This window comes from Beta vulgaris, chromosome 2, assembly GCF_026745355.1.
Source record: "Beta vulgaris subsp. vulgaris cultivar EL10 chromosome 2, EL10.2, whole genome shotgun sequence".
In the NCBI taxonomy this organism is placed as follows: Eukaryota; Viridiplantae; Streptophyta; class Magnoliopsida; order Caryophyllales; family Amaranthaceae; genus Beta; species Beta vulgaris.
The window spans coordinates 5093675-5165763 of NC_079203.1; the positions used below are offsets into that span (position 1 = coordinate 5093675).

At 35.9% G+C, this 72089-nt stretch overlaps 4 protein-coding genes across 5 annotated transcripts; 1 reads left to right on the forward strand and 3 right to left on the reverse strand.

The window, feature by feature from the left end:
• Window positions 1-830: 830 nt before the first annotated feature.
• LOC104887607 (formin-like protein 20) lies at window positions 831-6825 on the forward strand. Its single transcript, XM_010672277.3, has 4 exons — window positions 831-1201; window positions 4495-5198; window positions 5471-5686; window positions 5918-6825. The coding sequence occupies exons 1-4, from the start codon at window positions 1129-1131 to the stop codon at window positions 6548-6550; spliced, it is 1626 nt and encodes a 541-aa protein (XP_010670579.2). The 5' UTR covers window positions 831-1128; the 3' UTR covers window positions 6551-6825.
• Window positions 6826-25686: 18861 nt separating this feature from the next.
• Window positions 25687-30488, reverse strand: LOC104887606 (probable protein arginine N-methyltransferase 3). The gene is made up of 7 exons (XM_010672276.4): window positions 30078-30488; window positions 29227-29754; window positions 29009-29106; window positions 27924-28002; window positions 27542-27802; window positions 26518-26685; window positions 25687-26351 (listed from the first exon to the last, which is right to left on the reverse strand). Exons 1-7 carry the CDS (start codon window positions 30375-30377, stop codon window positions 25896-25898), a joined length of 1890 nt encoding a protein of 629 aa, XP_010670578.2. The 5' UTR covers window positions 30378-30488; the 3' UTR covers window positions 25687-25895.
• A 3496-nt stretch (window positions 30489-33984) lies between these two features.
• Window positions 33985-37953, reverse strand: LOC104887604 (cytochrome P450 98A2). Its single transcript, XM_010672275.3, has 3 exons — window positions 37348-37953; window positions 35068-35468; window positions 33985-34775 (listed from the first exon to the last, which is right to left on the reverse strand). Exons 1-3 carry the CDS (start codon window positions 37895-37897, stop codon window positions 34131-34133), a joined length of 1596 nt encoding a protein of 531 aa, XP_010670577.2. The 5' UTR covers window positions 37898-37953; the 3' UTR covers window positions 33985-34130.
• A 1034-nt stretch (window positions 37954-38987) lies between these two features.
• LOC104887603 (uncharacterized) lies at window positions 38988-50157 on the reverse strand. Of its 2 annotated transcripts, none has more exons than XM_057392446.1 (7): window positions 49584-50157; window positions 48106-48305; window positions 44423-45169; window positions 42643-42793; window positions 41797-41973; window positions 40445-40614; window positions 38988-39574 (listed from the first exon to the last, which is right to left on the reverse strand). In XM_057392446.1, exons 1-7 carry the CDS (start codon window positions 49894-49896, stop codon window positions 39467-39469), a joined length of 1866 nt encoding a protein of 621 aa, XP_057248429.1. In that variant the 5' UTR covers window positions 49897-50157; the 3' UTR covers window positions 38988-39466. The 2 variants fall into 2 exon arrangements, with proteins under 2 accessions (XP_057248429.1, XP_010670576.2); XM_010672274.3 differs by having other exon boundaries at window positions 44531-45169; window positions 49584-50149.
• Window positions 50158-72089: the final 21932 nt, after the last annotated feature.

Here is a 72089-nt window from a genome sequence, read left to right on the forward strand (position 1 = left end):
CCCAATTAATGTGTAATTTCATGTAAGATGAAAAAAATGTATAAAACTAATATAGAGTTAAATATCTAGTAACGAGTAACGACTAGGTATACCCATATCATACCCATAGTTTTACAATACAACTGCCAAAATGAAGTAGCCACAGTTCATAGGTTGTGACAAGTTTACCTAAATAACTACCATCGTTTTTTTATGATCGATATTAAACTTCAGATAAAGTCATCAATTAATATTTTTTTATTTTATTTTTGATATTTATGATTGATCATGAGTCATGACATGATCGTAGTAGTACACAGTAGACTAGATTATCCTTAACAAGGGTATATGTATTCGATGATTCGAAAATAGAGAAATTAAATCGTGTTTTGAGAACTAAACATACATCTCAAAAAATTGAAAAACCTCAAATTTTTCCGTGCTTCATAACTTGTTACGATCTAGCAAAATTATGCAAAACGGGTGATTGGCTCTGGACTATTCAAACCCCAATTGATGACATTTAACATTTGCTTCGTCAGTTTAGATTCCACACCATTAAGCATATTTTTCGAAAAGCTAATTGGGTAGCAGATCTTCTATTAAAAAAAGGTCACAATAGTTTTGTTGCTCCGATAGACGTGGATGTTTCTATGGAACCTTTGTTAAATAAATCAGTTCTTTTAGATTCGTTAGGAGTCTTTAGAAGGGTGTCCTAACTTTAATTTTATTATGTACTAAAAAAAAAATGGTTGGCCTGTGCTTGCCCTCATGGTAGTAGCTCTTTTTTGTTTAATCGTCAGAAAAACAAAAGTACAAAACAACCCATCATACAAGAAAATAAAAGAAATGGTGCAGCTGTCACCACTACTACGATTAGTAGAATTGAGATGGTCGTGCTCACTCCTCATAGTTTGACACATTCAGAAGTCAAACTCACCAACTTATTATTATCATCTATCCTTTTATGTTCATCTCTTCCATCATGCATCTTTGAGTTGAGCCCCTTTTGCTCCTTATCTATCAATCTTTATCCCTCCTTCCTTCAACCTTTGAATCTTGATAGCCTAGCTAAGCTAGCTTCATATATTTCTCCTTGATAATCTCATCTCTTCGCGACGAAATTCGATCATCTAACATAGATCCATCATGTCCATCTTCCGACGTTCATTCTCTAGGAGGCTGCCTGATCGTCTTCTTGAAATCTCTGAACGTATTTATGGTATCAACACTTTACACTATTATTATGCTTTTGTATTCCCCTCTTCTTATTTTCCGCTGATTACTTGATCATAATTTATACGTAAGTCATACTCTATTTTGTACTTCCTCTGTTCCGTTTTAAATGCATCAGAAGGGTATTATTTATGAGATATAAAATATTCATTTGTTGTATTTAAAACGAAATGGAGGGAGTAATTCTTTTCGGCTTATATAAATTAGGGTAACTTTGTCATCAAATGCATGTATTTAATCTTTTACTTTTTGTCTCTTTAACCAAGCATATATATAAGTACGTATGCTTGAATTATCATGCATATTCTTAAGCTTCATCCTATACCAATGGGGTGTTTGTGTTATGGAGAGTTGAATTTAAATGTGGGATTAGGCATTAAACTTTTAACAGGACAAAATCCTTCGTTTGTTAAGTAGGTGGGAAAAAGAAAAAGGAGCTAGGATTGCATGAGAGCCTATTCCCCTGAAAAACATATTTGAGGGGACTATTATTATAAATCCTTTAATCTGATTTACTTGCAACAACGGAGGGAGGCACAATAATTCAGGTGAGGCAAGAGAGAAAAAAATATGACTCATGTGATGAGAAGAGAGATAAAGAGAAAGAATATCCATAAAAAGTAATTTTACAAGTAAATTGAAACAATTTAAAATGATGAGTGCTGCAAGTTAATACAAAACGATGGAGTGATTTATGGGACGGAAATGACTTTTTCACCCTTGACAAAAAAGTAGGAAAAAGGTTTTGGTAAGCTCACTTATATCCCATCATCATTCCTCATCAACCAAACTAAGGATTGGCATTCATTGATTCCCAATCATCAATTACTAAACCACATTCCAGATCACACTCTCTAATCATCAACCAAACAAAGGTTTTGGTAAGATCACTTGTATATATATCATCATACTGAGCATAAAAAAAATTAGAAATTGCATAGTATAGGTTTTGATCCCGTGACCTCAAGTTCATGAACTAAAGTTTTAACCACTAGACCAAGTTGTATTTAGTGCTATTATATCAAAGTACAATATTAATAAATGAAAATTTTCTTACCCGGGGCATAGCCCGGACCTAATAACTAGTTATGATAATGAAAACTTGATCTTCTATAGATCATACTAGATGCTAGCTTCAACGTCTCGTGGACATTCACATCTGCATGAGACTTAATTAGGGTGAAATTTGATAATAACTACTTTTATTTTTACCAATTTATTAAAAGAATTACCTTTCTAAAAAAATTTAAATTTAACTACTTTTATTGCTTTAAAAGATAAAATATTACTAGCTTATAACGGTTGTCGTCAAGTTTTCTTTTTTATGGGGTCCACTCATTATTTTCCTCCCAATTTCCCCTCTTTTCCTTCTCGAATTCTTGATTAATTAGCAACAAATTATAGGTTATGTTAAATATCTCCCTCATTCCTTCCAAATTCTCTTTAGATTCAATTGGGGTTAGGGTTTAACAATTCAAGGAACATGCATTATTGCTACAATTGGTTAGCTAAGGGATCTATTTTGCTTCAATTAGGATTGTTGCCTCAAATTGAAGGTAAGTTTTTTGAACTGCAAATTAGGTTTCTTCGAATTGGGAGAAATTGATGTATTACTTCGTGTTTCAAAAATCTGAACCTTCCACTCAAAAGCAGATAAGTTATATGGGTTAATTTGTGATTTTTTGTATGAGGAGACTTAATAAGTGGTTTTTAATTCCTCCTCACGATCCCTCTATGAAAAGCACAAAGACAAACTACAAATGATGGACCACACAAGACGCAAAATTTGAGGATGGCAGTGACAAGTCAATACATTCCATGAAAAAATTATAAAAAGTACATTAGTAAAAAAATACATACTAAGACGAATTTAACAAGACTTCACATAAATATATTTTTATTCACGTATAAATTACAAACGATGGTCAAAGTGGAATTTATAAATAGTGTAAAAAGTGCAAATGTAGCATCTAATTTGATACGAATGTAGTATATAACTAATAGATGATGTTGATTCCTTGATTTTCATTTACAACATTTGTAATTTATATATACAAGAATTATATCTCCATTTACAACATATATATATCATCGAGTATACAACTACGAACCATTATATATGAACAAAATAAGACGTTCAATTCACATCACCTATGAATTAGGTATATATATTATGTATGCTCATAGATTGACATATCACAACTCAAATATAATTGAGATGAATTCAACAATATTTTATATGCTAAAATTTATTTTTATATATACTTTTAATCAAAAATACGGTCAATATATGGGTTATGTGAATTGTACAAAAGTCAAAACCCTAGCAGTTAATATTGCACGTCGTCACATGTCATCCCTCATCATATGCGGATGTGGCGTCATTTTGTCTCTAACATGACATTCCCTTACAAAATTATCACAGATTTCCATGACAGGTCTCGAACCTGTGACCTGTTACTTAGTATTTTCATGATCTTACCACTAAATTATGATTTGTGCTTGTGACAAAATGTCAACCCCAAACTATAGTCTATATATCTTTTTTTATCTTATTATATTACTCGGGGAATCGTCCAGGCCCAACAACTAGTTACTAGGAACCATAAATAGTTAAAGAAATTAATGGTCTAAGTTATGCATTAGTTAATATGAGTCTCAAAATGTGTTGCAATGGTTAAAATAAAGGGGAATGTGACTAGATGATGAGTGATGATCAGAGATATCTTAGACCAGGCACATGGTTATATGGGTGAAATATAAACATGCTTTTACACATGCATGCATCAGATTTCAAAATGTGTAAGCAATCTTTATATAGGTGAGGAATGTAACAAAGTTGTGATATTCACAATTTTATCCAAGTTCCAATGTATTGTACCCTTACAATTATCAATATGTGCTTGTTCAGTTGAGTTAGAATCCTACGTGAAATAAAGTTCCTACGAAGTAAAAAAATTGTGAAGTTGTTTGGTTGACCAAACCACGTGACGTGACACTTCCTAACAAATGAATAGATGGCTAAATTCCGAGTTTCCCTAGTCAAGTTGCACTTTCTGTGAAAAGTTTTGTTGCTTACACTTCCTTTAAAAAGGTTCTTTTATGTAAACTCAAGTCATTTCCTCAATAATTATGAGAGGCAAAGATAACATAACAACTTGTCTATTTCCAGGTGAAGTATTTTTCCCTGTTTACCCCCTTTTTTCTGGTTGAAAGAAACAAAATCTTCAAAATTCACTTAGGAGTAAAACTATCCTTATCTTACTTTCCACAATGCAGTATTTGATAGCTGCTTATCAACTTCCATGAAGAATGAAAAAGATTCCAAGTCATATTTAGGCAGTGTTGTCACAAGCTTACATACTTGCCATCCTGGTGCTTCTTACATGGTATTCAACTTTGCTGAAGGTGATCAAATCAGCTTATTATCAGACATATTAATTAATTATGACATGACAGTCATAGATTATCCTCGCCACTACGAGGGCTATCCTCTACTTCCATTGGAGATGATTCACTACTTCTTACGATCAAGCGAGAGCTGGTTATCATTAGAAGGTCAGAAAAATGTGATCCTGATGCATTGCGAACCAGGTGGTTGGCCTGTGCTCTCATTCATGCTAGCAGGTCTCCTTCTGTACAGGAAACAATACAGTGGTGAACAGAAGACTCTTGAAAGGGTAAATAAGCAAGCTCCTAAAGACCACTCATCTAATTTGTCGCCCTTGAATCCTCGAGCTTCTCAGCTTAGATACCTTCATTACATAACGGGAAGAGAGTTAGCTTCAGAATGGCCACCGTCAGATGCACCTGTAATCATAGAGTACATACTGCTCAGAAATCTTCCTCTTTTTGATGCTGCTAAAGGCTGCAGGCCTGTGGTTCGGGTATATGGCCAGGATCTCTCAGCAAAGGCGAATAGAAGTGCTCGGCTTTATTATTCATCATTGATGGCTGATGAATCTGCCTGGAAATATTCAAAGGTAAAACTCATGATACTGCTTGGATTTCATTCATTAAGGGTGCGTTTTCTTCTACATGAAATATATTAGGTTCTAGGGCTGATCAAGTCTATTCAGGCCTAATAAGTTATATATTCAGGTTAAGAGAACGCACCCTAAGAAGTAGTGAAATCTTCTGTCTTTATGCATGGAAAAAATCATGTACTTTCGGTGCCTCTTTGTTGTATTAATGTTAATGAGTAATCTTGTAACTGAAACAGCTTTCTGAAGTTGTTTGATATGCTTAATTGCAGGAAGAATGTGTCTTCGTGAAATTAGCACTTCAATGTCAGATTCAAGGGGATGTCTTCCTTGAGTGTATCCATTTGCAGGATGATCTAGTAACAGAAGAGATAATATTTAAAGTCATGTTTCACACAGGATTTACCCAAGCTAACGTATTGGCTCTCGACTCTAACGATGTCGATGTTCCTTGGAACACAAAGCTCCCAAAGGACTTCAAGGCAGAGGTAATGAAGTTACTCACCATATGTGTACTGACTTTCTGGTTCTAGAGCTGACAGAATCCCCAAAAGAAATTTGTGTTACAATAATACAGATGATGTAGTATTTTGGTAGATGTTTTAACCAATCATTTTTTGTTTTCTCTGTTCCTGCACAAAGTTAAGTCTGTTTAGTTAAAGGAAGATGTGAGAGGGTAACATTGTCATGACTCACATTGCCATTACTCTTCATGCCAGGTTCTCTTTCGAGACATGAATGAAGTTCCAGTAAATATTACCTTGGAATTAGGAGGTGAAGAAGAATTCCACGATTCCGAGAGTGAATTTTTCGAGGTTGAAGAGATTCTTACTCCAATGCCTGACAGTGGAGAGAAGATAGAAGTTGACAGTATAATCGGTCCAGAGATTAAGTTACTGGACAATATAATCAAAGACTGCACACTACGCAATGGGTCTCCTAGATGGGATTTGGATATTGAAGAAATTGATGTTAGTAGTTCTTTTGATCAGATTGCTCCTGCTAAAGTCATTGACAGACAAGTTTCAGAAGCAGAATCTGATACAATGAGTACTTCATCAAAGAATGTTATAGTTGTTGATTCATTTGGAAGTGAAATACAAGATGTAAAGGTAGAAATCGAGCCTAAACCCGTTGTTCTTCCAAGTCCAACTAAACCAAAACCGAACAAGAAGAACAAATGGCAAGAAATTACAGCAAAGACGATTAACCAACAAAGGGTAATTTCTCAGTGGGTGCCTCGCGCAAAAACTCCACCAGTTCCTGAGGCGAACAAACCAAAAGCACCTGTATATAAGTGGGTTCCCAAAGAACCAGCTATGACACCTACAGAGACAGCAGGTGAAGAATAAAGCAAAAGACGATGATATTGTTGGTCTTTTCTGAGAATGTTACAGTCCACCGCAGCTAAGCTGATGGTAGCAAGTTCATGATTTACAGAGAGCTATGATGAGATAATATGTATGAATTTTGGGTACTTTGTACGTACCTAATAAGTTTTTGAGTAGCACATTGCATGATATGCATAATATAAAGTTGTATTTAGATTTACTAACTGGTATTTTTGGGTCATTTTGGGCTTCATATCAAGGTTTTTTTTATATATATCCTCTCTTGTTATCTTTCACCGAGATCTCCCGACTCCGTAAAGTTTCAGGCTCCGTTTAGTAGGGTGTAAAATATTTTTCATGAAAATGAGTTTTCCTTTTCCTTCCAGTTTCCGTTGTTTGGTTTGATAAGGGGTGTAAAACAAGATTTCCATCGGGGAAGCTTTAGGTGAAAATCATTTTCCTTTCAAAAAAAAGGAAAAACATATTTTCCTCTCTCTTCCTTAGCAACCTTTTACTATCCTCTTATCCATCCTCTCCCTTCCCCTTCCATTTTTCTTTTTTCCATAACTTTTTTTACATTGAACCAAACAAAGGAAAATTAGCTTTGCATTTGAATTTTCCATTGTAAAATGTTTTACATAAAAAATCATTTTACATTAAAAATATTTTACATCCAACGAAACGGAGCCTCAGTGGCTATGAATAATGATACTAATGGTATATATGCACAGCACTATAGCGTAACCAACAATGGTCTGAACCTAGGGAGACGTGCCATCCTTCAATGTAGTGTTTTTGAAAAAGCAAAAGAGGATTTCAATTAGTTCCCAAAAGAGGGAAAGAAGAAATCTGAAGCTAGGGAGACGTGCCATCCTTCAATGTGTAAATGAGAAAGGAAAGAAAATTAGCAATTCCCAGCGATCGAGAGGGAAATAAAGAATGGGGAGGGAAAACTGAGACTTCCCAAGCTCGAGGATCGAGGAAAATATTTCTTAGTAGCATGAGTTGGGAAGAAAGTCAGCAAGCTTTATGTAATGCATGGAGGGGAGATGAGCTTTGAGTCGTCTATAAATAGTGTTGTCCCCCCTCTTTGTGTATTTCCAAATCAATCTTGAAAATCAATTTTCGCAGCTCCAAATTTTAGCCATCATGGGATATCCTGGGATGAACAGCATAGTAACCGAAGGAATGGAAAAAAATACTTTGACTGAAGCTTTGGATTCGGGGCTTGAAAATCAGAGAGAAAATTTAAACAAAGATATAGTAGGTGCATCGCAGGCCATGGTGGGAAGTGAGAGAAAGGATGAAGCTGTGAAGGTCCCAAGTATTCAGCCTCAAGAGATGCAGCCTTGTGACGAATTGGGGGGAAAAACGGAAGCTGGAGATGTGCCAGTGAAGAAGCTTTCTGGGATTCCTAGGGCTCCTAGGAAAAAATATGTGGTGGTTCAAGCATTACCAGCTCCCAACCGAAGAGGTTTTGAAGAAGTTATTCGTGATATGGAGAACGTAATGCAGGGTATGGCTGCGAAGGTGGAAGAGTTAAAGGCAATGAAGCTACAGATGGATCGTCTGAGCCGGGAGGCTGGGCTTGATCAACCTCACCCGATGCCATGAAGATAATGATCTGGAATTGTGTAGGGCTTTAAATTCAGCGGACTCCCCTACTATTCCCTAACTATGCTGGCTAGTCCGCAAATTTTCCCCAAATATTCTGTTTCTTATGGAAACAAAGTCGGATAGTAACTTAATTTCGTCAGTGTCTAGGTCTTTAGGCTTTGATTTCAATGTAGTCTCTGATGCAAGGGGTCTATCGGGTGGTTTAGCTCTTTTTTGGAATGGGTCTATTAGCCTTAGTGTTTATCATAGCTCTTCGAACTTTTTTGCTTGTAATATAAAGGATGTAGCTGAAGGGCATATCTATGAATGGAAGATTATATTTTTGTATGGATCGCCCTATCTAAATTCTAGACAGGAAATATGGGAGAATGTCGCAGATGTGGTGAGTAGTATAAGGGATGATTTTATCATATGTGGATTCTTTAATCAAGTAGAATTTAATGATCAAAAACAAGGAGGTTTGAAGGCCATTCAGGGAAGGGAAGAATTTTCAAGATGGAGAGTAAGCCTTGGGCTTAATGAATTGCCTTTTGTAGGGCCAAGGTTTACAAGGTGTAACAATAGGTCTAATGGCGACAGGATTTACAAAAGGTTGGACAGAGTTTACGGATCGGAGAAGTGGATTCACAAGCACCCGGATGCACTTTCATTTAATTTGCCAATCATGGTCTCTGACCATAGTCCTGTCATTCTGTTCACTAACCCGCAAAAACCCAAACGAAAAAGCCTAATTACGATTGAATCATGGTCTTTTAGAGAGCTAATTGAAGAGAGTTGGAAGAGGCATATTGATGGATCTCCGATGTTTCGGGTTGCCAGGCAATTAGAAGATGCCCGATATCAAATATTTAAATGGTGTAGAGATTATAGGAGCAGAACGCGCATCGTATGGGATGAATTCTCCAAGCATTGTGAGGTAGCTCAACTGAAGGATCATGAAGATGCTTTTGGGGAGAATGAGGCCGAGGTCCGCGACAATGTTCGGAATCGGTTAAACATTCAATTACAATACTGGAGGCAAAGAGCAAAAGGTAAATGGTTAGCTTCTGAAGACTCAAATTGTAAATGGTTTTTTAGGAAGGCCAGATCAAGGAAACAAAAAAATGAGATCCTGATGATCAAAAATGCAAAAGGGGAATGGACTTCAGATCGAACCGAAATTCAGGAAACAATTCTGGATTTCTATGAGAATATTTTTCAGACGGATCATTGTAAGGCTAATGATATATCGTGGAAGGAACCTAGGAACCTCAATGATATGCTACCTCGCATTTCTTATAGTCAAGCTGAAAGCCTACAACAAAAATTCTCCGATCAGGAAATTCGAGAGGCGGTAATGCAAATGGAACCTCTAAAAGCTCCAGGTCCGGATGGAGTGCCAGCGGTTTTTTATCAACGATATTGGGAAACAGTGGGACCTGACGTCATGGCGGTAGTGCACTACTTTTTTGAAAAGGGCTATATTCTTCGTGAGTGGAATGCCACCCTGATTTGCCTAATTCCTAAGGTGGATAAACCAGAAGAAGCAGGGCAATTCAGACCCATAAGTTTATGCAACGTTATTTATAAAATCATCTCAAAGATGTTAGTAAATCGTCTGAAACCTATTATTCAGGATCTGGCCTGGTGTCGCCATTTCAGATTGCCTTCATTCCTGGTCGTCTTCTGTCTGATAACGTTTTGATTGCCCATGAGATGGTTACCAAAATAAAGAAAGAGAGACGGGGAAGAGTTTTTACGGCAGCACTAAAGATTGATATGTTCAAAGCATATGATAAAGTCAACTGGAATTTTCTGGAATGGCTACTTGATAGGATGAATTTTCCACCACAATGTAGGCATTGGATCATACAGTGTGTTACTACGGTAACCTACTCCATTCTGGTTAATGGGGAACCAACCAGGAGCTTCCGACCTGCGTGCGGACTCAGACAAGGGGACCCCCTCTCGCCCTATCTATTCATCTTGGTCATGGAAGCTTTCTCTAGGATGATTATCAATGCTGAAAGCCAGGGGTTCTTTGAAGGTATCAAAATTTCTCGCTCTAGTCCAACTATTTCTCACCTCTTTTTTGCAGATGACTCCCTTCTTTTTTTCAAAGCAAGCCCCCAGTCATGTGCTACAATTAGGAACTTAATTGAGGATTTTAGCAGAATCTCGGGGGAAGTCATTAACTTTTCTAAATCAGTTATTATGTTTAGCCCAAATACGCCGCAAAGATTCAAAAGTTTTTAAGAAGTATCATTGGTACTCTATCAGTGGAGGAGCTGGGGACATATTTAGGAAATACTATTGAGGTTGATGGTAGAATCTTGAGCAAGTTTCACTATTTGATTGAGAAAATTCAAAGAAAATTGGGGATTGGAAGCGCCTGGCGTTATCTCATGTTGGGAGGGATCTGTTCATCAATGCAGTTCTAACTTCGATGTGTCAGCATGTGCTTTCGGTCTTCCGTCTTCCCAAGAGAACATCTGACAATATAAGTAAGCTCTTTGCGAGATTTCTTTAGAGAAACAACTCGGAAAAAAAAAGCCAATTTTTTGGAAGAGTAGAGGGTTAATAGAATTACCAAAAGGAATGGGAGGCCTGGGTATTAGGAATGTGAGAGCTTTCAACTTGGCCCTTTTGGCAAAACAGGCTGTAAGAATCCATGAGGAAAAAGATACGCTGGTTTCCAGAGTCCTATACTCTAAGTACAAGCATTCGCCGGTCACTCAGGGACTCAAGGGAGCAAAGATTGCAAAGATTGCAGGAGCTTATTGGGGCTACAAAGGAATGTGTAAAGCGGTCTATGCTTGTAGGAACGGGTTTAGGAGATTAATCGGAAACGGCCGCAATACCAGAATAATGGAGGATAATTGGTTAGATGGCAACCCGTTGAAGGTTAAGAGCAACACATCTCTTACCCAGGAAAATCTCCTGTATGTTGCGGATTTAGTGGATGTGCATACAAACAACTGGAATAGTGGCGTCTGTTCCAAGAGGAGTCTGCCAATCGGATTCTTGGTATGTATATCTCTCAAGATCGAGATAGAGAGGATAAGATAGTGTGAAGCAGGAATAAAACAGGAATTCTTAACGCAGAGTATGCTTATTCATTGCTTGTAGAGGATTCCAGTTCGCGGGAGAAGACAGTTTTAGACAACAAAAATTTGGAGCAAATTGTGGGCGATGAAAATAAAATCTAAGTGGAAGAATTTTGTATGGAGAATTATAAATAAGGCCTTGGCACTAAATGCAAATCTTGAAAAGAGGGGAATAGCTAATGCTGGAAGATGTCACTTATGTCATGCAGATGTAGATAAAGAGCATCTATTCAGGGATTGCATGGTGACATCCCGAGTTTGGTTGGGGTCTTACCTTGGGATTCAGGTTCAAGGAGCCTCGTTTATTCCTTTGTGGGATTGGATAACAAACGTTTTGAAGAAATTTTGGGGGGAAGAAGGAATATCGAGTGAGTGTGCACTGTGATTTTGTGCAATCTTGTGGTCCACTTGGATCCATCGAAATCATGTTGTTTTCCGGAGTCTTAACCCAAATCGTTATCAAATTATGCAAATGACAGGGGAGCTGGTGTCTGAAGAGCTCTGAAAGGTGGAGGAGGAAAAAAAGGGGAAGTCTATAGCGAGGTCAGAGGGGGAAGTATCGCAGGGGGAGCTAAAATTTACATATGGTACCCGACGTGAACGCCAATGTACCATTGCTGTGGATGGTGCTTGGAAGAGAGTGAAACGGAAAGGTTACTCAAGAGGTGGCATTGGCTGGGTAGCGGAGGCGAATTCAAATCTACTTTTTGGAGGAAACTGTATGGTTAAGGCGTACTCAGCGCTGCAGTGCAGAGATTTGGCTGTGCTCTCAGCAATACAGGAAGCTCAAAAAAGAGGGGAAATGGATCTTAAAATTTTATCGGATTCAAAGACGCTGATTCGTTCTCTTAATAAGACGATGTATCCCTTCCACATCATTAACATTTGTAATGATATATATGACTGCTGCAGGAATCTTAATAGCTGCGAGGTAGTTAAGGTGGATAGGAACCTAGTCAAAGAAAGCCATGACCTGGCAATCAAGGCTAGGCAGGGAGTTTTAGTTTATCTCGGTTTGTCTTATCTTGTTTGTACTTGTTGCCAAAAAAAAAAAATCACTCTTTTCACTCTCCTAACCCAGACGTCCCTGCAGACCAATTCATGGGAACCCCTGAAAAATTGTTAAACCCAGTTGATAGCTCGGCTCCATCGGTGTTCGGCTGTGAAAGTGCTGAGAAAATGATGCCCCCGGGGGACTCGAGGGGTATGATGGAGGAGGAACAACAAAAAGAGCCTTTAGAAGGAAAGAATCTCCAATCTATGGACCAAACGGCCAACGGAACTATTGTGGTGCAAAGTGCAGCAGGGAAAGGTCAGATAAAAACAAGAATTCCTAAAAGATTGATGAGCTTTGAAGATCCACAAGGTGAGTTTCCTTTCAAAAAACCCAGAATACCAAGACCGCTGAGGAGAAACTACATGCTAGTTCAAGCTTTGGAAGCTCCAAATAAGAGATCTATCAAGGAAATTATACCTGAGATGGAAGGTTTAATGACTGATTTCGACACTAAGTACAGAGGATGGGTTGAAGATCAAAGGCGGTTGATGACCTCAAAACTGGAGGAGTTCAAAGAATCAAAAATGCAGATTGAAATAAGAATCCATGAGGCTGGGCTGGGAAAATGAAGACTCTGATCTGGAACTGCATGGACTTAAACTCAGCGGACTCCCCTACAGTTCCGTATCTGTGTTGGCTAGTCCGCAAATTTTCCCCTAATATTCTGTTTCTTATGGAAACTAAAGCGGATAGTAGTTTAATTGCCAAGTTGTCTAGGGTCTTAGGTTCTCTGTCCTTTGAAGTTTGTAATGCGGTCGGTTTAGCAGGAGGGCTAGCTCTTTTTTGGAATGGCTCGGTGAGCCTCAATGTTTTCCATAACTCTATGAATCTCATAACTTGTAAAATAGTGGATGTACTCGAAGGACAGAATTATGAATGGAAGCTTCTATTCATGTATGGTTCGCCTTATTTAAATTACAGACATGAAGTCTGGGAGAAGGTTGTAGATATGGTGGATATCACAAGGGACGATTTTGTAATTTGTGGGGATTTTCACCAAATTGAGAATTTAGAGCAAAAATGGGGAGGTCTCACCTCTATCCCAGGAAGTGACGAATTCTCAAGTTGGAGAATGAGACTTGGGATTACGGAACTTCCATTTATAGGTCCCAAATACACTTGGTGCAATAATATAATGGGAAATGACAAAATATATGAATGGTTGGACAGAGTGTATGGTTCGAAGGAATGGATGCACAAACAACGAAACGCAATCTCACTAAACCTCCCGATCATGGTTTCAGATCATAGCCCTATTCTCTTTCTGTTTAATCCTGCCAAACCGAAAAAGAAAAGTTTGATTAAATTGGAGGCTTGGTGCTTTTGTAACACCCCAAAACTTTGGTTCTAAAACTTTATAAAATATTCACTTTTCATTAAAATATCTGACCAAACTTTTAGGGTGTTACCGCCGCATCTATTGTTCAAAATAAATGCAAGGCTAATTATTAGAAATAAAAATTTAACTTACAAACCAAAGTATCAAAATAACCAAACTAAGTTGTCTAATTTAAACCAAACCAAAACTAAACAATCTCAAATGACAGTACTGTTATTAAACTAGGTGAACTTAAAAACTATAAATTCACTCATTCCTGCAACGTAGTCCCTTTCACCAACCTGCACAAAATAAATAGGAAAAGAGCAAAGAAAAACAAAAATACAAAAATTAGCGAAAGCTAAGTAATTACAACTCCATCCTGTAAAATAGTAATAATAATAGTTATATGTTAAAAATAATTTTTATAACATACATACAAATATAATACAATACAGACAAGTATAACCTAAAACAGACATGTATAACGTAATACAAACAAGTATATAACACACTTAATCAATTTGAATACTCCAAGTTTATATGATTCACACAACATCAAATTTAATTATTAGAGGGGAATTGAACGTCAGTAGGCCGGGACTAATCCCAGTAACCACCTACTTCAACATGGGTCGTCACCCAATAATTTAAAAGCAATGGCCAATATCGTTTTGCAGAACGTCCCTAGTGTGCACACCCTCACTAATCTAATGGGTATCCGCAATGCGCACCAATAGTATTAGGAGGAAGACAATAAAGAGTTGTAACAGAATAAAATCAAGTACTGTTCATCACCTATGGAGGATCCAAGTCCACAGGATTATTCCCTCAATATTATTTCCACTTTACGTGATTAATATATTTTAATAGTTATGGCACATCAAAAAATCACTTAACATTAACATGAACGTCTTTAGTTCAAATAATATTTTTCACAACTTAGCCACTTAATAAAATTATAATAATCAACGTCCATAATTCATAGTAACCAATATATCCATCATTAGAGCCTCATAGAGTCACAATATGTGTCAACTTATAATACCGTTCGCTACATCATTAACACACTAGTTATACCCATTAAGTACATTGTAATATTAGCATAATTTTAATACGATGGTATAATTAGGTACATTAAAAAAATCCACTTCCATAACAACAATACCAGTAGATACATATATATTATACGCAGGGATAATAGTACTATAGTAATAATAATAATAATAATTTTAGTCATAGAAAGTACTATACGATTCCTGTCACATAATATACATCTAACATAAACATAGAATCACATAACCACATGTATTACACATAGCACATACATACAATTCCTAACGGGATTCTAGTTGTTGATGGACATTGTGAATTACCTCAAACGCTTCCCAAGTATAGCAATATCAACTAAAAGTCGCCTTCTACGAAAGTTCCGTCTATAACAAATAATATTACCTAAAGTTAGTCACTTGATATAATATCCCACAAATAAAACCAAGGTGTAAAATTTAGCAATAATTATTAGCCAAAACTAAACAAAAGTCACGTTTTAAATAAATAACATTATTTATAAGTTTTAAATTAGAAGGGTAGAAAACTGCAACTTTCATGTACATTACCGTGGTAAAATATGTGCTACTGAAATCATCATTTTTTTCTTTAAAAAACAAAATAAAACATGGTGAATTCTTCGTCACTTTCAGTGACTTCACTGTACAAAAACTACAAATCACCAACATAGCAACATGTGCCTTATTGCCATAAACCCCCCTTTTATTAAAAAAAAAGAAAAAGAAACAAGAGTTAATAAGTGCAAGTGGCTGTCAAAAAGAAAGTGCAAGTGAATAGGAAATAAAGTCCATGTATTCATCGCCACAAACAACAACAGTACAACAAAGAAAAAAAAACCAGACGAAGGAAAGAAGGAAAGGAGAAGAAAGAAGACCGGCTCGGGATTTTTTTTTTTTGTTTTTGTTTTTAAAGTTTAAAACCTTCGAAAATAACAATGATAATTCTAGATCTGAAATTTAGAACTTACCAAAGAGATGAAGAAAGTGAATTATGTGAGAATTTCTGGGTGTTTGGGTATATATATGTATGTAAATCTAGGGTTTCACTAAAAGATAAGTTTTATTAAAAAATTCAGAATTTTCTTTTCTCTCTATCTTTCTCTTTGAACAAAAAAAAAAAATCTGATTTTTAAAAAAATCTATTTCGAATTTTTTTTTTTTTAAAACATAAAAATCTGATTTAATAAATAAATAGTTTCATAAAAATCTGATTTTTATGATTTTACTTTATTTTTCAGAATTTTATATATAAAATCTTATTATAACAAAATAAATTTATAAAATAGTTACAAAAATTTGGGATATTACATCTACTCTCCCTTAAAAGAAAGTTCGTCCTCGAACTTTAACGTTATCGTTCGCTACTAATATGCAAACAAAAAGTTAGTATCACATTCTACCCCCCTTAAAGAGTTTCGTCCCCGAAACTCAAGCGTACCTGCTGAAAAAGTTCGGGATATCGATTTTTCATATCATCTTCGGCTTCCCAAGTAGCCTCTTCAGAAGTTTGACTTGACCATAACACCTTGACTAATTTTACCGCCTTGTTCCGGGTACTCTCGTTTTGGTATCAAGGATTCTAACTGGGCGTTGCTCAAAGGATAAGGTCTCATCTAGTTCAATGGTTTCAGGTTGAATGATATGGGTAGGATCATGGACATATTTTCGAAGTTGAGACACATGAAAGACGTTATGGACATTAGCTAACTCCATTGGTAAGGCTAATCTATAGGCTACTTCCCCAATTCGTTCCAAGATCTCATATGGTCCAATGTAACGTGGACTCAACTTTCCTTTCCTACCAAATCTCATGACCCCCTTTGTTGGTGACACTTTTAGCAAAGCCTTCTCCCCAACCTCAAATTCCATCTCCCTTCTATTCTGATCTGCGTAAGCCTTTTGTCTATCTTGAGCTGCCCTCATGTGCTCCTGAATAAGCCTAACTTGTTTCGTTGTTTCTTCAATCATCTCAGGCCCTAAAGTCATCGTCTCACTTATGTCACTCCAACACAAAGGACTCCTACATTTTCCGCCCATTAATGCTTCATACGGTGCCATCTTTATGCTTGAGTGATAACTGTTGTTATACGAAAACTCTATAGTTGGCAAATAATCATCCCAAGATCCTCCAAAGTCTATCACACATGCTCTCAACATATCCTCCAATGTTTGAATTGTTCTCTCTGTCTGTCCATCTGTTGCAGGGTGGAAAGCTGTACTAAATTTAGCAATGTCCCAAAGGCTTGTTGTAACCTCTCCCAAAACTTGGACAAAAATCTCGAGTCTCTATCTGAAACGATATCCTTTGGTACTCCATGCAGTCTAACAACCTCTCGCACATATGCACTAGCCAACTGTTGCATACTCCATGTATCCTTCATTGCTATAAATCTGGCCGACTTTGTCAATCGATCCACTATAACCCATATGGCATTCTTAGCTGACTTAGTAAGTGGTAATCCCATCACAAAATCCATTGAAATAGACTCCCATTTCCAACTCGGCACTTCTAAAGGTTGCATCATTCCACCAGGTCTCATATGCTGAATCTTCACTTTCTGACACGTCAAACACTTTGCAACAAACTCTGCCACTTCACGTTTCATGTTTTTCCACCAAAAATGCTGCTTCAAATCCTTATAAGTTTTCTCCTCCAGGATGCACAGAATATGGCGTATTATGAGCTTCTTCCAAAATCTTTCTTTTTAACTCCTCATCCTTAGGACACACCATCTTCCTTGTACTTCACAACACCATTTTCATCAATGTCAAACTCGATGACAACTCCATCTTCTTTCATTTTCTTTATCTTCACCATCCACTCATCACTACTTTGCTTCTCTCGAATCTCATCGAATAAGGTGGGTTGCACACATAGTGCATTCAATTGAGCTTCCACTTGCCCTTGCTCCATGACTTCTAAACTCATGCTCCTGAAATCTTCACACAATCTCTCAGATAACACCATCATGTTCATCGAATGACTAGTCTTCCTACTCAATGCATCAGCAACTTTATTCGCTTTACCCTCATGATACAATATCTCCAAATCATAATCCTTAATAAGTTCAAGCCATCTCCTCTGTCTCATGTTCAACTCCTTCTGAGTAAATATATACTTCAGACTTTTATGATCAGTGAAAATCTTACATGACACACCATACAAATAATGCTCCAAATCTTCAATGCGAATACTACAGCAGCTAACTCTAAATCATGAGTAGGGTAATTCTGTTCATAAGGCTTAAGTTGTCTCGAAGCATATGCTACCACCTTACCATGTTGCATCAATACACATCCTAACCCATTCTTAGAAGCGTCACTATACACCTCAAAACCTTCTAATCCAGATGGTAACGTCAAAACTGGTGCTGAAGTAAGTCTTTGCTTCAATTCCTGAAAAGCTTTCTCACACCTCTCATCCCACTGAAATCGAGTTGTTTTCTTCATCAAATTTGTCAAAGGTTGAGCTACTTTTGAGAAATCTTGCACAAACCTCCTATAGTAGCCAGCAAGTCCTAAGAAACTTCTAATCTCAGTCACATTACTAGGTCTCACCCATTCTGTTACTGCTTGTATCTTTGATGGATCTACAACAACACCTTCCTTCGAAATCACATGACCTAAAAATGCAACTTTCTCAAGCCAAAACTCACATTTTGATAACTTAGCATACAACCTTTTCTCTCGAAGTATCTCCAAAACTTTCCTTAAATGACCTTCATGCTCTTCTTTGTCCTTGAATACACCAATATATCATCTATGAACACCACCACAAATCTATCTAAATACGGCTGAAATGTTCTATTCATAAGATCCATAAATGCTGCAGGTGCATTAGTAAGTCCAAATGGCATCACTGTGAACTCATAATGCCCATACCTCGTACGAAACGCTGTTTTTGGTATATCTTCCTCCGAAATTCTCAATTGGTGATACCCAGACCTCAAATCAATCTTAGAGAAAATTCCAGCACCCTTAAGTTGATCAAATAAATCCTCAATCCTAGGCAATGGGTACTTATTCTTTATTGTGACATTATTCAACTCTCTGTAATCAATACACAACCTCAAGGTTCCATCCTTCTTTCGAACAAATAACACTGGTGCTCCCCAAGGTGAAACACTTGGCCTAATGTACCCTTTCTCCAATAATTCCTCCAATTGCACTTTCAACTCTTGCATCTCTGCAGGTGCCATCCTATATGGTGCCTTAGAAATAGCTCCAGTTCCAGGCACTAGGTCAATTTTAAAATCCATTTCTCTCACTGGCGGCATCCCTGGAATTTCTTCTGGAAAAACATCTTGGAACTCACTCACCACAGGTATTTGAGATATCTCTCCATCCTCCACACTCACATCCTTCACATGGCACAAATATATGGGTAGCCCTTCCTAATATAGGTTTTGAATGACATGGCTGACACAATACTGACTCCAGGTTTAGAAACAATTCCTTGATAGGATATTCTATTTCCCTTTGGCCCCCTAAGAGACACCTTTTGAGTATGACACTCTATCCTAGCTCTATACTTAGCAAGCCAATCCATTCCCAATATTACATCAAAGTCGGGTAAGTCAAACTGAATAAGATCAGCGGCAAATCAGATCCTAATATGGTAATGGGTATGTCTTGGTATAGAGAACTACAAGGAACTACTTCTCCTGAAGGTATTGTAATGAAAGTTTGACACAAGATTGAGGGTTTTAGACCTAACTTTTCAACAAATGAACTAGCTATGAAAGAATGAGACGCCCCAGAATCAAAAAGCAAGTAAGCAGGGTTAGAGTTTACGAGGAAAGTACCCGTCACAACATTGGCGTTGGTGTCTGCTTCATTTGGTTCATAACATAGATTCTTCCATTGTTGCCTCGAGCACCATTTCCATTGCCGTTCTGATTGTTGTTTCCTCCATTTGCTCGATTGTTATTCTGACCATTATGCTGAGTATTGTTCCCCCCTTGAGCATTCGAAGTCTGACCCTAGGAGTTGTTGTTGTTATAGGGACGGTTATTGTTGTTCTGGTTCTGATTAGGCCCATGACCATTCCTATTACCCCCATTGTTTCCATTTTGTCCATTATTCTGACGCTTGGGACACTGATTAGCCTTATGTCCTTTCTCTCCACAAGCATAACAAGTTATTGGGTCTCCTTGACAGGTAAATCCTGGGTGGCTTTTGTTACACTTCTACAAGTAGGGTTCTGGGTACGGGATCCTTGCTGGTTTGATCTCCCCTGACCTTGGTAGTTGCTACGATTCCCTTGATAATTACCACCCATTAGTGTGATTATTGCCCCCATTATTATGTTACCCCCATATCGAGGTTTCTTGTCATTTCCATGGTCATTTTGGTTGTTAGGTGGGTCTTTTCTCTTATTCCTCCCCATAACTTCTCTCTTCACGCCTCAAAATCCTCTCAATATTAGAAGCCTTAGCATAAGCCTCCTGAAAAGTTGCAGAAGTTGCTCCCCCAAGTCTGGTCTGAATTCTAAATGCTAACCATCCTCAAACTTTTGAGCCTTGCTCTCTCATCTGGCACAACATTAGGGCAAAATCTAGCTAACTCATTGAACTTTTGGGCATACTCTTGCACAGACATAGTACCTCCCTGGTTAAATCTAGTGAACTCATTGTATTTCTGCCTCCTAATATGTTCAGGGAAAAATCTATCCTTAATAGCAACCTTAGCTTAAAAGCATTCCAATTAAAGTTTTCCTGAGCTCTAACAATAGGTCCTTGACTCTCCCACCAAGTGTCTGCATCCTCCCTCAAATAAAAGGTAGCTTGGTCTACTTTTTGAGCTTCAGGTGTCCCGTAGCAGTGAATAACTTATCAAAGTCTCTTAGCCAGTTCTCTAAGAGTAAGGGGTCTTCCTTTCCTACAAAGATTGGAGGTTTAAGGGTTGCTAACTTCTTTGCCATAGCAGCTTGTGGGTCCTCTCCACCATTATTCCCTAATTGGTTTTGTAACACTAAACCCATACGTTGCGAAAGTTGTTCAAGAGATCTCAGTCTCTCAAGCAGTTGTTCAGGGGTTTCAGCCATTTGTTCAAAAGTCCTCCTACGAGATCTAGTGTATACTTGATAGGTTTGCATACAATTCCTGCACATTAGCATTGGTATTACTACATCTATTCACCCATACATGGTCTTGCACATCGTTTTATTTACTCAATACAACTTTCATCATAAGAAAATTTCATGACTCAACCAAACTATATTTCATCATAACATTTCAAGACAATCTTTGCATGCTTCCATATAACATCAATTTTGACAAGTAAACAACAATTATAACAAGAACTTAATTTCTATTCAACTCAAATAGTCAAGTAATAAATTCCTAATAAAACACATATATAGGAACTTAGAGAATTTCAATACTACTAAAGAACTTAGTCTATAGACCTTATTATAAATATAAATTTCTAAATCCTATGGTCGGTCATCCGAGCGCAACATTTTCTTGTAGTTACAACATCTAAACATACAAGAACGAAAAGAAACAATTAATAAGCACTGAAATAAGTGCTTTCACATTAAGGCACATAAACCCATTTCGATCACACTCTCACAATTTATTTTAAGTTTATTATTATTATTACACTATCTTATTTAACCTTAGACTCTTAATTATTTAACAAATTTTATTAACTCCTAATTTATATTTATTATAACCTAAGCTCTGATACCAATTTGTAACACCCCAAAACTTTGGTTCTAAAACTTTATAAAATATTCACTTTTCATTAAAATACTGACCAAACCTTTAGGGTGTTACCGCCGCATCTATTGTTCAAAATAAATGCAAGGCTAATTATTAGAAATAAAAATTTAACTCAAACCAAAGTATCAAAATAACCAAACTAAGTTGTCTAATTTAAACCAAACCAAAACTAAACAATCTCAAATGACAGTACATGTTATTAAACTAGGTGAACTTAAAAACTATAAATTCACTCATTCCTGCAACGTAGTCCCTTTCACCAACCTGCACAAAATAAATAGGAAAAGAGCAAAGAAAAACAAAAAACAAAATTAGCGAAAGCTAAGTAATTACAACTCCATCCGTAAAATATAATAATAATAGTTATATTTAAAAATAATTTTTTAACATACATACAAATATAATACAATACAGACAAGTATAACTAAACAGACAGTATAAGTAATACAAAAGTATATAACACATTATCAATTTAATACTCAAGTTTATATGATCACACAACACAAATTTAATTATTAGAGGGAATTGAACGTCAGTAGGCCGGGACTAATCCCAGTAACCACCTACTTCAACATGGGTCGTCACCCATAATTAAGAGCAATGGCCAATATCGTTTTGCAGAACGTCCCTAGTGTGCACACCCCTCACTAATCTAATGGGTATCCGCAATGCGCACCAATAGTATTAGGAGGAAGACAATAAAGAGTTGTAACAGAATAAAATCAAGTACTGTTCATCACCTATGGAGGATCCAAGTCCACAGGATTATTCCCTCAATATTATTTCCACTTTACGTGATTAATATATTTTAATAGTTTATGGCACATCAAAAATCACATTAACATTAACATGAACGTCTTTAGTTCAAATAATATTTTCACAACTTAGCCACTTAATAAAATTATAATAATCAACGTCCATAATTCATAGTAACCAATATATCCATCATTAGAGCCTCATAGAGTCACAATATGTGTCAACTTATAATACCGTTCGCTACATCATTAACACACTAGTTATACCCATTAAGTACATTGTCAATATTAGCATAATTTTAATACGATGGTATAATTAGGTACATTAAAAAAATCCACTTCCATATATAACAACAATACCAGTAGATACATATATATTATACGCAGGGATAATAGTACTATAGTAATAATAATAATAATAATTTTAGTCATAGAAAGTACTATACGATTCCTGTCACATAATATACATCTAACATAAACATAGAATCACATAACCACATGTATTACACATAGCACATACATACAATTCCTAACGGGATTCTAGTTGTTGATGGACATTGTGAATTACCTCAAACGCTTCCCAAGTATAGCAATATCAACTAAAAGTCGCCTTCTACGAAAGTTCCGTCTATAACAAATAATATTACCTAAAGTTAGTCACTTGATATAATATCCCACAAATAAAACCAAGGTGTAAAACTTTAGCAATAATTATTAGCCAAAACTAAACAAAAGTCACGTTTTAAATAAATAACATTATTTATAAGTTTTAAATTAGAAGGGTAGAAAACTGCAACTTTCATGTACATTACCGTGGTAAAATATGTGCTACTGAAATCATCATTTTTTTCTTTAAAAACAAAATAAAACATGGTGAATTCTTCGTCACTTTCAGTGACTTCACTGTACAAAAACTACAAATCACCAACATAGCAACATGTGCCTTATTGCCATAAACCCCCCTTTTATTAAAAAAAAAAAAAAGAAACAAGAGTTAATAAGTGCAAGTGGCTGTCAAAAAGAAAGTGCAAGTGAATAGGAAATAAAGTCCATGTATTCATCGCCACAAACAACAACAGTACAACAAAGAAAAAAAAACCAGACGAAGGAAAGAAGGAAAGGAGAAGAAAGAAGACCGGCTCGGGATTTTTTTTTTTTTGTTTTTGTTTTTAAAGTTTAAAACCTTCGAAAATAACAATGATAATTCTAGATCTGAAATTTAGAACTTACCAAAGAGATGAAGAAAGTGAATTATGTGAGAATTTCTGGGTGTTTGGGGATATATATATGTATGTAAATCTAGGGTTTCACTAAAAGATAAGTATTTTAAAAAATTCAGAATTTTCTTTTCTCTCTATCTTTCTCTTTGAACCAAAAAAAAAAAATCTGATTTTTTAAAAAAATCTCATTTCGAATTTTTTTTTTTGTTTAAAATAAAAATCTGATTTAATAAATAAAATAGTTTTCATAAAAATCTGATTTTTTATGATTTTACTTTATTTTTCAGAATTTTATATTTATAAAATCTTATTATAACAAAATAAATTTATAAAATAGTTACAAAAATTTGGGATATTACAGCTTTGACCTCCCATAAATCAAAGAGATGGTTAAGAAATGTTGGAAATGAACATAGAGGGTTCACCTATGTTTCGAGTTACCAACAGCTAAAATCTACAAGATTTCAAATCTTCAAATGGTGCAGAGATTACAGAAAGAAAGCGGGCATAGTGTGGGATGATTTCTCCGGGCAATGTGAAGCGGCTCAGTTGGAGGATCAGGATGAGATGTATGGAGAAAGACAAAGGGACGTAAGGGAAAGAGTTACAGATCGAATGACCATCCAACTTCAGTATTGGAGACAACGGGCAAAAGGGAAATGGATAGCTCTCGAGGATACAAATAGCAAGTGATTCTTTAGGAAAGCGAAAGCCAGGAAGCGAAAAAATGAAATCCTGATACTCAAAAATAATAAGGGAGAATGGATCTCTGATAAAAAGGGGATTCAAGACACCATTCTCAACTTCTTTGGCGACATTTTTCAGAAGGATCAACATAATCAAATTATATCCCAATGGGAAGCACCTCATGACATTGCGAACCTACTACCAAAGATCTCACTCCAGCAAGCTGAAAGCTTACAGCAAGAAGTCACGGGAGATGAGATTCGTAAAGCAATAATGCAAATGGCTCCGTTGAAGGCCTCAGGTTCAGATGGAGTACCTGCGATATTCTATCAAAGGGTAATTTCTCAGTGGGTACCTCGCGCAAAAACTCCACCAATTCCTGAGGCGAACAAACCAAAAGCACGTGTATCTAAGTGGGTTCCCAAAGAACCAGCTATGACACCTACAGAGATAGCAGGTGAAGAATGAAGCAAAAGAAATGCTATTGTTGGTCTTTTCTGAGAATGTTATTGTCCACCGCAACTAAGCTGATGGTAGCAAGTTCATGATTTACAGAGAGCTATGATGAGATAATATGTATGAATTTTGGGTACTTTGTAGGTACCTAATAAGTTTTTGAGTAGCACATTGCATGATATGCATAATATAAAGTTGTATTTAGATTTAATAACTGGTATTTTTGGGTCATTTTGGGTTTCATATCAAAAAATAATTTTATATCCTCTCTTATCATCATTCACCACGATTTTCCGACTGTAAAGCTTCAGTAGCAATGAATAATGATACTAATGTTCTATATGCACTATAGCGTAAAACAACTAGAACAATACATTTAATTGGCAGCGAACATAATGTCATGTGATGCAGAAGCCAGAAGAAACAATCAATTGAACAAACAAGCATTCTATCAACAAGCCAATCACAAAAACAACACTACCAATCAGAAAGTTACGGTTCATCTTAATCAATCGACAATCATGACTGCATAAACAACAATTAAGAGACAATGATCGCAGGGAGCTCCTCAAAGAGCACATTGTGGATGTTGGGGAGCATGTTCTGATCAAGGAAAATTATATAGTGAATATCGATTACCGCTAATCACCACTATCATGAAATGTAGACCATTGATTTTAGATATGCAAATCATAACCTAGGAGATTCACTAATATTGAAGATTTTATTCATATCTTCAAAAATAATACATATATATGTTTGTTCATTTCAACACTACAGCAATAGTTCTTTTTTCAAATTTTGTATCCCTAAAATTAAAAAAAAGTACCTACGAATGAAATGACATACTTCCTCCGTTTTTTTTAGATGTTACACTTTCTATTTTAGGAAATTTTAAATTAGATGTTACACTTTTATTTTGGATAATAACTTCTCTCTATCTCTCTCCTATCACATGTTCACATGGGGCCCTTTTGTTTTTCATTCTCTCTATCTCTCTCCACTCCAAAAACTACCTAGGAGTCCGTGATTTGAAAAGTGTAACATCTAATAAAAAACGGAGGAAGTATAAAGATCAAAGTCCCTGTGACTACTTTACTCTTTTTTTTTTCTCTATACCTTTTTACCCTCGTTAAACTCCTAGGAATAAATATACTGGATCATTTTCAAATGAATGGACAAAATTTTTAATATAGCTTAAATTAAATCAAGAAAACAAAATTTGCTGATGCCCAAAGAAGAGGCGGGCTACCACTCGCTACAAAGTGTTTAAAGACACAAAAAAGACTACTACTATCAATCACGCAACTGATACACCAATAACAAGAAGTGAGAGTGGAGATATACTACAGGACGGCAGACAAGTATGCTTCTAAGAGAGGTTGAAAATTTGTACAGGCCAAGCTCGCCTTCGACAATCATGGCCGACAGCTGCAGTCTCCATTGATATGTCAATGGCCCGGTGCTGCGGTGCACGGGCAATACTAATGCGTAACTCAATCTTTGAGGCTGGGCAGGAACCACTTCCAACGCCAGCTGATGTTTTTGCATCAAATTTTCCGGATGGAAGTGCTATGGGTTCTCTAAAAGTGAAAATTGTCTGGGACCAATGTGTCTTCAGCGTGTAAGGTGATGTGGATAAGTTAGCAGGCATTTCTTTGCAAAACCTGCTTGTGAAACCAGTATCAAACCATAAAACAACTCCATGACACCATGTTGATCTGCATTTCAAATCACTTGATTCAGTGACACTACCCAACTCTGGTTGCAGCTCGATGCGAGCAGTAAAATCCATGTCCTCAATTTTCATGGTTGTCAAATCAAAGTTCTGAACCAAACAAATTGAACATATTAGAATGGATGCCCGCTACCATAGTTAATCTTTTTCTGACATATGAACTTCATTCTCAAAGCAAGGAATAATCAGAATGTGCACTTTAAGTCTTGTTTCCATGGAGAAAGTGAAAGAAGAGACAGAGAGAAGAAAAACACACCTTCAGAACAGCAGTCTTAGTGACTATATCATGGCTGTCGACAACATCAACTATAGGAAACTCAGCAGCATCTTTAACAAGTTCCTTACCAACAGAAGACATGTCTATACCGTAAACATTTTCCCAGAAGGGAAGACTGGTACTACCTCTTCCAAAACCTGCAGCATACTGAAGAAATTGGAGGACATAAGCCACTGGCAGTATAAATGCATAAACGAAGCAAACCGACCAAAAGAAGAAATTAAGAGAAGCATTGTAAAGTTTTAAGGAAATTACATTAGAGAGGTGCAATATTTTACATGTATAAATCGATGCCATGAGAATCTAGTCGACCAAAAATGTATTATCTCAGATATTCTACATGAAATGCCAACATGTGATGCAAAATCAAATTTGGTTTGACTCTGAGAGCAGAAGTGACCAATGAAAAAAAAAAAAATCAGGAAAAAGAAAAGGAGAGAAAAAAAGGGAAAGAAATAGAAAAGTGGCAGCCAGGCATTTTTACATAAAAAGAATTGTTATTAAGCATTAAATAGGTGGAACCCTTTCAAGTTTTATACTTCCTCCGTTCTGTTTTAAATGAAACGTTTGCTTTTTCACGAAACCCAACGCGCTTCTTTAATCATAAATATCTTTAGTTGTGTACACGTAAAAATATAAAAAGTTATAATTTGATAGTATGCATCGAGACGAATCTAATAAGATTCCACTTGGCTATGTTTTTCTTTATATAATGGCGATAAATTAGAGTCAAAATTTATCAATAAAATAGTGTCATTTCACCCCAATGTTTCGTTTAAAACAGAACGGAGGAAGTATTTGTGACAATTTGATGCAGTTGTTCATCTTTGTGAAACCACCTTAACAATGGTACCCCAAACTCCTAGAGGCATTGATCATTGCCAATGGTACCCCAGAGTCCCAAACTCCCAGCGGCATTGACCATTAAGCTGCCTAGTAGTTATTGTGTTAAACCTCATTGTACGTTACCAATAATTACCAAAAAGAAATAGATGGAGCTCACCATCGTTGCTGTATCTGGCAGCACAGCACCCCCAGGTTTCAGCCATCGATCTCGTGCAAAAATTACAGAGCTGAGCATTGATTCATAAAGCAAACAGTATCCCATCCATTCACTCAGTAAGACATCTAGAGTGTGCGGTTCAATAGATATTGACCTCTCAAGGTCCTCAATCATACCATTGACAACTTCAACTACACCAGTACTCTGCTTAATCCCTTTGCAAACGCTCCCACTCCATAGAAAGCCATTGTCTTTCGCAATCTAGAAACAGTACAATACAAATTGTTGAAGATAAATGTTAATTGATAAAGCCAATATTGATGTTGGAAATATATTTGCAACTTGTAAGATCAAAGAAGTGAAGCTCAAAAGTTTAGAATACCTGAGCAGCCACAGCAGACATCTTCTCACTCGCATCCACTGCAATAACTCTTGAAGCCCCTGCCTGGGCTGCAAAAAGGCTAGGAGAAATAGTAACAAAGAATAAGCTAGATGAATGTGCAGGAAATACAATACAACATATTGTGCACGGTTCACCTGAACTATTTGAATACAACATCCCAGCATTAGGGTCCACTTTTTCACCTGAAGACCCTGAGCTTATATTTCCTTAGACAAACTTATCCGAACTTATTTAAAGGTGTTACCATGTTGGTTCAACTCATCTCTTAGGCACGATGGCCACATGTTTTCACTCAAAGCAGTATAATGTTACAAAGACCATATTCATCAATCAAAAGTTGTCCTCTTATGTATCTTTGCAAAGTACTCTTATTTACCCTGTCTTCAACCTAACCTCAAGCATTCCCTTATTACCTTCACCTATATCCATTGATGTGCTGAAACTATTTGAAGTGCCACTCATTTTGTTTTATTATCAAAGATCTGTATGATATAAGTAGCAATCAGCACAACATATCCAACTTCCAGAAATAAGTTATTCCGCATTCTCTCAAGTGTATTCATCACTCCGTTAGAGTGCCTATTATTCTTATATATCAAACTTTTCCCCATCAATTAAAACAGAATGAACATTCAATACAACCATAGAATACTTATAATTTACAGACATTCTATAAATTCTCCTTCCAGTTATATCTCCAACCTCTTTCAACCCATTGCATCCAGCAGAGTGCCCAAAGCAGTGGAGTATTTGAGTAGTGTTTCCCGAAATTGAATGAGCTTATTAACTTCATCAACAGAATGTATGAATTTTGTAAAAAAATCATAATGAAGATTTAAAATTACAGGTAATATGTAAAAGTGAATAAGACTTATGTCCCCAACAGTATTTCAATCATAATACTATCCATGCATTGGAACTTCAGGCAAAGCACATGATAAATTAACGATAAAAGGCAGACAACTGCCAGTACAATCAAATAAAATACATAATCTGCAATGTGAGGGTGACAACAAATATAGACAAGATTCTACACTATTACTACAGCTGAAAAGCAATCTCACCTAAGTATGCCAGTCCCACAACCAACATCCATCACAGAAGCACCCCTAAAAAGGGATGGGTTTTTCAATATAGCTTGACTATACGCATCCATTCTAACCTGCATCACCATAAGGAGGTAGTCAATCACAGTGATGAGGTCACACAGCAAACAACTATAATGTTATCATGTCATAGCTGATAAGAAAATTAATGGTTTAAGAATTTCTTTGCTATGGACCTTGTCGCTTAACATCTCCCGATGGATTCCAAAGGAGCTATAGGATTCAAAATAACTTTTGTTAACTTTCTTGACTTCTGATGCTGCAACACTATTAAGAACTCTATAAGGCAGGCCATTTTCCTTTTTAACAGGAAAATTACGTGCAACATCAACCCCATTCACCATTACTTCACTAGACGAGCTAACAATAGAAGTAGAAGCCAAGACTTCCTTTGCTTCCATATTTGAAACGATGGGGCCAGAGACACCAGCATCTACCATCAGTTTATCAAAATGCCGTGCATCTTCCATTATCCGTGATAGTTCCTCCTCATCAATTGACGGCATACACTCATCTTCTTCAAAATCTTCATCTTGATCAAAGCAATAGAGTAGGGAATCCCCTTCCATAAATGGTTGGAGATATTTGTCATCATCCCACAAAAGCTTCAACTCCTCAGAAAATTTTGTCTCATGAAGATGTAAAAGTAGCTCTTGATCAGACCTACACTGATACCCACAGCTCCAACAAGTGTTTTGTGCTACCTGAAACCAAAATACCCTAAAATTTACTAAAATGGGCAGCCAAGAAAAATCTAATCTACCAATGTCATTAGATTATTCAACAAATTCAGGAATATCCAAACAGAAAATTAAGTGCAGCAAAAAAAATCCAAAATTTAGCAAGAAATTTGGGAATTCAGGACATTTAACTATAAAAAAAATGCACTGATTCTAACACATCAACAAAGAAATTAAGAGACAAAATTAACATGGCATTAAAAAACAATCATTAGCTTGCACAAACTGTAAAAATCAGAAGAGAAAACAAAAAAAAAAAAAAGGATTTGAAAGTGAGGTAAACGAACCATAACCCTGATGTAGTTAACAAGCTTGAAGCAGCCATAAAAATCCAAACATAAATTCTTCTTTAACCCAGAAAAATCAAAATGGTGAATTGAACTACAATGTTGCAGCAAGGAATCGGAAGAATTGAAGTTGAAATTACAGAACAAACACTTGAATTGGGAATCTTCTTCATCGTTTTCCTCGTTTTCATCTGCGTTCCATTCATCCCAATCTTCATCAACTTCGAATTTTTGGTCATCTTCATCAATGTCTAAATCTGAATCTTCGAGTTTGGGGTCTTTTTCCCGATTTGACGCCATTGAAATTGGAAATTAGGTATGCTGGGAAGTTGGAAGAAACTACAAGTATGAAGAAGAGTTCTAAACCCTTTCAAAAACCCTAGTCAAGAGTCAAGACAAGTCACACCACGTTGGGTGTAGGTTAGGCTTCTGTGTTTGTTGTGTGATAGATCGTTCATTTTTAAATTAAAATCATTATTTGAGCTCGGATGTTGATTCGGATTCATACTGTTTCCCGAATATGATATAAATTTTTTTATTTCTATTAAAATATATTAAGAAAAACTCAAAATTTAAAAATTACAAATATAATAATGTGGGCACTTACCGCTTGTTTGGTAGAAATGATTTGGAAGGAAAAGAAAAAAAGTGGAAGAAAATTTGTTACTTTCCAATGTTTGGTTTGTTAAAAAAATTAAGTGAAAGGAAATGGAAGGAATCGGAAGGAAATACTCTTTAATAAAATTTCACTTTCTTTTCCTCCCAAAAGTGGGGGAATTTGGAAGGAAAGAGAAAATTTATACCAAACATGAGAAGTTAAGGTTTTTTTCTTTTCTCTTCCCTTCCTTTCTCTTCTCTTATTTTCCTTTACTAAAAATGAACCAAACACACTGTTACAGTTTGTTTGGTAGAAAGAATTTGGTAAGAAAAGAAAGGGAGTGAAAGGAAATTTGTTACTTTCTAATGTTTGGTTCATTAAAAAAAAATTAAGTGAAAGGAAATGGGAGGAATTGGAAGGAAAGACTCTTTAATAAAATTTCACTTTCCTTTTCTCTCAAAAATGGGGGAATTTGGAAGGAAACTGAAAATTTATACAAAACATGAGAAGTTAAAGTTTTTTTTCCTTTCTCTTCCATTATTTTCTTTTCTCTTCCGTTCCTTTCTCTTCTCTTCTCTTCCTTTCCTTTACTAAAAATGAACCAAACGCACTGTTACAGTGGAACATGATTAAAAGTTGGTTGGGAGGGTAATTGTGTCATATATAATAGCAAGAAGTCACGGGTAGATTAGGCAATAGTAAGCCCAATATTAAAAAAGAGAATCAGCCCAATAGTAATTAGGTTAATTTTTTCGATGACTAGTTTAATATATTTAGTTACTAGGTCTACTTTTATATTAAAATTAGACCGTTTCTTCTAATAATTTTTGTAGGCTTCTAGGGAAAGTATAGGTAGCTTTTTTTTATTCTGAAAGCTATAAGTAGAATTTCATAATTAAAAAATTGGGTATAAATTAAAGGTTTCAACTTATTTTAGAATTTCGAGGATTGTCAGCAAATTCTTTGATATTTGTTGTTACGTATATAAATTATTGAATAATTGGAAAAGTGATTTAGGCGCAAAACTCTTATTTTTAAAAGGTCGGTGCTCGAAAATTTTGGTAGTAAAAAAGGACTGGACATATAAAACCGTAGAGGTAATATGTAATTACGCCTAAAAGGTATCAATGTTCTTTGAGTTTGTCTTGTAAGAGACCGCCTACTTTTAAATTAAAATTAGGCAAAGCTAAGCCCAATATTAAAGCCCAATAGTGACTAGGTTAATTTATTTCGGTCACTAGTTTAATCCATTTAGTTACCAGGTCTACTTTTATATTAAAATTAGACCGTCTCTTTTAATAATTTTTGATGTTCTTTTCTTTTTTTTTTGAAATTAGGTATCAATGTTCTTATTGATATCAAGTAGCTACTTTGGCTAAATAATTACTGACTATTAGTCAATCTAATAAGCTAACATATTGTAATTATCAACTAATTATCAAATCGGACTTATATTTATCTAAATTGAGTAACAGAGCTGCAAATTAAACGAGTTAATGTATGATAATTCTCAGTCAAAGCCCTTATACAAATTAAATGATCAAGCTCGAACAAAGATTTTAGACTCGTTAAGCAAAAGTCTCGTATAAGTTCATTTGTAAGCTTGTTTCTGTTTATATATGATCTAATGCAAAAAAATTCTACAATAACTCCTTTAGGGATCGTTTGGTTCACATGATTCTGGTATCAGGTATGGGTTTAGAATGAGCAAAACTCATACCTAGTATTTGTTTTATTATTTTATAGATTTAAAACCCATACCTCAAACCCATAAGGTATGGGGTTTAGAAACCCAAGGGGGGAGGTGGGTTTGGCTCATACCAATACCTCTAGCCTCTAGGCATTAAATAGAAGAAAAAATTTCATTCCCAAATAAAAACCAAACACATGGTATTAGGTATCAAGTTCCAAACCTATACCACCTTGATTTCCTTCCTCATTCCAAACTCATACCACTATGTAAACCAAACGCCTCCTTAAGATATATCACCTTTATAACCTGAAATATGTAACTAAAAATATTATCTTTTTTTTTTGGCATCAAAGTATCGTGCAAAAAGAAATTACTCTAAATTAAACCTATTGATACGACAGCGGCATGATATCATATGAGCATGGTGAGCTTGATCCCTACCTACTTTCATAATACGACAACTAAGAAAAGAAGTTGAATCTTCACGAATATCCTGCAAAGTATGACAAATGGAGATGTCTGCTGACGTTTGGTTTGACAGGTATCGGACAAGAAGCTCTGAGTCCATAATGATCATTATACTGGTAAAACTAGTTGTGCGAGCCCACTTAATTGCAGAAAGGCATGCCATAGCCTCTGTTTGAAGGGCCGAAGACGCATATATAAATTTCCCTTGATGCTGAAAGGGGGCCATGTCCTGCATCGCAGCCCAGGAAGCTCCACCATACCCAGTTGTTTTATCACACGAGCCATCTATCTGGATTACCACGTTCGGAATATCCAGTTGTTGTTGTCCTAAGTTTGCGATGATGAAGCCCGGCGGGGGAGCGTAGTTAGGGGCCGGAGGAGGGTTGATCATCGGAGTATCATCCACTGTGAACCGTGCATGTTGATTACTGCTTTCCGTAACATAAACATTGAGAAGCTCTAAAGTGGCCCTAACCTGGCGAAACACTTGATCATTCCTGGTCTTCCAAATTGCCCACAAAGTGCCAATGAAAAGAGGCACCCGTAGGCCTTGATATCCATCTTCCTTAAGAAATTTTCCAAACCATAACTCAAGCCACTCAGCCAGCGATCTAGATGGATGATCAGATGATCGAATTTGGAGACCATTCCCCTCCCATGCTTCCAGAGCAAGAGGACATAACCTGAATATGTGCTGGTCATCCTCATTCTCTTGTAAACATACTTTGCAATGGTTGATGTTCATGATACCTCGATGATGGAGGTTGGAGGAAGTGGGCAAGCAATTGTGCCACATTTTCCAGACAAAAATTTTTCATTTAGGCATGATGTTCAATCCCCAAAGTTGTCGAAAAAATTTTGAAGCTTTTGGGGTTGTCATGCCCTAAAAGGTACCTATTGGTACTAGAATTAACAAAAGATGACTTTTAAAAGAATTTATGGAGTTTTCTTATTATGGAGACAAGGACATTAAATTAGTAAAACCTTCACCTAATTGATAATTAAGTCATTCTACTTGCATTAACCTCAAAAAAAAAAAAGTCATTATTCTACTTGTACAAGAATCATTGGTACCAAATTAAAAGGTTGGAATTTGATACCTTATATTAACGTAAATACTTGTTTATTCGAGATGATAGAATTGGTATCCCAGTATGAATACATCTTAAGTAAAACAAAACATTATGAATATCCAAAGAGGACTAACCATTTGGGCATTTATCATAAGGTATTTGCTAAATTGAAGTAGAATTGTATATACTACGTGTCTAATAATATCTCAATAAGCACAAAGCTATAAGTCTACAACAACTCTTTCATATAAATGGTTAGGCAATCTTGGGGTAACAATAGCTTGTAATGGAGTTCGCATGCTGGTCATTGTGTCCATATTCTCACCCATATCAATATCCTCAGGCATAAGTCCATCAGCTGGAGTCCAATTAAAATGGTGAAGTAAATGACCCAACATACATGTAACCAAATTCAACCCGAATTGAGCTCCCGGACATACCCGTCTTCCAGATCCAAATGGCAAAAGTCTAAAATCATGGCCTTTCATGTCCACATCTTCTTCCATGAACCTTTCTGGACGAAATTCTAATGGGCTTTTCCAAACTGTTGGATCACGGGCTATGGCCCAAATGTTTACATGAACATTTGAGCCTTTAGGAATGTCATATTTGTCAATCTTAACATCGGTGTTGGCTTTGTGTGGAAGGAGGAGAGGGGTTGGAGGGTGCAACCTTAGTATTTCTTTGGCTATACATCTTAAGTATGGTAAGTTCGAGAAGTCCCACTCTGTCATAATCCGATCTGATCCAATCACAAGGTCCATCTCGTTTTGGGCCTTCTTTTGGATTCTTGGATTCTTGATCAACTCTGCTATGGCCCATTCTACGGATATAGAAATAGTATCCATACCCATAGTAATCATGTCCTGTAATATAATGGAAGAAATGTCATTAGTCTTGAGAATACTTGACTTTCATGTAGCATAAGATCATAAAATATATATGTGCATAGTTTTGTATAACATTCATTTTGATATGTACATGATAATGCATTTCATTATATGCGGTACTTTTCTATATGATCTATTTTCGTGTCTTTATTCCCACGCCTTAAAATGATATTCTACATCATGTTGTGCCGAACTTTTAAAAATGCACGAGTTTCATTAATAAGCAAATGTGACTACCATAAACAAAGTTAAATAACATTTAACATACCCAAAGGATGTTAGTGATGGTATCATCACTAAGCTCATACTCCTCTTGTAAGGTGATCAAGGCATCAAGAAAATGTTGCTTGGGTAATTCTCCACTCTTTTGGCGAGCAAGACTATGCTCTTCCATAATTTGCTTTGTAAGTTTATCCCTTTGAGATCCAAGTTTAGAGAATGCCTTCCTTTCTGAGGAGAACAACCTTTGAAGCAATGGTTTGTGCTCCGACATGGCCTTAGACTCACTAAGCATGAGTCCATTTGCTAAAATTGCCTTAAATTTCAGTCCTCCTTCACACATAACACCATCCACATCTCCAAACCTCTTCCCAAATACTAACCTTGTCATGTTGTTGAATGTTGCTGCCTCTATATATTTCTTCACTACTAAGCTTTTGCTCCGGCTTTCTACATCAAAGTGTAACAATGATTTATTGCATTTTGACCATAAAATAGTCGCTTATAACTAATTAAACACACATATCAGAAGATACTACTTCCTCGGTTTTTTTAGTTGATCCGTTTCTTTAGGTACATTTACCGGTGCAATATTTTTAATCTTAATGCCTCTTATTATTAATATGGAAAAATTGTAAACTGTTAATATTTTGACCATATATATTGATTCAAAAATATAACAAGATCCTATATGGCTATATTTTTTTCTAAATATAAATCACAAAACATGTTTAATGTAGAGTTTGTGAATAGTATGTAAGTCAAAACTTGTCAATGGAGGATATATAAGCTACACTGACGAGTGACAACACGGTGGTCATTTAACATAGTAGTTAATGCAATGACCTAATTAATTTAATACCAGATACTACTCCCTTCGTTTCAAAATATAAGGCATGCATGATGTTCGAGGTCGAACTTTGACTGTTAATTACTCTCAATTTACATTGATAAAAAAAAATTAAAAAATTAATGTTATTATAGTATTTTTCAGGATGAATTCAACGTAAATTTTTATAATTTTTATTTTTCATATTATGACAGATATTTGTGATCAAAGCAACAAAGCGTGAATGTCTTATCATATTATGAGGGAGTACATGATAACTTCAAAGAGTTAAGTAATCATTTATTCCCTGGGTTCACATAGTAGAAGTTAGTCCCACAAAGTTCAAATTCATGAGAATCAAATTCCATATTCTGCCCTCAAAAAAAAATTACATATTCATGGGAATTTTACAAAGTTGTTTAGTTAGTAATAACACGGAAAATTTCTTCTTATAAAAGAATGTAAATTCGGAATAAGTACCTCGACTTATTCTCCTTCAACTTACAATATACAAATTTACCTAATTTAAATAGAAGAGGGAAAACTCGAAATAATTGGGTGAAAAGTGGGTGATAGGATGAAAGTGGGTGACGTTTCACCCAATCCATCACTCATTACTCATTTTTTCATCCACTCTTTAATGAATTCAATTTATAATACACAATATATTTACGTTATAAGATAAATGCTTAATTTCAAACCCTAATTTTGACTTCATTACACTTTCAATTCTTTTGTTTGGCTAATATATCACTTCTCATAACTTATCTAAAATCTATGTACTACTGGTCTTACCCCCATGCTAATCTTTCGATCCTTCTAATTCAGAGTAATATATGGATGGATGTGGCTGACCAAGTATGTCTATGATAAATGGAGTGCATGGATGCAGCCATGCAGGCAATGCTCCGCCTGATCCGAACTCGATCTTTGTAAATTACCCCTCCTTTAGACATATACTACCTCCTTTTCTTTTTAATAATTATACTTTAACTTTTTACACTATTCACAAATTTTCCTTTTACTATCGTTTGTGATTTATGGTTAAGAGAAAATATTATCATGTGAGATCTTGTTTGATTCGTCTCAATATAATACGTACTTTCAGAATAGCAACTTTCTATATTTTTTACAAATACAAAATTAGATATATAAAGGCTATACATCGACATGCATAAAAAGTGTAAGTGTAGCAATTAAAAAGAATTAGAGGTATTACATGCTAGAAAAATCCATATGCGAATGAATATGTTTGGTTGGTCACTTGGTCTATCTCGATTTGCAAGTTTGAAGTGCATTGTAAAAATTACTTTTCATGTGCTTTTAAGATATAGACTATAGTGTATATGTTTCCTTTAAAAAAAGATATAATGTATATGTGTTTATGTTCAAGTAGAATATTATAGATAACCTACTAGTAGCAATAAGAATGATGAATATATACCTGTCAAAAAAAAAAGAATGATGCATATATAAATGAGAAGGATAAAATAAATTTACCAGAATTGTAATCCTTGAAAATGGACTCAACCATAGCCGTGGCCTCATCTTCTCTAATAGGTCTAAGGGCCTCAAGCCTTTTTGGAGAGAAAAGTTCAACCACACAAATGTTTTTCACCTTAACATAATGGGGCCCATAATCAGCCCATAATAGATCTTTACCATTGCTAATTTTGGCAACGGACCTACTTCTATATCTATCTGCTAATTGTGGATCATTTTCCTTAAAAACCTCCCTAGCCAACTCCGAATTTGATATAATCACGTTCAAACTCGAACCAATCCAAATCGAAAAGATAGGTCCATAATATTGAGCCCATCTTGTAAAGCATTCGAACTTATTGGTCTTGACATCATCGAGTTTTCCGACGATAGGCCACGGGCGTGGCCCGGGTGGTAGTCTAGTTGTGAGCTTCTTGAAGAGCTTATAAGCAATTACTAGGGAGATAATAGACAAGGAAAGTTGGAAGATGAAATCCATAACATTTATTTGTTGAATGTTGAGAGGGAAGAATAATAGTTTGATGAGAAAGGCAATTGCAATTTGCATATTATAGGTAAACAAAGTGTTGGGAGAAAGTTGGACATAGTTTAAGTGTATTGGTGTTGCCGTGTTGGTTGATTGGAGAAGTTTAATGAACATGGGAAGAAGTGGTAGGCCTGTTTCCACTTACCACGGTCATTATTTGTTATGATTAGTGGAATATTTGCCCACGTCCTAATACAGAAAGATTGAGAGCTAAGAAATAGTATTAAACAAACATATATGCACGATATGATTGACATTGCAACTAATTCATTGGAAAACTAGGAGTACTCTATTTCAAAATTGGACAAACTGACAATGTGAAATATGCAACGTGCAAGCTGTATTATTTCAGTATTGATTTAGTTTTTTCTCTTTTCAGCTTTTATTGTTTTTTATTTCGGGACCAAGTGACTTCGGTTTGTAGTCGGTAATTATATCCAACAATGTAGGTGCATTCTAGGTTCTAAACTCCCAACACTTTAGCTTAATTTTGCATTCGTATGTGGTTCTTCTTTTCCTAGCACATTTAACATTTTAATGATCATTTCATTAATATACTTGTATATTCTTTGCATTTGTAATTTTTGTTTGCATTTCATATGCTCTTTTTATAATGCTTCTTATCTTTCAATTTGAACTACAAAAAACATACAAATGTAAAAAAAAAACATCCACGAACATAATATGTATCATGCTCTTGAGTCTTGAGTATATGATTTAAATTTTTGTACAATATCTTTCTCACTCATTATTGATAAGTCTCCTATGTACGAATTTGCTATTAATTGTTTGTCACTCATCAAATCACTCAACTATTTGACCAAACACATTATTAGCGTTTTCTATTGATTAGTTTAAACAACTATTATCATGTGTTTTTCATAAAAATGTGGTAAAATGAATAATTGGTTATTACTTTTGTGCACATAAAGTAAATTTGAAAGTCTAAAAATCTATAACAAAGTGAGAAGTGATTTACCAAACAAATTTTCGTCATTTAACCAGAGTTAAAAGCTAAAAGCCTAAAGTCATTTGCTAACCAAGGCCAAAGTCTTGGGACGCCTCGTCGAGCTCTCTTATCATTCACTCGAAACTAATAGTCCAAGTCACGTTGAAGACAACATAAACATTAATATATAATGAAACAGTTTACGAACTACACTTGAGACATCATCATCTGAATTGCAACAGATTGAACGGAGGAGTGCTGCGGCTATATTACATCAGGATTTTACAACATAAACTCCTTACGGAGAAAAAGAAAGAAAACAAGACACAATCCCTTTACAAAACCAAAGGTTGGGAGGAAAATCACAAAGCTCGTTGCTAGGCCAGAAAGCTTCAAAACCTGTCTAAAATTGCGGCATCCAAACCAGCACTTCAGGCCATTTAAAAATGCGAGGAGAAAAAAACACGAGCACCCAAATTGTACTCATGTAGCATCTCTCGATTGACAGCGAACAAGCAAGAAAAGACTTCTCCCAAATCAACCTTGGAAAACTGAGATATCTTCCTTTACCATGTTGAACACAGATAAAGAACAACAAACTAGTGTACAGTTGGAACAGTAGCTGCGTGGCAGAGGTACAATCAGGCGTCACGTCTGACAAAAACTATCTTTGGACTGGGAACAAGCTGAAGAACACATTTGGTCATTAATGGCTTAGGCTCCATATAAGATCCAGGTAGAAGTTTTACCTGTAGTTTCAGTAACATAAAAGTAATTAGGTATGTATGCTACTTGACTATAAAGTCCACTAGCAATCTCATTAGAAGTCGCATATATTTGCAGAATTCCAGCAAAAGATAAGATTGGCTAGAGGCTAGATTAACTGTTAAGAGAAAAAGCCCATCTACAAGGGAAAGCAACAATTGATGTACGAGAAACAGAAAAAACTACACCATTAACACTAGTATATGATCTCCTGATACTAAAAAGGATCACTAACAATGATATATGGATATACACACAAATAAGAGCAGGGGACCAGTCGTCCGAAGGTTTTGATTCGAAGATAGTATTGCCATTTTGCATTTATAATAATTGAAGAACATAAATTGGGTAATAACATCTTAAATCCGGGAAAAGATGGAAGCTAGAATGACTTGAACTCTGTACCTTGAGTTTGTTCTTCACTTCTCTCAAATTAATTTATCAAAAGGCTCTACCATTATTGGCAAAAGAACATATCTTGCTTGGTGTTCAGTAAAAGCAGTCAAAGCACAAATAATGACAAATAATATCAACATGAAAAGGAAAATACACAAATAAGAAAGGTTTCGGAGAAAAGAGAAAAATCGGTATTTATTTGCTGCACAATGTCCATCATCTAGCACTATAATTGTTTAGAATGCCTTTGCCATTCAGTAATCTAGAATTATGCACCACAGATATGATCCCCAATGCTTGTGATCCCCCCCCCCCCCCTTCCAGTCAAACCCATATAATGAAATGTGGCACTAGATCAGATAGACAAAAAGTTCAAGATTCCCATGCATGAGCTTCAACAAAGATGATAAAAATCTATCTGAGATAATACAGCCCAAATAATCAGTAAGAACACGAACCTCATACTGCTCAAGCAGTGATGCAAATATAGATGCAATTCCCATAATAGCAAACCTCTGGCCAACACATGCACGCAGACCTGAACCAAATGGAAGAAATGCAGCGTTCTTGTATGGATCACTTAGGATATATGACCCCTCTCCCGAATCTGGAGGCATCTCAGCAGAATCTAAACCAAATAGCAACAAAAAGAAAGATGATGACATGAGCAGCTAAATAGTACACTTTAGCATAGTTCCTTTATAAGAAACTCAAATAAAATACTCGCCTTCAATTCATAAGATATAAGGTGTCTACAATAGTATGTAATGACGTCAGAAATCCCTAAATCTAGACAAAGAGAAGGTCAGTTGATTACTATGTCATTGCACAAAGATACTGCATTTTATGGTGATAACGGAAGAATGAAAATGTAAATTCAGAAACTTCATTTAAAGATAATTCTATTTCTTTTCTGGGTCAAATCATTTATCATATTGAACAAAATATATAAAGGTACAGGTCTTACATTTACAAAGAAAGGAAATTTCTTGTGAGACATATAACTTGCGATTTTTGGGATGATATTTCAAAGGTAAAGAGTCCTATATCAATATCCTCTACACCCCATATCACCTCTACAAAATTTTGATTGATACTTAAATAAAAAGACACTGGAGCATGAAAAAAGAATTAAGGAGAGGAGAGAGACAGAAAGAGATAAAATAAAGGACTTTCATGTGCTAGGAGAGAGAGAAAGAATATATGCCAAAAATGTCAATGTTGCAAGTAATAAGCAACTTCCTAGAATGGGGAACCTTGCATTCAAAAAGAAACGGAGGTAGAATAACCCGATGATATATGAGATAAGGCTAAAAAAGAAGATAGCTCTTATAAGTAGATTAATTTTCAAAAGGTAATGTAAGGTGCGGATGCATTTATATAATCGTCCCCAAAATCATTAACTTTAACGAAATTTTACAAGTTAGGGGTTATCACAGGTCGTGATGTAACAACTAAACGTGAGGGTTTCCGAGGTAAACACCTAAAAGACAATGTTAAATGAATATAAAAGCTTTGGTATAAAGTCGGAGAAGTACTGAAATATAAACGTGTTTGATTGAAGATGAAAACATTTGACAAGCTTTTCTTCGTCATTGAAGAAGAGCTGCATTAAAGGAACTTTAGAACAAGAAAGAAAAACTGTAAAGTCGGATAAATCAAATACTGATTTTATTCTCATAAGAAATTTTTCTACCCCAACTGATGGTATCCTGCCTCTGCATCACAAACAGCCAACTGGGGGCAAATATCACTTGAACAACAGCCATAGTTAGAAAAGCATGAATTGGTAAGGTAGGTAAGGAGAAACCTGTAGTTTCGGAGCTTCTGCTAATTTCAGATCTCTTTTCAGACTTTGACAAAAAGCGGTATGGATTAAACTGTGCAGCATCACTTCCCCAGTTGAATTCATCCATCTGAACCAACTGTATGGGTGCAACAAGCAGAGCTCCAGCAGGAATGTGTAACCCATTCTTAAGATCCAAGTCTAGAACAAAGAATGAAACGTCAATATGTACACAATGGAGCCCAGAAAAACAAAATCACCGTACAAAGGGTTTTTATCTACAACTAGAAGTCCATAAGCTAAAATTAATTGTAGTGATTCCAAACAACACCAAACCCCCCTCCTGTCCACCAATGTCCCAACCTATGTTACCCAACCCATGAGTGAAAAGACTTAATATTCTAAAAGAACCAAAAGAAAGGGAGAGATGAGTATCCGACAAAGCTACAAGTCAATACATTGCAATGAAATTTTAGAAAAAAAGGGAACTATGATGTTGCTATAAATAGCTATATGCAGCTCCTATTTCTTGCTAACTCCATCTATTTCTTACATTAATGAAATACAATTTGTTTTAAAAATAAATAAATATTCCCTCTTACATGAACAGAATATAACGCCAGAGAATGATTCTCCTAAGCTTATCAATGTGCATAATTGCATTCAACTAATAACAAAGATCATCAAAACTTAAAGCACCTTAAGTCACATACCTTCTTCATACATTGCAGGCTAAACAACTCTAAATGTGATCAAATTGATACGGGAATTCATCAACTCTCAGTCTCTCACTACTATATAATTACCCTCTTCTAGACAGCATACCTGTAAAATAGACCAATTGTCTTGAATGCACTCAAAGATTCATACCTTGTCCCAAAGAGCATCTCTGCAGCAGAGGTCCAGCAGGAAGGAGACGAGCAGATTCATACATGGTAGCCAATAAGAGGTGCATCTCACTGACATCTTGCTTTCTTAGCTTATCAGATCGCTTTCTTACAGTAATTACCTCTGCATATATCTGCATATAGAAATCAGCAGACAAATGTTAGATGCTCCCTTTATTGTATTTGTATCCATCTATCCCTAAAAGAATGCTCCATATTCCAAATTTTGGTTTGTCCCTAAAGATTGCTCCATTTCTCTTTTAGGTAACATGGTACCCACAATCCTGCATTTCTCCTACCCCACAGGCAAAAAGAAACAACTACCAACCCACTCAATACAACACTTAAAAAAAGTAAAAGATGGGGAATGGTCGTCAAACAATAAGAATGAGTAACAATAATGAACAAGTAATGTACAAGGACGATAGTAAACCATGAGATCAATGAATTTAGCATTTATGAGTCCACAAAGTTTGAAAAGAATTTTATTTCTACAAGTTATATGCCAACATCACAGCCTGTTTTGCTCAGCAGAGACAGAAGAATCCGTAAAAGCATCAAGGTTTTGAAACCCCCTCCCCCTTGTCAAGGACAATATACCTCCAGCGCCCTAACACTCAGTCCCCCAGTCTAGAACGATTGCTGTTCTACTAAAATACTTCTAGGAACATGCTTCAAAAGTTCCTAAAAATTTAACTAAAAGAAGGGTCCTTTAGTTTGGGGGAGAGGGGTCAATGTATAGAGACTTCTATGAGTCACCCTGAAACCCCCCCCCCCCCTTGGTTGGACCACCATTTAGGTATTCTCTGTGTGTGTGTGTGTAAAATTCTGCAAAAAGCAGCTCCAAAATGATGCCAGAAAGACGAATATTCAGCATTAAAACTGCACTATTTCATGCGACTGCATCGTCTTCATGGGAATTCTTTGATAAAAAGAAAAGAACTAAAAAGAGAGAAGTTGCTACCCTCAACATGTAAATAACATCTGGCATGCATACAAAACATGCAAACTGATGCCATGATTCAGGAAGATGAAAATTCAGCATTGCAACTGCACTAGTTCATTTGGCTACATGGACTCATGGATAATCTTTCAGAGAAGATGTTGATCATTTTTCTTAGATATGAAAAGATATTAACAATTAGAAGTTCTTTTAGAAGTCAACAATTAGAAGTTAGAGAACAGAAGAACTTGCTATCATCAACATGCAAAAGCAAATAAATACCTATGAGAAATCCTTCTTATGCCCCCCTAGTCAACGGACCTCATGGTCACTGACAATTCAGTTAAAGAGATCACAATTCCTACAGAAGGCTCTTTGTCCTGAATTCCAACAGTTTACCACTCAAAAAAGGCTTCTCATGATCAGGGTACAAAATGGTTTCCCTAAATGAGCAGAAAGCACCAGCTTAAGACGCATACTATAAAGTTGCACACAAAAGAGGCTCAAGCAAATTTGGACAATGGTTAGCAACCTTGGCTTCTTTTCTATGAACTAGAGATATTATATGCAAGATATAATGATGCCGACATACTATGAAGATAGAGAGGGAAATTCTCTTGCAGAGTAGATCTAATTTAGATTTTTCTCTAATGCTCATCCAAACAAGAACATGAAAGAAGAGATGTGGGGTATATAATAGTAGCATGTGAAAGAGCACGTCGAGAAAAAAATTCAAAGTTCAAACACATGAAATAGGCATTCTACACAATCAACAATGCATAGTCACTGAAAGCCGAATCAAATACTAAAGTGTACCTACCAGGCTACCACCATCCACAGGAGCAAATGCAAGCTGCGAACCAGCCAAGGAGTGCAAAATTGTATACAGAAAGAATGCTTTTAGAGATATGGAATCAAAAAACTTTACCTTTTCCTGTATCTCAGGATGCATTGCAAGTCTGGCTAGGACATTGCCAATCAAACCAGCAGTAGTTAGGCACCCATGGAACATCATTCCCATGACATATCCACAGGACTCTTCCCGTTGATTCAAATGACAACAGGGCTCTTGTGAGCTTGAATTCTCAAGCTTCACCACACCATTAGTATAGCTTATATCAGATGCAGCTTCCCCTCCATTCGTTTTAGGATTGTTGTGGCAATTGGGTTGGCACAGCATTTTGTAGTTCAGCTGGCACTGCTGAACAATATCTTGAGTTAAGGCTTTCAGCTTTGTGCACAGATGCTGATACTTCCAGTAACCTTGTTTCCAGAATGGAGGAACTTTATACGATGCCCAAAAACAAGCATCCTTTGCAATCCTTATGAGAAGCTCCTCGTAAGCATTAGCCTTGGACCAAACAAAGAAAGCATCACCAAAAAATGTGGCTCCTAAGATGGAGAAGGCCATGTGTTGGGAAAACATTTCACAATCAAGGGTTCCCTTGTTCATAATGTCACATATTCTTTCCATTACAGAGTCTACAGCTCTATCAGTCATTGCATTTGCTTTATCAAGCAATTTCCCATTCAACTCCACTGCCAATGCTTCTCTTCTTCTTTTGACCTGCAGCAACACACAATATATTGATAATGCATCCAAAGCAAAGATAAAGTACTCCAGGAAATTACAAATTCCTAAGAAACAATGTAAATTGCATATCACTGAGGTATTAGAATATTAAATTTTCAAGACAGTAAACACAGAGATACCTATTCGTTCATATAATTGAAAATATATTTCAAAAAAAATTTCAATCATCAACTAACGAATTGATGGTCCTGTCCCCCCCCCCCCAAAGGCACCAACTTCGAAGGGGTACAGGTGGTATACACTATATGGGGCCAATAGTTTGCATCCCTGGCAAATTTGCACCTTCTACAGTACCCAACATTCAAGATGAGCAGAACCAATAAAAAGTCCTGTAAAAAGCTTAGTAACCCCCAACCCAAAAGAACTAAAGAGATCTTCTAGTCAGATGGTAAAATTCAGCAAGTGAAAGCATAAAAATTAGAGTAATCATGTGTCTTGACACTTTTACCATATTAATCCTGTGTTACGCAATTTTGTATCACTTGAGATTCTGAAACCACCTTGAAGTGGCAAAGGTCGTCAAATTAACCTTCATGCAACACGCATTATTGCTTCTATCAAGATTTGATACTTTTATGCCCTCATAATATATAAAAAAAGTTAGTAAAAGTACTGGAAGCCCAAAACTAACATTATTCTTCTCCTTGAGCATAACTCCCTTTCTCCAATCTCCTCTGTCATGTCCATCCTTCCCTCCTTCTCCATTGCCAATTTCATCTCCAACTATTGTCTAAGCCCCAAATTGGCTGATCTTGCAGAAAAATACTCCAAGAAATGTTTACAGATTAAAGAACAGTGGGTACACCAGTGACACAGGTGTATCACCATTGTTTGGTATAGTAGATAGGTCCACTTTTGGAATTTCAGCCAGCATTCTGATAAGCCCAGCCCATAAACTACCACCGAGAAACTATGATGAATAGAAATTAGAGACAGCTCTCCTCTAGCCAAATGCATAATAAGCTACAGTAAGAACAAGTGTGTAGCAAAGAGGTCCTCTGATATTGCATAGAAAGCTTCAGCAGGTACAAGTATGTTGCTTGTACATAGACTGCTAACTGTCAGGAGGATATTAAGGAACTGAATACTGTCATTTATGTTAGAGAAATCCTATCTTAACCCTGTTTGCCAAGGGATACTTTTGGCATTTGACCTTCAAATGCATGAAAGTGCATATGCAAGCATATGTTCGTGTAATAGGCATGCGATATACTTCCTGTGTTTTCTAAAAGTTGCAACAATTTGACTTGCAGATTCGCCAACGCAAAACTTGACCTTTAATATCTTTACCTATATACTCCCTCCGTATCGAAATGTTCTTCCAACAGGAACCTACTTTTTGCAATCTCTCACTCACTTTTTTGAACTTCTCTTACATTTTATTATTTTAATACTTCTCTCTTTCTTTTTAGCACTCTATTATTTTTTGTTGACCAAACAAGGTAATATTCCCTCTAGAAAGAACTTTCTGAAACACCCTAGGAGAGAAACCAGGAAGAACAATTAGAAACGGATGATACATAAATAAAAATTATAAAAAGTTAATATGCTTAAAATATACATTGAGACCAATCGAATAACAAATCACATTATAACATTTGTGTTTATATATCAGTTAACAGATAGGTTATGAATGAAGTATGTGAATAGTGCAAAAGTTAAAACTATTGTAATTTTGAGGAAATAGAGAACGTATAATTTACACTTTCCAGTAGATTCACACGTGATGCATTTTAAGGAATATCATGATTATTGCTATTTCGAAAAAAAGTGATTTCGAGATCATATTGGCAGTAGTACGTGCTATTGACGATATAAACATACTTTTTCAGTTACTTAGTGAGTTATTTCACATCTGAAATGTGTATAACAGACTGGACAAGAGGGAAGGAAAGATCTTAGATTACGTGATTTCATATCTGAAAATTTAAATTGCAAATACAAATGTTAGATTATATAGAAAAAATTAAAGCCTTGCGTTAGTAACTTAATCTGATATTTTCAAGGACATATCATATCTGAATAGAGAAGAGGAGGAAGAAAGAGAGTGTAGAGTTCTCCTGAAGTTGCTGCTGATTTCAATTTTTAATGAAGGAAAAAGCTTGGTAAAATGTTCATATTGGTGTTAAATAATTGTGTTAGTGTTACATCCATCACTCAAAAAGAGCATTTCATATTTCAAAACCTCATGAAGTCATTGCTACTTTGGCAGTCAAAAATAGCATGGGGTAAAAGTTTGAGAGAAATGCTAAACTTCGGGCCACCAAAAAATTAGCCAAATAAAACCAAAAAATATGTTCTAAGATGTAAATATAGAACTTATCGTTGAAAGTTGGACGTTAAAATAAATTTTGGATCTCTAGATGCCTCCAAAGGAAAGTGTTGTTTGTCATTTTAATATGCAGCATAAGGTTAAAATTTTAGTACTTAGACATACTCCCTCCGATTTTTGAAGATCTACTTGCTTTCTTTCCATCCGTTTTTAAAAGATCTACTCACAATGATTTATTCCTCATTTGGCAAAAGATATATAATAACTTAATCGTCCTTGGCCCGCACTCTCTCTCTTCCATGCTCTTTATCTCCCTTAGAATATAATAAACCCACACTCTTTATGCTCACTAAAAAAGTAAAGAAACCAAGTGGACCCACTTTTTACACACTCTCTCCAATTTCCCTTAAAGTGTATATCTACAATAAACAAGTAGATCTTCAAAAAACGGAGGGAGTATAAGGTTAAAACATGACTCCTAGAAACAACACAAAATTAGTACCAGAAAAAGAAGCAACTTACCACACAAAAAGAAAAGAACAAATAATGATATAGATGGAAGGAAAGGGAAACCTTTATTTACAGTATGTCCTTTCAAAAATATTAAACGTAAATTTCCATATGGATTACGGCATACCTTTTCAAACGAAGAGACAAAGAAGCTTGACTGCCCAAAGGCCAAACGATACACCCTCCCTATCAAAGGCAATTTATCGGCAGCCTTCAGCAGCAATTCATTTATAACTAGAGGATCCTTTATAGACACTAGAAGCTGAGTAGGACTTAGCCACAGCTTTATGATTGATCCATACTTCTCATGTGATTTATTCAAGAGTTCTGAAATAAAAATTAGAAAATTAGACCACAAAAGGAAATAAAGAAGGTTTGTAAAGAAAAAAAAAAAAGCTTTTATAAAAACACCAAATAATGTTGCGATGCTTCTCATATGTCCTCAATTGATCACCACTTGAGTTGTAAAACAATTGGTACTACCACTTTATCATGGAATATTTCGTGACATTTTCATTGAGGTATAGAAGTACAAGATTTGGGTAATTGTACAAAAGTAAACTTATAGTTCACTAGTTCACTTTCTCAGTTAAAGCACATTATTTTTACAGCTGTAAGAAATTACTTCTATTAGTTTACAAGGTAAAAGCTAAAGATCAAAAACCGAGTGCCATACATATCACCATGACTGTTGATGTCAGGCAAGGCCTTAATATGAAAATCTTTCATTAATTAAGATTCCTCATATTACAAGGTGAAATTTACACCAACGAACCTATGACAAACCTTAGTATAACTCAATCATATATCCTTGATTTGAAATCAACAGTAATGACAATTCAACTCCTTGATTAAAACATCACAATACCTAGATTTTAGACTGCGATAATAATCCTAAAGAATATTTTAAAACAAATCATGTAGGTCACTGGTGGTTCAACACTGGGTACACAGACGGAAAATATGCAAAATAATGCACAGGATATCTGTAAACTAATACACCACCAGAAAGATTCCAACATCAATACAACAACCACAGCCAGCAAGAATTGAATATCCGAACTCCAATCGATGTCCGTTTGAAATTATACAAACTCCATTCAAATCAATAAAAGTGAGACACATTAGCATATTCATTTTGATTATCATAATTCCACCTCCAGTTCCCATTAACATCAAAAGTTCAAATTCAAGCATCTATAACCTAACCGACAAGCTGAACAACATCAACAACTCATAACTAGTCATAACTTACATAATCAAGTCAAATAATTCCACAATTTCAGCTCAAATTTACACCACACACTAAAAAATCATCAAAAAAATCTCAAAAAATAAAATATTACAGTAAGAACAACATCAATCAACACCTCATATCTTACATAATCAAGTCAAAGAATTCCACAATCAGCTCAAATTTACACACAACACTAAAAAATCATCAAAAAAAATCTAAAAAAATAAAAAATTACCAGTGAGAACAACATCAATCAACACCTCATATCTTAACATAATCAAGTCAAAGAATTCCACATTTCAGCTCAAATTTACACAAAACACTAGAAAAACATCAAAAAAAATCTCAAAAAAAAAATTAAAATTCACCAGTGAGATCCACATGAGGATGAGCTCCAGAAAAAAGCACCGAATGACCATAGAAAGAAGGAGAAGGAGGACCAGGAATCCGACTTCCATGAGACCATAATTTGAAAATAAGAGCAAGTTTCCTAATCAAAAGAGCTGTAAATCCGATAAAAGTTAACCAAAGCAAGAGATTAATCTCTCGAATAGCATAATCCTTCAAAATTTGTTGAGAATTATTGCAATAAGTAGAATCAATTGATCCAGACGAGTGGTAAAGTCGACGAGAGATGAAATTGAGGAGGAGAGAGAATTGAGAGTTGCATGGCGTCGTCATCTTGTTGGAAGAGAGAGAATTGCAGGCATTCAGATGTGAAGAAGAGTGATTCTAGGGTTTAATTGATTTCGATTTTGATTTGATGTGAAGGTGCGAAATAATTGGGGGATTTTGTTTGTACGAGTTTGACTTGGAAATTGAGGTACTTATTGTTAAAAGTACGAAGAAGATTCTGTGAGCAGTATTGAAGGGTAGCAGAAAAGTGAAGTAATAAATGGTTGGAGATTGAGATGAAATGAATAAAAATGAGGAGTTAGCTGGAATTTTAAGTTTTTTTAAACGTCGGCGCAAACGGCAAATGTAATGTAAAGATAGTTTAGTAGCACATGGTTGTGGATAAGCGCAACCCACTTGTCCACTAGGACTTAGGACTTAGGAATTAGGAGTATAAGAATAAGATGGTTTCTTCTTGGCTTTTAGGGATACCTTTAGGAAGATTTTACTAGAATTAGACACCCATAGCATAGGATAGCTTGGAAAGAAAATGGATGGGTAGCAAAAGGTTTGTGAGTAGATAGTTTGGTAAAATGATGGGTGTGTCCTTCTAGATTAATAGTTTGGGTATAAGTTAAACTATTTGATATAAATAACAGAATAAGAATTACAGTCAGTGGCGGACCTAGGCTGGTACATGAGAGTGCGCAAAAATTAGGTTTTCTAAAAAGAAAAAAGGAAAAAAGCTATGTGAAAATGTAAAAACTTATGACTAGAAAACATAAGAAAGTCATCCAATCCTCTTCATGCTTATTAGAAAAATCACGTGAATTCAAATTTCAAAATGCTTCTCTCTCACTCTTCAATTCACGCTCCTCTTTCTCTCTCTCTCAATTCTCAAATTATTCAATAATGGTGGATTTTTCCAACACTGATTCAAATTCTCTTGATATAGGAACTATTTATTTTGGTGGAAAGGTTCGAGTTTTTGCTTTTGATTTCTAGGTTTTTGAGGAAATGTGGAATTTGTTGTCGAATTTTTTTCCTTGGGGGGTGAGTTTGTATTTGTTGAATTTGTGATTTTTTTTATTTATTTTCTTAGTTTGAAGATTTTAGCAAATGGGTATTATAGATCTTGGTTTTTCATTTTCTAGGTATTTCTTGAAAATGCATTGGATTGTTTGGTTGTAATTATTTGGCAATTTGCTATTTAGAAATTCAAAAATTGGGGTTTTTAAATTTCTTTTTAAACTCGTGTTTATTGACTCAAATTCTGTTGTTCGACTAGTATATTGCTTAAAAATTTGCTAGGGTAGTAGCCTACTAGATGACTATGTCTAAACTTTATACTTATAACTTTTGTTTTACTGTTTTAGTATCTTGGATATATTACTATGCTATCTTTGTTGTATGACATTTTTCTACCTAAATTGTTGACTTTTATCTATTATTTGTTATCACTACAAAAACACGCTCATATAGCGACGGAATTTTAGAAACGGATACAAATCCGTTTCTAATTTAGAAACGGAAAATAATAATATGTTTCTAAAATAATATAGAGGCGGGTTTTGAAATTCGTTCCTAAGTTAGAGACAGCTTATAAATTTGTTTTCGGTGTGTTTTACCAATTTCTCCATTCTTTGTCAAAGAAGTTAGATCTAATTTAGAGACGAATTTTTAAATTTAGAAACGGATTTTTAAATTCAGTCTCTAAATTAGGAACGCGTTTTTTTATCTCTGTTTCTAAATCAGGGACGAATTTTAATTCCGTCTCTAATTTAGTCTAGTAAATATGTTTTATAATGCAAGAGAATCTGTCTCGAAATTCGAGACGAAAATTCAAATTCGTCTCTCTAATTTAGAGACGGATTTTTATTTTCGTCTCTAATTTAGATGATCAGGTATTTTTAATAATGCATTTTAGAGAAGAATTCATATATATGTCTCTAAATTAAAGACATATATATACATTCATCTCTAAATTAGGGACGAATTTTTATACTAGTCTCTAATTTAGACAAGTAGACATTTTTTATAATGCGCTTTAGAGAAATAAATTCAATTATAGAGACGAAAATTCAGTTTTGTATCTAAATTAGAGACGGATTTTAAAGTCTGACTTTGAAATAAAGACAGATTTCTAGATCCGTTTCCAATATTTCCTTCAATTATTATCAATTCCATGCATAAAAGTAAACAAGTAGTATTTGGTGTAGTTGGTACGAGTTTCTCCTTGTAGCTTAGAGGTCACATGTTTGATGGTGGGAACTTTTGTTATTCTAAATTGAAGTGATCATCTTGGGTTGAGTTCAATTAATATCGTTTGTTTTATTTTTGTAATCATTTTATATGTGATATTCGGATTTTATGGGGTCCGTTCACATTTTGATTTTACTTTTCTATTCTTATGTAATGAACAATTTTTGTGAACTTTTTTCACTATTTTTGTGTTTGTTGTATGTCCGTACCCTCAAAATTAAATTTGTAAGAATAGTGACTTAATGGTGTTTGGTAGAATGCGTGAAGAAGGAATGGCATAAGGTTGACTTTGAATGCACATATCTCTCAATATATAAATGGTTTTGATGTAATTCAAAGTGGAGGTGATAGCTTGTTCCAAGAGCTTTCCAACGATAGGTCATACGCCCAATTCTGCTGAGAAACGAGAAAGTTATGACTGTTTTACGAAGAACTGACGAAACTGTTTTCGTCCTACGCTCCGCCTGGGCAGGTCGGGCGCATCTCGCCCGGTCGGGCGCGCAAGCATTTCTGGAGAGCTGGGTTCCGCCCGGTCGGGCGGATTTCTCCCGGGCCGCCCGGGCGGGTCGGCGCTTTATGCGGAAAACGCGGTTTTGGCCGCTGAGTATAAATAGGTTATTTGTACCTCGGTTAAAAACGCCGAATTAGTCTGTATTCTCTCTGTAATCTGGTTTTCCTCTCATAATAAAATATTCTCTCTCCGCCGTAGATGTAGTCAAATTGGTGAACCACGTAAATCTGTTGTCTGTTTTTATTGCTTTTGAGTTCATTATTTGTTTCTCTCTCACGTCCATATTAACAAAATTCATTGGTCAACCACTGATGACAATAATTGTAACATCCCGATAATTCTCTCTTTCTAGAAAATACTTTTATAACAAATCTAGAGAATTACCCAGGCATTATCGCCCGTGTGATAACGTTTCGGCTTACTCAGAATTTTGCAGCGGAAAACTTACTAAAACAAAACCAACTTTATTAAACTTATGAAATAAGAGTCAAACAATGTTTGAACTGAAACACACCAACTTAAAGCTAAAGTCTGAAAATATAAACTCCTAGAAACAACTTAAATACTACTATCACAAAAGCCTCTCCATTCCAGATTCCCCAATGGTATGCATCTTCGAACCTGTAATGTCAATGCTTTCTTGACTCTGCTCCCCGAAGGATCACCACAGGATCAATAGGCAAAGCCATGATCACAAACACAGACAAGCACGTAATCAGCAAAGCTGAGTACTACATATCAGACAAAATAATCCTAAACATGATACTACAACACAACTTGTAGAATAAAATAATAATAACATAACAACTGCAGATGACTCTTACTGAACTAGACTCTAACTTTTATTTCTTCTTTAAATGGAATAGTTATTGGACGAGTTGACTTTGAAATAGGAAATACGGTCATGACTCCGTAAACCAGAATGACCTACGATATCGAGGAACCTTTGAACTAAAGAGGAATGGTGATCAATCCAACCTCGAAATACATATCACGGGACTATGTACTCCAACCCTTAGTGTCCAACTCTAGACGTGCACCAGTCTAAAGTCTATAACCTATTCTCGTTTCACTTTACGTTGCATTCATTTTATACTTGTGTTGACACCAACCAAGCACATAATACTCACAACTAAACACATAACATCACAAAACTCCTTTTTAATCTTAGAATTAATAAGTGTTCACAACTTAGCATCCAAGACTCTTTTAACTTCTTTTATTCTTTACTAACTTGCCTGTTGAACCTAGCCAACAGTAAACTGTACCTTTATATAGGTATAACTCAAAATTACCAAATAAGATCCTCGGTTCTTATAAGATAAATGATAAACTCAAAGAATCCATGATTCCAATTTACTTCATTAATTCACTACGAATTAATACCAAACTAAACTTAGTTGCTTGCATCAAACTTCCATACAAACAAGTCATACTTAAACATATTCTTAGTTTACATGTAGCATACAAGCAAATAACATGTAAAGCCATCTCAGTAAATCATATATATGAACTACAAGGTCCTATACATGATACTACAAATTAAAAACATCCCTAGAGCATGTTTCTAACCATTTAGCACGTAGACTATGTACGTACCTCGTATAAACGTAACGGTAGGCCACTTTTAAGCACTAAAAGTCCCCTACAGTGAATTCTCCGCCTAAAACAACCAAGAAATCGAGTAAATACTTGTACTAAAAAAATACAGCAACTTTAAAACGTCCCAAACCCTTCTAAACTTCTTTAAAAATCGTTTTTATAATTTAAACTCTCATTATTTTTAATCCCTAGTATAGATAAACTATTCTAGTGATTAAAAACCATTAAAAACCTTAAAATATTAACTTTCTGAATTTCCAGCAACTATAAAATTTTCAAACCTTCTGAAAATATTTTAAATGAATATAAAAATCGTATTCCAATCAAAATTCATATTCATACTCTAATATATCGATTTCTAGTGATTTAAAACCCTAAAAATCACATCTTTCATGATTAAAACTAAAAATAATAAATCTGAAATTTTCTTTTATACATATGATCCGAAAAATAATATTTCATAATAAAAATAATAACTCAAATCGAAATCATGCAAATAATAATAAAATAACAATAAAAATTAGAACTTTAATGGAATCTTAAAGGAGAAGTAAAGAAAACAACCAAAATAAGAGGAGGAGAAGGGGCGCCGGACTGAAACAGCAGCAAGGACCGGCGGCAGCACTGTTTTCGGCTTCAAAAAATGTTTGTGACGTTTCTTGTTCAACAAGAAACGTTACTTAGCGAAGAAGAAACGGTTTTTGAGAGAAAAGATGGAAATCACGCTCAAGAGGAAGAAGAGAGAGAAAATGTCGAGTGAGGGGAGAGAAAGCTCAAAGTCACGTGCAAGTGAGGAGAGAGAAAATAAGTGTAGGGCAAAATTCGGGTTTTAGGATATTTAAATAGGCTAATCCTATTGGGCTTAGGAAAAGGAATTCAATAATTAAAACAATAGGCTAATCCTATTGGGCTTAGGAAAAGGATTCAAAATTAAAACTTTGATGACTAACAAGATGGGCTTGTTAGGACTTTAGTCATCAAATTATCCTTTCCCTTTTTATTTCTTTTGGGCTTTCGATTCCATTAAGTTTCTTTTCAAATATACTTTTAATAATTAAACTCTTATTTAAAACACGCTTAATTAAAATTTACAAACTTTATTAAGCTTAGAAAAATATTTTTAGTTGACTTTTAAAATAGTCAACCCTTTTTAAAAGTCAAATCATTTTCCAAACTCATTTGGATTTAATATAATTACATAAATAACTTAATATATTTATGAAAATCCTTTAAAAATGTGGGGGATTACAGTCTACCCCCCTTAAAAGAAGTTTCGTCCCGAAACTTAACACAAAACCCTCTGTTTTCGAAAGCTTGAACTATCATTTCGAAAACTTTTGAGAAAAGTAGTGCCTCTGTGCACTTTCCCATTTTTAAACACTTGTGTTACTTAGAACACTTTTCTTATGCGGAGACTCTACTTCTTTTGCACTAACATGTGCAAATTGCCCAACATAGGCATACATATACATGAAAATGTCATAAAAATAGACAAAAAGCGCGAAATTTATCGCATTCTACCCCCCTTAAAGAAAACGAGTTACGCCCTCGTAACTCACCTCAAGGAATAGGTCTGGATACTTTTTCTTCATATCCTCTTCGGCTTCCCACGTTGCCTCTTCTGACTCGTGGTTAGACCAAAGAACTTTGACAATATGCACATCCTTGTTACGCGTACTACGCACTTTCCTGTCGAGAATCTTGACAGGTCTTTCCTCATAAGTGAGGCTACTATCTATCTGCACTCGTTCAGGCTCTAACACATGGCGCTCATCAGGGATATAGCGCTTCAATTGGGATATGTGAAACACATCGTGCATCTTTTCAAACTCCATTGGCAATGCCAATCTATAAGCTACTTTCCCAATGCGCTCCAAAATTTCATATGGGCCTACATATTTAGCACTCAGCTTGCCCTTTTTCCCAAATCATAACGCCTTTGGTGGGTGATACTTTCAGGAATACTTTATCACCTACAGCGAACTCATCTTCGCGCCGCTTTAAGTCTGCGTAACTCTTCTGCCTATCTTGCGCAGCTTGAATTCTAGCCTGAATCAATCTAACGTTCTTGACGGTCTCCTCAATGAATTCTGTCCCCAAAACTACATTCTCACTATAGTCGTTCCAGCAAATGGGACTTCTACACTTCCGTCCATATAACGCCTCAAAAGGTGCCATCTTGATACTCGCATGGTAACTATTATTGTAAGAGAACTCAATTAAATCTAATTGGTCCTCCCAACTTCCTTGAAAATCTATAGCACAAGCTCGCAACATGTCTTCCATAGTTTGGTTAGTCCGCTCAGTCTGACCATCGGTCGCAGGGTGAAAGGCGGTACTCATCTTTAATGTTGTCCCAAGGTTTGCTTGAACCTTCTTCCAAAACTTGATAGAAATCTAGAGTCACGGTCTGAAATAATGTCCTTTGGGACTCCGTGCAATCTCACTACATGCTTGATATAGGTTGTAGCGAGTTGCTTCTTCTTCCATGTCTCCTTAATAGGTATGAAAACAGCGGACTTGTCAGTCTATCCACTATAACCCAAATGGTATCATTTCCACTCCTCGACTTGGGTAAGGCAGTCACAAAGTCCATAGAAATCGAATCCCACTTCCATCCAGGAACCTCTAGTGGTTGGACTGTCCCCATGGGCCTCTTATGGTCTATCTTCACTTTCTGACAGGTTAGACACTTAGACACATACTCGGCTACCTCTCGTTTCATGTTCGGCCACCAATATATCACCTTAAGATCCTTATACAACTTGTCACCCCCAGGGTGCACAGAATATGGAGTATTGTCCCTCATCCATAAGACGTCTTTTTAGGTCGTCACACTTCTGTGGTACACACCACCGTCCCTTAAACCTTAGACTCCCATCCTCATGAATCTTGAAGTCTACTCCTTACCTTGCTTCATTTTCTCTTTTATCTTATCTAGATGCTCATCCCCAACTTGACCCTCAATGATCTCATCGAAAATTGACACTCCCAAAGAAAGTTACTGAGTCTAGCCTCACTTTCCCCAGGATTTAAAATTTCTAGGCTCAACCTTTTCATATCTCTACACAACTCCTCAGGACTATCAAAGTACTCAGGCTATGACTCGATTTCCTACTCAAGGCGTCAGCCACCACATTGGCTTTCCCTTCATGATACTGGATGTCTAGATCGTAATCCTTAATCAACTCTAGCCATCTCCTTTGTCTCATATTCAAGTCTTTTTGGGTAAATATGTATTTCAAGCTCTTATGGTCTGTGAATATCTTGCAGGTTGCCCCATAAAGATAATGTCTCCAAATCTTCAATGCAAATACTATGGCAGCTAACTCTAGATCATGGGTAGGGTAATTAGCCTCATAAGGTTTCAGTTGACGCGATGCATAAGCTATTACCTTCCCATTCTGTTGCAATACACAACCCAAACCATTCTTCGAAGCATCACTATAGACCTCAAATCCCTCATTCCCATCAGGTAGGGTTAAGACAGGTGCAGTGGTTAAACGATCTTTCAAGATCTGGAAGGCTTCCTCACACTTCTCATTCCACTCAAACTTGGTCTCCTTTTTCATTAAATTCGTCATAGGTCTCGCTATCTTCGAGAAATCCCTCACAAATCTCCTATAATAGCCAGCTAAACCCAAGAAACTTCTAATGTCAGTCACACTCTTTGGAGTTGGCCACTCACTCACAGCTTGAATCTTAGCAGGATCTACAGATCTCCTTCCTTAGACACAAAATGACCCAAGAATGCTACTTTCTCCAAACGAAACTCACACTTAGAGAACTTGGCATATAATTGGTTCTTCCTCAAGGTTTCTAAGATAATCCTCAAATGTTCATCGTGTTCGGTTTCATTCCTCGAATAAATCAAAATGTCATCGATGAAAACCACTACGAACTTATCTAAAAACTCATGAAAGATTCTATTCATCAAATCCATAAATATAGCAGGAGCATTGGTTAACCCAAATGGCATTACAGTGAACTCGTAGTGACCATAACGCGTTCTAAAGGCAGTCTTAGGTACATCCTTATCAGCTACCCTCAACTGGTGATATCCTGAACGTAAGTCAATCTTCGAGAACACACTAGCTCCGTTTAGTTGATCGAATAGGTCATCTATTCTAGGCAAAGGGTACTTGTTCTTGATGGTAACATTATTCAACTCCCTATAGTCATACATAACTCATACTCCCATCCTTTTTCTTCACGAACAAAACAGGAGCTCCCCAAGGCGATGCACTAGGTCTGATATAACCCTTATCCAAAAGTTCTTGCAATTGCGTCTTTAACTCACTCATCTCAGGAGGTGCCATTCTATAAGGTGCCTTAGATATAGGTGCAGTTCCAGGAACTAAGTCTATGGTAAACTCAACGCTCTTGCAGGCGGCATACCTGAAATTTCCTCGGAAATACGTCCATAAACTCATTCACTATTGGAACATCCTCAAGTTTTAACTCAGCTTCTTTACTCACATCTTGCACACTACAAAAAACAGCTCACACCCCTTTCTCATCAACTTCTGCACTTGTGAGCAGAGATCACTCCAAAGTTTTTAGGTTTCCCAAATCGTCTATATGAGGTAAATTTTCCCGAAGGGTTTCTCAACACTACTTTCTGGACTTCACAATCGATCCTGGCCTTGTAATGACTCAACCAGTTCATCCCAAGAATCACATCTAAATCTCCTAAGTTAAACTCGATCAAATCGGATGGAAAAACACTCCCTCCTATCTTCAAAGGTAAGTTCTTAAATAACTTAGTACACTTAACGACTTCCCCAGTAGGAATACTAACAGACAAGTCAATTGACTCATACTCCACCAATCCCAGACTCTTTAAAACAGAAGGCGAAATAAAAGAATAAGTAGCCCCCGAATCGAATAACGTTTTAACGAAAACTGAGTTGATAGAGAAATTACCAGTTACCACATCCGCAGATCTCTCTGCCTCGTTATGACTCATCACGAACACTTTTCCTGCAGGTTTGTTCTGGGCAGAATTATCATTAGCAGCAGGCCTACTATGGTTCCCTTGGTTATTTTGACCTCCAGGCTTAGGACCCTGGTTCCCTATTTGATTAGACCCTGGTCTAGCCTGATTACCGTTTCCCTGAATTCTCAAACCTTTTCCGTGCTTAGTGTAGCACTCATACTCTCTGTGACCCTTCTTCTGGCAGTAATGACAGGTCACTAGCTCTCCTTTACAGTCTTTCCCAGGATGGTTTTTGTCACAGAACTTACAAATTGAACCCTCTCAGGTCTACCCTGACTACGATTATCCTGGTTGTTCCTTCCTTGAAAGTTCCCATTCCCATTCCGGTTTTTCTTAAAGTTACCTTGGTTTCCTCCAGTACTAACCTCCTTTCTCTTCTCACCAACTATTCCAGCCTTCTTATCTCTTCTCGATTGCAACCCATAAATATGAGAAGCTCTCCCATACACTAATCTAAGGATGTAAAGGTCTCACCCCCTAATCCCAGCTGGATCTCATCAGTCAACCCTGTTCGAACCTCTGAGCCTTAAGCTCCTCAGTAGCTACAACCTCAGGTGCAAACCTAGACAAGGCTATGAACTTACTATAGTATTCAGAAATGGTCATACTACCCATTCTAAGGTTGATGAACTCTTGGGCTTTCTGCTTCCTCATGAAGGCAGGGTAAAACTTTCCTCTCAGCACAATCACAAAGGCTTCCCAATTGAATCCCTCAGCAGCACTCAATCTAGCCCCATTTTCTCTCCACCACAAGTCAGCCTCATCTTTTAGGTATAAAACAGCTTGTCCTACTCTCATGTCAGCAGGGCAATTCACTACCTCAAACAACTTTTCAAATTCCCTAATCCAGTTTTCTAGGAAAGTAGGGTCAGCTTGTCCCTTAAAGTAAGGTGGTTTCACTTTGGACAGTCTTTCAAATTTCTCCAGCAGTCTCTGGACGTTCAACCTGTCCTGGTTCAGTTTCTCCGCCAAGAGGCGAATAGCGTCGTAGTTCAGTGTTGTTAGCCATTCTACTTCGGGACCTGAAAGTAATATAACTCTACTCAGGCTCCAGAAAACTAGTATAGACATCTAAGCAAGACAATACTTGATTTGATCACTAAGATCGCATCACATACAATTTCACTAAGTTTCAACATGGAATGTTCACTAATATTCATACAGTTGTTCACGTAAGTAAATTCATAGTCACATGAATTTAGACAAGAAAATTGAAATCACATAATGAAAATAAAAAAAAATATTCCCCATTACGTGTCTAAAATAAATTTTTACTCCTTGAATTAAACAACTAAAATTTATTCTTCCATAGAAGGGAAAAGAAAAAGTGAAATAAAATAACACACTGTATATTATATATTTCCTAAAATGCTAATCCTATAAAACACCTTTGTGTTGTTGCAATACCCAACCTTATTCTTTTAACTAAAACCTTATGTACCTCTATATATATATATGTATAAAAAAAAAATATCTATAAGTTTATAAACTATGGCACTACACTGCCATCCTTGTCCTTATCTTCCTTATATTGTTGAGGTACAAAGTCTTCATCACTAACTTCGTCCTCTTCGTCAGTCTCATAGTAGTCAACGAATTTCCTCTTGATCTTAGACTGCCTAGTAGGTATGGTGTCCAAATCTTCCTCAGGTTCAGATTCCACCCTCATACATGCATCATATATGTCTTCCCTGGTAGTTCCTCTAGCATGATCCATTTCTATGATGACTTCATCATCCCTAGCATAGTGCTCCTCAAGATGCGACGCATTATCCAATGCAGTTCTTCATATTCTCTATGGTCAATGGGTGGATGATGGTCGTCGTCTTCATCGTCAGTCAGGACGATAGGGTTAAAGTAGTTTCCTAAATTTGCAGCCATAATAGTAGAGCTACATCACAATAACCCAAAAGGTTTAGCACTCTTCCTTAACGTATTCCCACCAAGAATCAAAGGATAAGAAAACAAAGCATGTAAAATATAACACTTTATAGGCAAAAAGGATATAACAATTAGCAGGAAAGAAAACATTCATGCATCGTTAGTAGGGAAGAAAAATAATAATGCACTTATTTGCAGGGAAGAAAATTTATAATGATGCTGAACTAAATTTTAATGCAGGCATATAATATTTCTATCCTATATGCCCTTCCTATACTACCCATTCTCACAATGTCATGTTGTAAACCCTTAAAGGTATGAAAATAATGCAGGCACTTTTTATAATAACATTACTTTTGTGCCTAAATAAATTTTCTAAAAAAAAAATTTCGAACTCAAGACATTCGGAAAAAAATCTTTTTTCTCGACACAATTTTTTTTTTTTTTTTTATTCGGCTCCTAAAAAAAACATTTCCGAAAAACGAAAACGACAAAAAAGAAATTTCGAACTCCTCGATTTCGAAAATTAAATTTCGAACCCATATTTCCGAAAAATTTCGGTTCTAAAAAAAAAAATTTGATCCTCAAAATATTTGTGTTCATCTTTCGAAATGAAACGTAGGAGCAATACTAAGGTTTCCTTCAATAATCAATAAGCTAGGTAACTTAAGAAGCTAAAGTCACTTAATAAGCTAGTTAGTTAGGCGCCTATAAGTCTTAAACTAACCTAAAGCTCTGATACCACTTTGTAACACCCCGATAATTCTCTCTTTCTAGAAAATACTTTATAATAATCTAGAGAATTACCCAGGCATTATCGCCCGTGTGATAACGTTTCGGCTTACTCAGAATTTTGCAGCGGAAAACTTACTAAAACAAAACCAACTTTATTAAACTTATGAAATAAGAGTCAAACAATGTTTGAACTGAAACACACCAACTTAAAGCTAAAGTCTGAAAATATAAACTCCTAGAAACAACTTAAATACTACTATCACAAAAGCCTCTCCATTCCAGATTCCCCAATGGTATGCATCTTCGAACCTGTAATGTCAATGCTTTCTTGACTCTGCTCCCCCGAAGGATCACCACAGGATCAATAGGCAAAGCCATGATCACAAACACAGACAAGCACGTAATCAGCAAAGCTGAGTACTACATATCAACACAATAATCCTAAACATGATACTACAACACAACTTGTAAAATAATAATAATAACATAACAACTGCAGATGACTCTACTGAACTAGACTCTAACTTTTATTTCTTCTTTAAATGGAATAGTTATTGGGACGAGTTGACTTTCTGAAATAGGAAATACGGTCATGACTCCGTAAACCAGAATGACCTACGATATCGAGGAACCTTTGAACTAAAGAGGAATGGTGATCAATCCAACCTCGAGAATACATATCACGCGGACTATGTACTCCAACCCTTATGTCCAACTCTAGACGTGCACCAGTCTAAAGTCTATAACCTATTCTCGTTTCACTTTACGTTGCATTCATTTTATACTTGTGTTGACACCAACCAAGCACATAATACTCACAACTAATAATCACATAACATACAAAACTCCTTTTTAATCTTAGAATTAATAAGTGTTCACAACTTAGCATCCAAGACTCTTTTAACTTCTTTTATTCTTTACTAACTTGCCTGTTGAACCTAGCCAACAGTAAACTGTACCTTTATATAGGTATAACTCAAAATTACCAAATAGATCCTCGGTTCTTATAAGATAAATGATAAACTCAAAGAATCCATGATTCCAATTTACTTCATTAATTCACCTACGAATTAATACCAAACTAAACTAATTGCTTGCATCAAACTTCCATACAAACAATCTTACTTAAACATATTCTTAGTTTACATGTAGCATACAAGCAAATAACATGTAAAGCCATCTCAGTAAATCATATATATGAACTACAAGGTCCTATACATGATACTACATATTAAAAACATCCCTAGAGCATGTTTCTAATCATTTAGCACGTAGACTATGTACGTACCTGTATAAACGTAACGGTAGGCCACTTTTAAGCACTAAAAGTCCCCTACAGTGAATTCTCCGCCTAAAACAACCAAGAAATCGAGTAAATACTTGTACTAAAAAAAATACAGCAACTTTAAAACGTCCCAAACCCTTCTAAACTTCTTTAAAAACGTTTTTATAATTTAAACTCTCATTATTTTTAATCCCTAGTATAGATAAACTATTCTAGTGATTAAAAACCATTAAAAACCTTAAAATATTAACTTTCTGAATTTCCAGCAACTATAAAATTTTCTAAACCTTCTGAAAATATTTTAAATGAATATAAAAATCGTATTCCAATCAAAATTCATATTCATACTTTAAATATACGATTTCTAGTGATTTAAAACCCTAAAAATCACATCTTTCATGATTAAAACTAAAAATAATAAATCTGAAAATTTTCTTTTATACATATGATCCGAAAAATATATATTTCATAATAAAAATAATAACTCAAATCGAATCATGCAAATAATAATAAAACAACATAAAAATTAGAACTTTAATGGAATCTTAAAGGAGAAGTAAAGAAAACAACCAAAATAAGAGGAGGAAGAGGGCGCCGGACTGAAACAGCAGCAAGGACCGGCGGCAGCACTGTTTTCGGCTTCAAAAATATGTTTGTGACGTTTCTTGTTCAACAAGAAACGTTACTTAGCGAAGAAGAAACGGTTTTTGAGAGAAAAGATGGAAAGACGCTCAAGAGGAAGAAGAGGAGAAAATGTCGAGTGAGGGGAGAGAAAGCTCAAAGTCACGTGCAAGTGAGGAGAGAGAAAATAAGTGTAGGGCAAAATTCGGGTTTTAGGATATTTAAATAGGCTAATCCTATTGGGCTTAGGAAAAGGAATTCAATAATTAAAACAATAGGCTAATCCTATTGGGCTTAGGAAAAAGGAGTTCAACAATTAAAACTTTGATGACTAACAAGATGGGCTTGTTAGGACTTTAGTCATCAAATTATCCTTTCCCTTTTTATTTCTTTTGGGCTTTTGATTCCATTAAGTTTCTTTTCAAATATACTTTTAATAATTAAACTCTTATTTAAAACACGCTTAATTAAAATTTTACAAACTTTATTAAGCTTAGAAAAATATTTTTAGTTGACTTTTAAAATAGTCAACCCTTTTTAAAAGTCAAATCATTTTCCAAACTCATTTGGATTTAATATAATTACATAAATAACTTAATATATTTATGAAAATCCTTTAAAAATGTGGGGGATTACAATAATAATCATATATCTTGATGTATAAGCAAAGAAGAAACTTTAATGGGGCGGGTAAGCGCCTAGCTCCCTGCAAATCTTGGCCCAAACCAAAAATATCAAGCAAAAATAGTATAAGGAGACCAATGAATAGTCCCCCCTAAGTCTTGGCCTATACCGGGAAACTATGGTGATTTGTCTGCCACAACAGTTTTTTATTTCCTTGTTTTCTTTTTAGTTAATTCATTTCACTTTGCCACTTTGGTGTAGAACTAAAGAGGCAGTACAAAAGTATTAGAGAAACTGAAAAGATGGAGAGAAAAAAGTAAAAAGGTTGAGAGATAAACTAAAAATTGGGTTAAAATATTAAAAAGTGTATGATATTTATTTAAAAATAATAGAAATTACATTGGACATATTACCAAAAATGGAAAAAGAAATTGTATGTATATTAAAAAGAAACAACCAAAAAAAGATAATTTGCAAATCAAGAAGAAAGAGAATGAGTATATTGCAAAATCATTATTTTAGTGACGGAGGAGTAGATAGGGGAAAAAGTAAAAGAAATAGATAATTGAGAGAAATAAAAAGAAAAAGGGAAATTCTACATGGTAAGTTGGTAACCTCCTACTTTGAATTTTTCTATTTGGTGGCATGCCAAAAAAAAATTTATACCTAGTAACCTCTTGTTTTAGTTAATTATACGTAATGGTCTTAATACACTTAAAACCTAATTAACACATCATTTAATGTAAAATTTTACTAACCTACCTCCTAATTAATTACCCTAATTCAAATGGATCGCCCCAATCAAACGCCCTATCCCTCTTCCCTTAAAAAAAAGTACCCTAGTTAATTACCCTAACTTAGAGGTGTCAAAAACTGGGCCGACCCACGGGTGAACCCGCATGCGACCCAGACCCAACCTGTTCCGAGCCGAGAGTGGTCAGTTGGAAAGCCGACCCATTCCGACCCAGTGTTCACCCGTGCCCAGTTTAACCCGTGGAATTAGTAACCCAACCTGAGTTGGGCCGACCCAGTTGTACCCGTACCCAGTTGCACCCGGAATAACGACCCAGACCCAACCTGTTTCCGACCCAAAATGACCCGCACCCAACTTCACCGCCAATGACCCAGTTAAACCCACCCAGTTATCACCCAACCCAGTTATCACCCAACCCAGTTACCACCCAACCCAGTTGTGACCCAACCCAGCTATCACCGACCCAGTTGTGACCCAACCCAGCTATCACCGACCCAGTTGTGACCCAACCCAGCTATCACCGACCCAGTTGTGACCCAACCCAGCTATCACCGACCCAGTTGTGACCCAACCCAGCTATCACCGACCCAGTTGTGACCCAACCCAGCTATCACCGACCCAGTTTCGACCCAACCCTGTTAGCACCCGACCCAACTAAACCCGACTCAATGCCATTCCGACCCAACACCATTTATTTGTTTTTGGGGTGCAAGACGAAGACGTATAAGATTACCATTTATTTCAAGTTTTATCTTTCTTTTATTTTTTTCAAAAATCGATGGAACACATTTTTTGATTTTTTCTGACAAGTACATTAATATTTGGAGTAGTTCTCGATTAGGCGGAGATGAAACACATAGTTTCTGTTGTTAGACATGCATTTAAGCCATGACTTCCGTACACCATAGGGCATAATCCATAAGGTATCTTAATTCTTAACCTCCAACTTTTTTTTAATTTATGTAAAGTTGAATTGAATTAATCATTATGTACATTTTCAGCCCATTTATATTTGGAACGTGTTTGAACGTGTTTAACAAGTGTGTTTGAACGTGTTCATTATGTACATTTTCAGCCCATTTTCAGCCCATTTATATTATCCATAAGACTTACTTAATGTTTGAACGTGTTCGGTCCTTGTTACTTAATGTTTTAATGTCTAATAAAGAAATAGTGAAGACGTCTCTCTCTAACGATCAAACATTTGTTTTACTTAGTATTTAATAAATATTAGAAATAAAATAAATAAAATCAGACTTAAAGTATTAAATAAAAAAAAAATAAAATTAAAATTGAACAAAAACTGCCATTAATCATTCCAAGCTTCCAACATCATTACAAAATCAGCAACCCTAATATAAAAGGGGCAACATCCATTACATCCATTAATCATTACAAACATTAGACCTTTACAACATTCCCTAATACCCAACAAGTTAGATTATCATTACTAATAAGCAAAAAAATTACATAATGATCATCATTTACATGGCCCAACAAAGCAGCAAAAAGTTAGTACAAAAAATTCCAATATCCTACCAAGGCAGCCACTAATACGCCCCTTCAATTCCAAAAAAATTTCAAAAAGTTAGTACAAAAGTTGGTATCTCATGACCTTCATCAATGAGAGTGTGTTCCCATGTTTCAAAAACTTGGTATCGGGTGAATTCTCCATCTTCACCCTCTACATAAATCTCCAAGTCATCCTTGCTAACACCACCACCAGCCTCCAAGACACCACCACCAGCATGTACCCCACCACCAACAGCATGTACCCCACCACCACCAGCCTCCAAACCACCACCACCAGCCTGCACCCCAACACCACCAGCATGTACCCCACCACCGACAGCCTCTAAACCACATACTATCACTTTTGTAAACACATTTTCTTTAGGGTCTTTTTTTCCTTCCTCACTAAGTCGTCTACATTTCTGTCTTAGAGATCTCCTACAACCCCCCCTCTCATAAATCACCTTACCCTTACCTTTGTCCAATTTTGCACTTGATGTACCTGAAATTATAAACTCAAAAATTTCTAAATAAAAGAAAATATTAAAAATAAATACCAAAGACAGATTTTTGAGAGAAATAAGGCAGCAAAAAAGAATAAAATATCTAAAACATTTGGTATAAAAAAATAGCTCTCAGGTACAAATTTCACCTCATCATCGAGCACTCGACTCTAATTGACAACACAACTTAACACGACAAGAAAGCAAGCAAAGAGACACAAGCATCATCAATACCAACCAAGTATGTATCATGTTCAATTAAGGCAGCAACAGAAATGAGAGATGCATTGTGACACTAAGGGCAAAACAAGTGTGTAAAGTTAAATGTTGGCAAAAAAAGTCGCTAACAACCATAGGGCAAAGGTGGAAGACAAGAGAAAGAACAACTACAGCTCTCAGGTACAAATTTCACCTCATCATCGAGCACTCGACTCTAATTGACAACACAACTTAACACAACAAGAAAGCCAGCAAAGTGACACAAGCATCAACAATACCAACCAAGTATGTATCATGTTCAATGAAGGCAACAACAAAAATTAAGAGATGCATTGTGACACTAAGGGCAAAACAAGTGTGTAAAGTTAAATGTAGGCAAAAAAAGTCGCTAACAACCATAGGGCAAAGGTGGAAGACAAGAGAAAGAACAACTACAGCTCTCAGGTACAAATTTCACCTCATCATCGAGCACTCGACTCTAATTGACAACACAACTTAACACAACAAGAAAGCCACAAAGTGACACAAGCATCAACAATACCAAGCAAGTATGTATCATGTTCAATGAAGGCAGCAAAAAAATTTAGAGATGCATTGTGACACTAAGGGCAAAACAAGTGTAAAGTTAAATGTAGGCAAAAAAAGTCGCTAACCATAGGACTCCAATTATCTTTGCGCAAGGGACATTAATTTATTAAGCAAAAGATATTGAACAACTAAACCAAACCCAAAATACACCATCAACAATGGGCCAAACCAAAAACCAGCAAACCACCATCACCAAAACAACCATCAACAATAGGCCAAAACAAAAACTAGCAAACCACCATCACCAAAACAGCCATCAACAATAGGCCAAAACAAAAATCAGCAACAAACCATCACCAAAACAGCCATCAACAATAGGCCAAAACAAAAACCAACAACAAACCATCACCAAAACAACCATCAACAATAAGCCAAAACAAAAACCAACAAACCACCATCACCAAAACAGCCATGAAGGCATGAACCATCAAACAAAAACATCACAGTTTAAGGGATTGAATCATAATCAATATCAAAAGGCTCCGTATCCTTAACAACCTCAAGAGACTCCTCATCCTCATCCTTAGAATAACCAAATATCCAATTTTGGCAAGTCACTATAGCCTCAACATTTTTGGGCAGCAAACGTGTGCGGTACTTTGTTAAAATTCTGCCCCCCATACTAAATGAAGACTCGGAAGCCACAGATGTAATGGGAATAGCCAAGACATCTCTAGCCATCCGAGCCACAATAGGATAGACAGTCACATGAGATTTCCAAAAAGCCAAAACATCAAAGTGGTCATCTTGGTCAGGAGGAACATGTGGGGCATTGAAATATGATTCCATATCATTTTCAACACCCCTACTAGCAGCAACATTGGCACCAAAACTCTAAAAAACAGCAAAGTAAATAGTATATCACTAAACTATTCCCAAACAGCAATCACTAATAGATTAAAATGATACACATAATAGCCAACCTTTCCTAAATTGGCCTTCTTAAATGGACGGGCAAGTGACCTTGCAAAACTTGGAGTGGAGGACTCAGAACCGGTAGTCACAGAAGATGTAGTGGAAGAAGATTGTAGGTGAGAATAAACAGTAGCATAGTGCATATACAACTCACTAAAAGCATCAACAGCTTCTTTAACCTTACCATTAAGATCTTCAGGCAAATAAACAGTAGCATACAACTCATGAACAAAGTTTTTTTTGTAACGGGGATCAAGCATAATAGCAATAGTAAGAATTAGAGAATAATTTTGCCAATATTTGTTAAATTTTTGATACATAGGAGCCGCCATAGACGAATAGAATCAGTTGGGTTTTCTTGAGCATAATACAAAAGACTTTCAATCAAAACAATATTCTCCACATATAAGTTAGCAGTGGGGTAATCAGAACCAGAAAAAAGACATGTAATATCATAAAACGGTTCAAGAAAATCACAAATATTTTGGACAGTTTCCCATTCAAAATCACTTAAAGAAACATCTAAACCATGCTCAAGCAAACAATACCTATCTACAGCCTCCCTAGCTTCTAAACACCTACGAAGCATAAGAAAAGTAGAATTCCAACGAGTACGAACATCACCAATTAACAAACCAGAAAAACCAGTGTTGACATACTTAACACAATCATCAAACCTCTCTTTCCTAATGTTCGAATAAGAAACATATGAAACAACTTGTTGCAACTTTGTAACAGTTTTATCCATAAACTTAAAACCAGCTTGAACAATCAAATTCAATATATGGGCAGCACATCTAATATGAAAAATTTACCAGAACAAGGCAGCATATTAGTCCTATTTAAGTCCCTAACCATTTCTTGAATCATAACATCATTGGCAGTAGCATTATCACAAGTTAAAGAAAACACTTTATCTCTAATATTCCACTCATCAAACAAATCAAGAGTAAACTTACCCAACTCCTTACCAGTGAATAACTAATAACTAAATAAGTGAATAACTAATAGAGTAATAGGCGATACTTAGGCAATAGGCCAACTTTATGATCATTTGATTTATGTCAACCTTAACAGCTTAACTGAACGAAATTCGATCAATGTTTCATCCTCTACTGATACAATGACATGATTATTATTTCATACTGATTATTGACCATGATCTACTTTCATAGCTTCAATATTTCATCTTCATCCTTTAGTGATATAGTGTATGATTATGTATAATCTTCTAATCTTCATATGACATATTCGATTAAGTGATTAACATTGATGATTGTTACTTGTTGAGTTGTTCCATGATCGATGAAAAGTCGAACAATTTTATAATTACAAATTAATTAAGATGCTTTCATTAATGTTTTAACGTCAACCTAATTCTTTAATTCTAACTCTTTTTGTTGCTATATAGTAACTGATTCAGATTTCAGACAAAAGAGTAAGTAAGTCACTAACTAACAAAATGTTTAAGTTTAATAGTTTATTAACCCTAACACTATAAGTCTATAACTCTATAATCAATAATCCTTATGGCTGTTTGTTGTTAGCTGTTACTTGTTACTTGTTATATGTTAGTTATTACTTGTTACTTGAATACATATGCAATCATGAATAAGAATAACTAAATAACTGAATAACTAATGAGTGATACTTACTAGTTACTACTTAGTAACTTAGTCAATAGGCCAGTTGCCAATAGCCAATAATCGTGAATGACCCAATAATAGTATAATTTATAAGTCTTATTGTAGTAGCATTTCAAATTAATAATAATAATATAAGTATCAAACTATTAATGATTCAATGTATTATTAAAAAATTAACAATTACCCAACCACAATTCACAATATCAGTATAATTACAGATTACTATAACATACCACTATAAGTATAAAGTATAATGACTATAATCTATACCACAATATATATCATAATACGCCACGGAGCCGCCGGTTCGATATTTAGTCGTTCCAAGAACCAAGTCGGCAAGTCCCACCGAGATCCGATTTTTGTCGACCCAAGTCGAAATCCGATTTATTCTGACCCAACCAAGTCCAAGTCATTCCGATAGTCGATTTGTTGAACACTCAATTAATTCTGAAGGTCGATTTATTCTGACGCAATTCATTCCCATATCGATTTCTTCCGACCCAAGTAATTCCGGAATCCGGATTATTCCGATATCGATTTCTTTCGACCCAAGTAACCCGAAAGCCAATTTCTTCCAACCCAAGTAATTCCGAAAGCCGCATTATTCCTACCCAACTTATTCCGATATCGATTTCTTCCGACCCAAGTAACCCGAAAGCCGATTTCTTCCAACCTTAGTAATTCCGGAAGTCGAATTATTCCGACCAAAGTTATTCCGATATCGATTCCGACCCAAGTAACCCGAAAACCGATTTCTTCCGACCCAAGTCATTCCGAAACCCGATTTCTTCCGACCAAAGTTATTCCGATATCGATTTCTTCCGACCCAAGTAACCCGAAAGCCGATTTCTTCCGACCCAAGTAACCCGAAAGCCGATTTCTTCCGACCTAAGTCATTCCGAAACCCGATTTCTTCCGACCCAAGTTATTCCGATATCGATTTCTTCCGGCCCAAGTAACCCGAAAGCCGTTTTCTTCCGACCCAAGTCATTCGAAACCCGATTTCTTCCGACCCAAGTTATTCCGATATCGTTTCTTCCGACCCAAGTAACCGAAAGCCGATTTCTTCCGACCCAAGTCATTCCGAAACCCGATTTCTTCCGACCCAAGTCATTCCGAAAGCCGATTTCTTCCGACCCAAGTTATTCCGAAAGCCGATTTCTTCCGACCCAAGTCATTCCGAAAGCCGATTTCGACCGACTTCACCTTATTCCATTCCGACCCAAATTCACCCAACCCAGATACCGGTCGACCCAGTCTCACCCGACCCATTTCCGACCCAGGTCCGAGATCCTCTCACCCAAGTTCACCCGACCCACCCAGTTCCGACCCATGACACGGTGTCACCCAGATTATTCCGACCCAAATCATTCCGACCCAGCCTGGGTCAACCCAAACCCAGCCAGTGACCCAGATTGACACCTCTACCCTAACTTACTGACTCCTCACCTCCGCTTTTTGTAGTCTTAGAAATATAAAATGTTAATGAGTGATGATTATACTTCACATACAGGTTTAAGGGCTTTGTAAGGTTATGTTCAGTTCACCTTATTTTTGCTTATTTCAGATCTAATCAGATCAGATCAGATCAGATCATAT

Excerpts from the sequence above, each read along its gene's own strand:
- LOC104887607 (XM_010672277.3), top strand. The coding sequence starts at position 1,129 with ATGTCCATCTTCCGACGTTCATTCTCTAGGAGGCTGCCTGATCGTCTT. Across the intron at positions 1,202-4,494 it reads AATCTCTGAACGTATTTATG|TATTTGATAGCTGCTTATCA; the intron begins GTATCAACACTT and ends TCCACAATGCAG. Across the intron at positions 5,687-5,917 it reads CAAAGGACTTCAAGGCAGAG|GTTCTCTTTCGAGACATGAA; the intron begins GTAATGAAGTTA and ends TCTTCATGCCAG.
- LOC104887606 (XM_010672276.4), bottom strand. The coding sequence starts at position 30,377 with ATGGCGTCAAATCGGGAAAAAGACCCCAAACTCGAAGATTCAGATTTA. Across the intron at positions 29,755-30,077 it reads TTAACTACATCAGGGTTATG|GTAGCACAAAACACTTGTTG; the intron begins GTTCGTTTACCT and ends TTTTGGTTTCAG. Across the intron at positions 27,803-27,923 it reads TGTCTGCTGTGGCTGCTCAG|ATTGCGAAAGACAATGGCTT; the intron begins GTATTCTAAACT and ends TACTGTTTCTAG.
- LOC104887604 (XM_010672275.3), bottom strand. The coding sequence starts at position 37,897 with ATGCAAATTGCAATTGCCTTTCTCATCAAACTATTATTCTTCCCTCTC. Across the intron at positions 35,469-37,347 it reads TTTCAAGGATTACAATTCTG|AAAGCCGGAGCAAAAGCTTA; the intron begins GTAAATTTATTT and ends ACTTTGATGTAG. Across the intron at positions 34,776-35,067 it reads CCATCACTAACATCCTTTGG|GACATGATTACTATGGGTAT; the intron begins GTATGTTAAATG and ends ATTATATTACAG.
- LOC104887603 (XM_057392446.1), bottom strand. The coding sequence starts at position 49,896 with ATGACGACGCCATGCAACTCTCAATTCTCTCTCCTCCTCAATTTCATC. Across the intron at positions 41,974-42,642 it reads GAGATGCTCTTTGGGACAAG|ACTTGGATCTTAAGAATGGG; the intron begins GTATGAATCTTT and ends TCTTTGTTCTAG. Across the intron at positions 40,615-41,796 it reads CAGAAGCTCCGAAACTACAG|ATTCTGCTGAGATGCCTCCA; the intron begins GTTTCTCCTTAC and ends TATTTGGTTTAG.